Consider the following 63,991-nt stretch of genomic DNA (forward strand, 5'->3'; position numbering starts at 1 on the left):
CACGCTCACACTAGGCACAGAAAAGCGGAAAGGAGGGAGACAAAACATTCACCAGATATCAAATTTGCATGAAAATAAGCCACACTGTTCAGCCGGCAAAAAGTGGATTGAAATGAGGACTTGCCAAGAGCGTGGTGGTATAATTAGCATTTGACCAAACAAACGAGCTTCAACAGAGCTATAATTAAGCAGCCCTGTAATTAAGTGTATGCCCTTTATCATAATGATCGTGGTTAAAATGGTGTGATGGCTGCCAGTTGATTATTAATGGTGTAACCCAGTCCTGCATGCATCCTGCACTGGAATCAAGGTGTCACGACTGTCAGGCTAGAGAGCAGCCCTTTGTTTATAAAATACATTAGGGCCCAAATTAACACAGGGTGACAAGAGACACAAAGCCTTTCGTTTCCAGACTGAAGGGAAAACTGCAGCTGCTCGGCTTCATTATAAAACTACCAAATCTGGAGGCACAAAACTTGCTGCAGTTGGCTTCAACGGGGGCCCCCAAATATCATGAGGCCAAGCTTCCAACTGGTGTTCTTTTACCCACAGTCCATCAGGCCGCTGGCACAGGAAAAGGAACTCGTAAATGTAAGCCGAAGCTGTTCATGAGTCATCGTTTGGGAGCGGACACTCCTTTTGGCCTTTCCTGTTCACAGCAATATTTAAAAGTATGAAATTCTTAAATATCCCTCACTTTGACACTTCTGCGGCTTGCTTTCTTTCCTCGGTTATTACACAGATCCATGGCTTGGCACTTTCCACTCAAGTGTAGTACAATGTGATCTTTGTAATAAAAGCATGACCCTCACCCCGTTGTGACCACAGGAAGGCTTATTTAGTTTTTTTCAATTCCAGTCATCTCCTACGGTTAGACTCTAAAGCCAGGCTAGCTGCTTTCTAAGGCAGCACTTAGACACAGCGGAGATTTGAGCTAATTGTTAATGTCAGCATGTACTGTATACATGCTCATAATTACAACGATAACAGGTTGATGTCAAGCAGGTTAAATATTTACAACGTTCACGGAGTTAGTTAGCATTTGCTAATAAGCTCCTGCAAAAAATACAAATGGGCCTATATACAAGGAATCCGCCAAATTATCTTTTTAAGGACAGCGAAGAGTGACAGGAAACTGGTGGAAAGAGGAAGAGAATGTCATGCTGCACATGATGTGCAAGGCAACGAATCGAACCAGGAGCAAACTGTATGCGCCCATATGGTTAGCGCCATGACCAGACAGATATTGGGTTGCACAGCAAATCATAAATTTGAACTGATGATGGTACTAGGTGAAAAAATGAAAGCATTACCAGGTGTATTACATTTCATCACATGTATTATGGTACCTGTACCAAATTGTGTGGAAATACGTCCCATAGTTTTGGAGATATTTCACTAAATGCCACAAATGTCAATCTCATGACGGTGGTGCTTGAGGAGACGTTGGTTTCATAAAAGTCATAGGGATTCATCAACTGGCTTCATATTCAATGGCTGTTGAGATCTGGTTCAGAGTGGTGCACTGACCAACCAACAAGCACTGAATGCACATGAGCCCTGTCACAAGCATGGCTAAAAACAGCAAGGAGTGAGAGGCTAGGCTTAGCTTCTTTCCAGCTTCTGTGGCTACTTGAAGCAGCGAGGAAGAGAAGGCTTGTTTAAGCTCATAACTACAAGTGAATAAACATGCACTACTGTGTCGCTTGGAGCACCAACACCAGGCAGTGGTAGGCAGGGAGAATACATTTGAATCAATAGCCGGCAATGGGAAGCAGAGATTGTGGCCGCTGATGGATCTGCGTGGCACGGGCAGATGAATGCACAGAGCTGAAGGCCAGAGAGTTTCTTTATTGCTCAGGGATTACATTTAAAACCAGATCTCACTTTGTATTCCTCCACCATCTATACTAGAGAGGCTATCTTACATCTAGACAAATGGAGAGGCGCAGAAGATGACTTGGTGGTAGGGGATGAATGCTGTACTCTGGATAAACCTGAAGGTGCAAAGGGCCAAAATAATGTAAATCCAATCTTCTGACCAGGGATCTCCGCATGAAACATGTTCTAGCCCCTCAAATGGCCAGGCTACAGTCCATTAACTCGTGAGTGTATTGCAGTGTGGGGGAATTGAGTTGGGGGAATTATTTGGCATTTGGAGTATGTGAGTGCACCCAATGTGAAAACATCTGGAAGGAATTTTGGTACAGTGACTATGATGATGATGATGGCGATGATGATGACGGCGGTGAGCACAGAGGTGGTGTTAAGTAAGGAGGACCCTGTGGCTTGAATGATTGTAGTGTAAAGAACGAAGTCAGCACAGGCCCCGTGTGGATCATTGCCTTATTAATGGCTCCGTCAGGTGCGATGAGCAATGGCTGCATTGTCATCTCCAGCCCCTGGGCACAGATGAATGGCTGTTTCAGGGCGGGAAGGGCTCCCTCGTACGCTGGGCTGAGCACTAATCCCTCACTCTTCCATTGTTGGATGCACTGTCACCCAGGACTCCAGCAGCCCCATACATTGCATTTCCAGGGTTTCGAACAGACATGGTCACGCACAACACAGGCGCCGGCACGCACACGCGCAAACACATAAACCACACCGGGTTGAGCTCCGACACTGACTGATGGGAAAATATGCGTGGGTGATCGAGCATACCCCATATTACCTGAACCACAACTCAAGAGTAGCACTTCAGGAATGTTGATGAACTTTTATTTTACACTTCACTAATTCAGCAGAATTGCATTGATCTCTGTCTAGTGTGATTACTTGGGTGAATCTGTCTCGCACCTGAATTAAGCGAGAAAGTCACAGTCGGAGCAATAAAGTACAAATGAGCATCTATTAGAACTTCTTGGTCGGGACTGAGTTTATAGCTCCTGCTTTCTACTATAAAATAATCCAAAAATAATGAGTAAAAGAGCTCAAAAATAGTTTAAAGCTTTATCTGGAACCTGCTGCATTTCATATCCCAACAATTGGATGCTGGCTCTTGGCTGTGTGTAGCCAGGCTAGACATCGCAATGCCTTCCCTGTCGATGTGACTCTCAATTTGAGCCGGATTCTTTATGCAGACCATGGAAATGCTATTCTAGTTGCAGACCCAGCTCTCTGTCACCTCTGCAGATAATGGTGAGTAGATGAACAGAGAGCTGGAGGAGGACCCCCTTTGCCCACTCACAGCCCTTAGCCCCACTCTGACATGAGAAATAGTGCCCAGGCCTGACAGCATCTCGGAGACATATTGTAGTTTATTTTGTCGCCCGGGCATGCCATCTGTGCCATTCCAATAGAGGGTGTGTGTTCAGGCTGCTGCAAGAGAGAGGGCGCGAGGCTCTGGGTCCCTCAGTAGCTCTGCAGCCGCGGCAGGTCATTAGTCAAATTGCCTAATGAGAGAGAATACAAATGGCCCCCTACCCTGACAGGAGGAATTTTGGAGGTGTCAGAGCTCCTGACCCGTGCTATGAGAACAGATGATAGCGAGTTGCTATTTTCAGATTCTTTTAATGACTATGGCTCTATGAAAGCCATTCTTTTTCTTTTATCTTTTCCCTGCTTTTTCAAACCCTCTAGACAGACGAGTGGAAAAAAAAAAACTTTCCAATATATTTAAAATCTTACTTGCAAAAGTGGAAGTGTAACTTTTAAATTATTTAACTGTTTACTGGGAAGTCAATTAACATTCTAAAAAGCGTAAAACATTGATACTAAAATAGATCACGCGCCGAAAAGATGTTGACGGTTTCTGATAATCTATTTTTATTTGTTTCTGCCGGCTGCGTGCAGCTCGTTTCCCCAGTCTGACTGTAGTGTGCGCAAGATTCTGCAGCAATTCTCCTGACAGCAAATCAGTTTGTTTATACTAAAATATTAATTTCATTTCCTCCAAATGTTCAGAAATGTAAACAAGATTAAAAAGGTCTCAAAATGCTAAAAGTACTATGCAGAGATCCAGGGGATGACTATGTATATTAGTGACATACTACAGGCTGGGTCTACTAAACATTTTTTTATTTGTGGAGACGAACTGTGCAAGAGAAAGAAGCTGAATCATTTTACACAAGCTTTGTCCATATTTTCGTGTGTAAAGAATATTTGTTAATTATCACTGATGAGCTACCAAAGCATTTTACTCTATTAACATACATCGATCAGCCACAACATTAAAACCCAGTGAAGTAAATAACACTGATCATCTTGTTATAATGCAATATTCTTCTGGTAAACTTTATGCAGATGTTACTTAGACACGTACCTCCAACCTAAACGTTGTTGCTGACTAGGCACCCCCACCCCAGAGTGATGACATTCCCTAACAGCAACAGCCATCCCTTGCAGACAATTCAGCCTGCCACGCCACAAAAAAACTGCTAAGTAACCGCTCAAAAACACATTAAAAAAATAGCCCAAGGTGTTGGCCTGGCCTCCAAACTCCCCAAATCCCAAACGGATCGAGTGTCTATTGGACGCACTGGAGCAACCCTAATCCACAGAGGCCCCTCCCCTCAATCCATAGGACCAAAAGCGCCAACTACCAACTTCCTGGTGCCCAGACACCACAGGACAACCTCAGAAGTCCAGTGTCCATTCCCAGATGAGCTGCAACTGTTTTGGAGTCACAAGGGAGACCTACACAATATTAGGAAGGCGGTTTTAATGTTATGGCTGTTTGGTGTATCGTTAAATGTAACAAATATATGAGTTTAACTTTACAGTCAAGTTTTTTGTTAGAAATGCCAAAATGGAACAAGAACGCGTAGTCAAAACAAGCATCACACTTTAATGCTTAATTATTTATAAACTCACCAATGTTAACATTTTTTTTTGGTTACCAGAGGGATGCAAAATGGCAAGCTTATGTAGAATGACCCACTTACTTTTCCATCTGTGACAAGCAGTCCTTGAAATCTGGTTGTGGGTAAGGAGCCAGCAGACAGTCCCAGTCGGGCGCTGGTCCATCAGTCTTCCAGAAAGTGGGCAGAGCCAGCAACACTTACGTTGAGTTGGCCACAAACACTGCTGCATAATACAGGATGCTGACGGGGTGGGTTAATATGTGAGAAAAACCCTACATTTAAATTAGACTCAGCCTATATATAGAATGGGCTATTTAATGTGAGATGCCAAAGTCTTTACGTTATTTGCTATGAGTACAAAACCTGTTCTAGTTATTTAGTGCGCAAGAAATATTGGGAGAAGCCTTTTTCCGTTCACTGGCTATTGAGAGCTCCCAAGAAATTAAATGGACAATCAGACTTTAATCAGCAGCACAGTGTCTTTTAAGACACTGCCGTGGCACTGGCATTGATCCCCAGCTGTGGCCGCTGGTAAATGTGCAGCAGAATGTGTGTATAAATGGGGTACGCCTCTCTGGACAAGTGTAAAAGCTGGCAGAGGGCTGACATTAAATTGCATGTGCCGGATGGGACACAGCAGAAGGCACAATTACACAAATCCCCTCTTAATTAGCGGTTCTGTGGGCAAACTAACCCGTAATGATGCGAGGGATGTGGCGAGCCCCAGAAATCCTAACAAGAAACACTCACCAGCACTGGAGACTGGGTCATATGGCCCCAGTTCCCCCGAAGTAGTGAGTGACGAGTGATCTGTTTTGATCAGTGCAGCAGCAGGGGATGATTCCCATGTAGCCTTGCTCCCTTCAAACCTTAGCCCTTGCTGAGCTACTTGCCCTCTGGACTGTGGGTAAAGCAGCAGGCCCTGTGTGGTTGTGGGTGGCATTATTAAGTTCTCCATGCTCACAGTACCAGGCAATGTAAAGTGGCATCTCACACGGTGAGTAATGAACTGTGCCAGAGCGGAAGCAGGAGGGATGACAGCCAAAGAGGCCTCCTTGGCAGCCACTAACCTGGGCATCCACCAATTTATCATCCCCTAGAACCAATTCACCAATGCTGCACTGCCATTTGTCATTAATTATGCTAATAAGGACACCATTACTCTCCTGATGAAAAAGGAGACTGTTATTAGTGTAGTGCATTTACAGTTTTATACATATGCATTTGGACTTTAAAAAAAAAAGGTATTTTCCATTAGTAAAAAAAAAAACAGTTATAATGTGCACTTAAAATGCTACAGATGACTTTTCCGTATACACTAATGAACTGTTATGAAATGACAAAGTAACGGTTTCATAATCATGCACTATTCCCTGCAACCCAACATAAAAATGTCCTCATTTGTGTAAAGACACTGATGTGTTTGAACTTTTTTACAGCAGACTTCATGGTTCTAAGCAAACCAGTCTGAGCAGAACTATTTAATATAGCTTCTGGGAGCCCCAGATGCCCTTTTTCCAAAACGACTTCATTCCCAGAATCTCATTGTGCTTTCTAAATCACACCACAGTATGTATTAGAAGATCATTAATTACAAACTTAACAAGTCAGCAGAGCCATTAAAAGATCTTTAAGGCATATTTGACCATAAATCTCCTTAAACTATATTTAATGACTGGATTTTTGTGAAATATTTTTTATCAAGTTCTAATTAGATGTGTGATAACAAACCCTGCTGTACATGGGGCAAATGAGGGAGCCGTGACAGGCCCATCCATTGAGGCTGTCCACGTCTGGACACTGAAACTAATGGAGCACTGCTTCTATCTCAGGGATGGATAGAACGCAATGAGGGATGAGACTCCAGAGTCCAGTCTGGCCTGCAAATGCAGAGCCATTTACAGTCCCTTATTTGACTGTAATAAAAGGTCCAAAAAATGCCCAAGGGCCTCAACGCTTCAGTCAAAAATTCCATTAGGATTTCTGCGGGATTGATCCTCAAATATTTAATGGAAGCAGCCCACTGGGATCGATCATGTTTCGCTATCAAACGTGCATATTTGGACAAACATGGATTTTGACATTTGACATCAACTGAATAAAAGTCAATAGGATGAAAAGTGTCACGCTTTTTGATGTGCAAAATATAAGCCTGTATTACAATGCAGTTTTCACTTTGAACTTGGGTCACACATTGATGGATTTTTATTCTGTGTGTGTGTGTGTGTGTGTGTAATATATAAATAATAATTTCCAGAATCATAAAAGCTGTAGGAATGTTATTCCATAATATCTACATAACAAACTGTCCAAACTATATTTTATACTTTTCAAAACTCCCTCGTCATGCTCACTTTGGTTGTTTTTCCACAGTTGTGTTAGAGCATATCATTTTGTTCATAGTGTTTTATTTCAGTGCAACTAAATCTTGTAACTATGCTGTTTTGTGATCATGGAAAATGCATTAAGAGCTGAAAAATAAACACAGAATTAAAGCCATTTTAAACACCAAGTAGTTTATACACTATAGATTTATTATTAAAGAATTCAGCACTCCTCTATATCATTAGTTGCTGGGGTGGTTTCAGAATATGTGTGTGTGTGTGTGTGTTGTGTGTGTACATGCATTAGGTGTAAATACTATTCTCCTTCTGGACCTCACTCCCTCTCTCTCCCTCTCTCTCTTTCTTTCTGCTTAGCCTTTTGCTGACCAGGGGAATTAAGAAGCAAAACGTGGGTTTTAAGAGCATTCCTTTCATGTCTTGATGTAAGCTTTGGCATTACTTCAGACATCAAGATCGGTTTCATAGAAATCCCATTCCATCTAAAGCAAAAGCGCGGCAGTAAATCTGCCCATACCTCCCCCATAACACTTCCATAAATGATTCATTCAGCTCAGTTTAGCTGATGCAAAACAGAATGTTAGTGAGTTGTGGATGGAGCCGGAGCTGCAAGTGGAGGACAAACCCTGCTGCTTAGTAATTTCATCAATCTCTGAGAGAGAAAGAGGGGAGAAAGGAGAAAGAGGAGAATGGCATACACTAATAATAACTTTTGTGTCACTATCCAGAGGTCGTGTTTTTTAATCCCTCAGCCTAAAGAATTGTGTTATTCTAAAATATAACCCCAGCGGTGCAGAAGCAGTTGAGATCCATCACGGTTTGAGATAAGAGCCGGCTGATCTCCTCCCTCTGCACAGCCTTGCCCAGAACTACACAGGGAGATAAGATGGAACTTTTGTTTGAAACCTGATGAGAACCCTCTTAATGAAAGTGCTGCGCCAAAAATAATCTTTTTTCTCCATGTTAGTCAATCAAGAAATGGTGTAGTTGGGGGGAAAAAAAGAGGAGAAAGAAAGTAATTTTGCATAATCAGTGAGCACCATCTGGAACAATTAACCAAATTCCACAGAACTCAGAGGATCAGTCATATTGGCTTATTAAAGATCCAGAATTATACAAGTAATAAATCCTTGGAAAAACGAAGCGTACCCCTGCCTGTCACGACTATTTTAACTTCAAATACAGTGGAATACTTGATAAGGCTGAAAAGAGGAGATTAATATATGCAAATTATGTCGAGCATTTAAAAGCCCCCCAACAACTGTCTCGTTTTTTTTTTTTTTTTTTTTTTTCCTGTCTCTTATTACAGGGCTTTATGTTTTATTCATACACCAACTCACCTGTCATTTCATAAGCTATAATATTATGAGGGTATTATTAAACAGCATAAAGTGGAGCTTTAATTGGAAAGCTCCATTGCATTTTCCAATTATTTGCAGCAAATTAAAAGCAGATGCACATAGTTTAATAAGAATTCTAATATTGTTTCCTGAAAATCAAAAATCACTGTCATCCTGCCAAGATATTTTGCAAACCCAAGTTAATTTTGAGCCTCCTATTTTTTCCTCCTCCTCCTCTGAAGGATGAACTGTCTCGCGTCTGTTAATTGAAGTTCCTCTAATGGATAGGGAAATAATTGCTCTCCATATTACGTTAGATCAGGGCCAATGTCAGGATTTATTTTTGATTAATGCTATAGATATGTAAATGTATTACCTTTTATTACATTTACCTTTTTATCAGGTGGATGTCTGCTGAATACTATCTGTTGTTCTGGAGGTAATAAGGTGAGACAGTCACGCTACAGACGTCACATAGTTTTATTTTAGAGTTTCAGACTTTTTTTCCCCCCACGTGTTTGCATTTATTTGTCATCAAACATATGCTTTTTAGACAGATTTCTTGAATAATTACCTTTAAAATATCCAGATATTCTGTCAGTGTATGAATAATAGACCTAATTGGCAAAGGGACTTGGCATGGATCAAAGCAGTGCCGGTGAAGAAAAGCAAAAGGTTGGAGCTGCTACGAAAACTTGATAACTTTTCAAATGAGCCTGAACTGTCAAGTGAAAGAGGGCTGCAAAATAAACGTGAATTAGTTTTTAATATTCTGGTAATAAATGTCAAAGCTTCTGCACATCACATCTGTACACGATGTGACTGCTGATGACAGATTTCCCAGACATGTTACCTCTCCTCCCCTCAACTCGCTTTTTTTTTTTTTTGTGTTGGGGTTTTTGTTTTGTTGGGAAGTGACGGAGGGTTTAATCAAGAAAGCAGGCAATTCATCAATCCTAAAGAAGGCGCCTGTACAACCCTGACAGAGCGCACATGGTTTTAGACCAACTCGAACCTGGCCAGCTGTCAGCCCACACACACCCGTGCACGCGCAAGCACCCATGCACCAACACACACACACACACACGCCGAAGCTATCACCATGCTAACAATTAACACAAATAGGCTGTCGGCTACGACCTCACACTTGGTCTGCAGGCTATCACATTGTTAATGAAGGGAAGTTGCGTTCTCCCAGATTCACAGTGTGCTGCTGTAAGGCTGACAAGTACACAGTCTCAAGTAATAAAGCAAGAGCCATCTCAGCCCGACTCCATTATGCTGTTTTCTTTAAAATCTCACCGGCTCATGAGGAGGGAAAAAGAGAGCGTGTGTGTGCACCTGCAAAGAACAGTTTTCGGGAGATAAATGATAACTGCTGGCAGCGCACTGTACAGTATGTGCATGTGCTTCACTGTCACTCAAACCCCGTCCCAGTGGAGGAATCCCACACCAAATGCCACAAACCGTTCAGCTGTGTGCTAATGTCTGCTTCTACAGGGCTTTACTTGTCCCGACTAACATAAAAAATGAATGTCATACCAACAAAACCATGTATTAATCTGTTTGTAATTTTTTCATTCATACACCGTTGGCTCTGTTTAGCTGTTTTTTTTTTAACAGCAAACATATATTAAGAGACTATAAATATCAACTAAACATATTTATTCAAATAAGTGGAATATAATGATTATATAAGGAATTGTTTGATATAAGATAAGAGATATAAGATGTATTAAATAGGCTACATGGCCATAGCATGGGTGTGCCTCTACATGAGCAGCAGGAGGGATCCTCACCACATGGTGTCTCTCTCCAGCTGGATAAAAACCTGCCTGCCTCATTCACCTCGTGTGGCTCACACCCTGTATAAGGCTAGAGCGTCTCCGCCGGCTCTGACTCAGAGGCGCTGAGGCTGTCATAGCTCAGCTCAGCTTTCTAACGAATTAGCCATATATATATATTTTTTAAAATTTTACTTTTTAGTCACGGGCCATTGTACCGTTGTTGAATTTCTCCTTGACAAAGAGAAAGGAATTCGTCCAGTGCATGCAAGGTACATACGTGAGTATGGCATGTGGTGGGTCATCTTTGACAGCTGTTAAACGTTCTCTTGAGTGTAATGCCGAGCTCCTCTGGGAAGTCGCGTTCACCGAGATAAGAAAAGCTCTGCACAGTATCCACGAGTGAGAACTTCTAGCGATGGGGCATTGGTAGCTCAAGTACCAGAGGAGCCCCCTTTAATTATACTGTATGTGCATATGAAGATGTAACCGTTTGTAAAGAAGATAAACTTCTCTTGAATCGCTGCTTCTTCTTCTTTTTCTTTTCTTTTCTTTTTTTAAGTGCACTGCATTTTAAAACTTAATGCATTCGGGTTAATATATAGACTATTAAATTCATTTCATTTTCTAAAACGACATAAACACTATCATAAATTGTAGCATAAACTGTAGACTTTGTACCTGTCGTGGTGTAGATTCCACTGCTCTGGTACACAGAGTGCGGCCTGGTCATGGTCTTCCTGCTGGTAGAAAAGAAGCAACAACGTTCAGTCAGTAGAACAATAGTTCTAAATGGACCACCATGGTAAAAATACACAAAATGCATGTAAACTTTTAGAATACCACTTATGCCCCAAGAGCATCTTTCTTTATTGTTCATTTTTCCAGACTTATGTGTGTGTTTATTGTACTAACCACCACAACACATTCCTCATACGCGCAAGCATAGGTGGCAATAAAGAGAATTCGGATTCAGATGCTGAGAACATAAAAATAAAATGCAAATGAGAATTTATTTAAGAATTATACGCATAAAATCTCGCCCCTAACACAAAGGCTGTCTGAGAGCAAAACAGAGGACTGAAAAAAAAAAAAAAAAAAAAAGGCAGAATGTGAACAGGAGAAATATGGTATAAGTTAAACTGTGCTTCAGCTGCTGCCCGGGGGCTCGAACAGACCTTTAACAGGGGGTTTGGAGCAGGATCTTGTTAATTCTGGAGGAACTGAGAGATTCCATTATTCAAGGGAAGTCTGTTTTTTTTTTTTTTACTGTTTCATGGCCTTGTATTACAGAAAACAGCACAGAATGCACTTTGTGGGCAGTTGAAGTTAACAAACCATATAAGATTGAAATCCTCATCAATCAAGCTATCATGAATTACACCCTGTGACTCACCCCTGCGGATCGATAAATCCACAGCAAGCGGAGAAAAAAAAAAATTCACAGCTTCAAGAGAGCCGCATAACATGACATGCTCTGAAGGTGCAATGAGCTCCACGACGGCATTACAAAACAAATGATCTTATAATGATAATGCAAAGCAGCTGGCAATATCATTAAAAAAAGTTGCTTTGATTATCAGACAAACTGGCGTAAGAGTTGGTTGTTAAAGACCTAGAACAAGACAAGCAAGCTATTGAGGAATTATAAGAAAGACAGATTTTGGGAGTGAACAGGTATAATGAAGTGTGTATCATGATCTGTATTTGGTCTGTTAATGGATAAACATAATCCCTGCATGCAGGAGGTGTAAATACCCAAAAGGAAATTTAAGACTAAAGGCAGATCTGCATATTCTGAAGGTGTGAGTTGTGACTTTCAAAGCCTTATCTCTTCGGATGAGATAAATAAATGCAATAATTTCCATCAAGAGCAATAAAACAAGACTTGTGACAGGCTGTGGTATTTATGAGCTGAAGCCTGCAACTCAGATTTATTTGCAATGAAAGGGTCGACTTTTCTCCTCCTCATTTACATCAGCATTTGGCCATGTTAAATCCAGGCCAATGGTGAATTTTTAAAAGGTTGGCATCAATCTTGCGGGAACGATTGCCATATTCAGCGCGGGCTTCTTTTACCTTGCAAAGGTTGATTCCACTGCCGAGGAAGAAAGGTACACATCTTTCAAAGCACAGAGACATCCCACGGACTGATAAAGTGGAGGCAAATGGTCCGACTGTCTTTTAAGGCTTCTGTGTTGTCTTATTAGTGTTCGGCGGAAACAAAGAGAGCACGAGAAAACAACATTGAATCTGTGTGAGAAAAAGTGCTACTTGAAATCCCTAAAACTCGGCACGAAACCAGGAAAATGTGCTCATGAAATGCTTTTCTACAGGCGACCTCCAGGGTTGCTTTTCCCATCTGTTTGAAAAACGCAAAACTGTCTCAGTCCAAATTGGTGATTTCTAAATACAATTTTAGGTGCATTGGAGAGGGTAACATATGGCAAATCAATTAGACAACCAATTCTTAAAACAAAAACATGGCAAGTGCATTTGCTAATCAACTGCAGTGTTGGGGCTCATATTATGTCGGCCACTAGAGTTTTGACAACAATTAATCCTCATTTCAGGCAAGGAGAGCCATATTGACACATATTCCTAATTTGAATATTTAATTATAGTGTAGTTCCTCATCAAATTATAGTAAAACTGGGAACGTGGCCTGAAAGATTTACGCAATTACAGTGTGGATCAGGAGTATTATGTTCCCATGGAATCTGCTGAGTTGAAATCACATTAGTGTAGTAAAGCAAACCACAACATTAAAGACTCCTTGACAACATGAATTACAATTCAGCGGATTTTTTTATTTTTTTTGTATGGAGTACTCTTTGTTGTTTCACACAGAATAAGGAAAAGAGTTGTCTACTTAAAAAAAAAGGAAAGAAAGGAGAAGAGAAAGTGGGAGAGACAGTGGGGACAGACAAGCGGTAGTCAGTGGAGAGGTAAGATGAGAATGAGAGTAATATCACTGACTGAAGAGCCAGAGCTGCGATACGGAGCTGGAAGCTCTTGTTTTGACACACATCCAGGCTTTCCCGTGACAACATCTCCACACCTTCCTCTATGTGCCAACAGTGCTGCTTTGTGGGAGCTGCTTTCTCACCCATCATTATCCTCCTTTAAGCTCAGTGTCAGGTGTTGAAAAGAGGATCTCTATGAATTTGGTGGCAAATCACTGAATAGTCTTCGCCCATCAGATCTCAGCTGATCACTCGATCATTCCTGGCACCGCTCGGCTTCCCTTCGCTTGATCTCCGCTACTTTTTGCAACTTTCCCCGAGCATAAAGTAATGAGTGAGATTGAGCTGGGAAGGATTCTTCTCCAACACTTCAGACAAGAGATCTGTCATGCGACACACTGACAGTCACGGTGTCTCTTTCTCTCAAGAGTCGTGTGCAGTGGGAAGTCTTGGTTAACCAGCGTGCAATGAAAGCTGATACAATACTCCTGCAGAGCTGCAGCAATGTGGAGTGTCACAGGTAGAAGACTGCAATCCGAAACGTATTGATATGCATGCCAATTCTGACACTGATGACTCTCTAGGCTTCATGTGTTAAAGAAAAAGCCAGCTATGGAAAGAGAAAAAAAAAGACACCTGGCCCTGACATTTTTATCACTGTACAGTTTGATTTAAAAAGTGTCTGTGTGTACAGCCTATTATTCTAAGAGAAATGTCAAAAACCTTGATTCTGAGTGAGGCGAAAGAAATTGCAATATTAGGACAAGGCTAATTTATGCTAGCAGTCACTGTAGAGGTCAGATATCAGCCTCAGCAATGACAGTTTTATCAGGAGAACAAATGGCAGCGTTGGTCAGGAGAAGGAAGGGGGGGAGATATTTTACTGGACACATTAAAAGGCTCGCCGGATGGTGCAGGTTTCTTACATTATGAAGTAAGGGAGAGGCTGATACGGTCTGTCTTGACAGAGAACAAGCCAAAGTGGTTGACATCAAGCTGCAGCCATGAATCAAAAGAGAACACTGTCGCTGGTTGAAATGCCTTAGACAAACTTGATAAAGAGACACTAAACACACAAGGTTTAAATGCCTTTGCACAGCAGACGGCTCAACAGGCCCCTGCCCGCAGAGTTTTAGTGCCTCAATATGGCGAAGCAGCCTGAGACAGTAAGAAATAACTATTCCAGTTTTAGTCTTATCTAGCGAGATCCGAGATCTTACTTGAACAGATAAACTTACTGTAGCTGCACAGGGGAAATAATTAATCCATTACTACTATCTGACATTGCTTTTTACAGGGTTTCCGCAGGGGTTCACCAAGTTAAATGTAAAACATTTTAAGACTTCCTGTGATTTTTAACACCACACACAAAGCTATTCGGTGTCTGGTTCAAGATTGTAAAACCTGATAGAGGAATTAACCAGTTACAAATTATAGTTTGCTTTAAGAGCTGCTAACCAATTAGCCAAATGAGAGAGTAAGTAATCAACAGTTAATAGCCAATTCATCCTTTCAGGTGCTTTCACGTGCTTCTGAAAGGTGAGGATTTGCTGCTTGCTTTGATTAGCAGACAAACATTTTCGTACTGACGGAAGCCAAAACCAACCAAGACATTTGAAGAACTGGTCATGGGTTGCGGGCAGCTTTCATTGCCACTCATTCTATATGCCTTTTTAACACTTCATAAATTCAAAAATAGATGAATAAAGAAATTCAGCAATCCAACAAGGAAAATAACCAAGAGTTGCAGCCATAATAATAACAATAATCTCACATTAAGTTTATACTCTGAGTGTGTAGTGTCTCCTGTGAAGCCATAACCATATAGAGACATAACTAGCGCACTAGAGCAAAAAAGAAAAAGTATTTAAGCCCTTCACAAATTAAATCCGTAGATATGACAGCAGATACGCTGTTGTTAGCAGAAGAAACACCTTGGCCTTGATGCAATAACTGTGTGCATCCCATAATGATGCAACACACTGCAGTTACTGTGTACTGCAGCACTGTGCTGCTGCTAAAAAAAAAAAAATGATGTGCGGTTTGCGTTTGTACACAACTCTAACAAGCTCTCCCTGCCTGAGGCAACTTAACATTTGAGAGGGATCACTGCAGCTTTCAAAATTATAAGGGTCATTAAAAATTTACACATTATTGACTGTATTTAAAACATCTTTTCCACTGACTGTAAAGAGCACTTAAATTTAAGAGGTGCTATTCTCCAAAGGCCATAAAGTTGTTATAGATAGCCTGAAGGAGGCATGGAGGAGAGGATTTTCTCTTGCTGAATATGAATAAAGTATAGTGGAGTGATACTACGCAGACAGTTACATGGTGGTGCTGTACTTAGTTAAGGAATCCGTGAGGGTTGAGGAGCTGTTTATAAATCAGTGTGTCAAAGCATCTAATCTGTGACTTTAAAGAAATTACAGGACTATTTATGGCTATATGTATGGCTGTCTGAAGTGCATGTAACTACACAGGAATAAACAGTCAAAGAACTGCCACTGTTTAAATTGCCCACAGTTCCGTCCTTACGTGTCAGTGCATTACGAATGGAAATACTCTCAAAAGAAGACTCTGACTGTGGAATGAATTTTAATGTTAATACAAAAACAGCAGCCTGTGATCTCAGCAGGCATCAGGAGGGGGGTGTGAGTCGCTTCGAGGTGCAATTTATTCCAACCTCTGAGCCTCACCAACTTGAAAGAGGGCTTCAAAAGAACTGAGGATTACCGGCAAGAGTTGTGAAGGCGCACATGGGCCTGAGCTCTCGCCATAACTCCAACACATCAAAGATTATTGACCATCGACTTCCAAAATGTGGACGATTCACAAAATTCCTCGCAGTTTGAACTTGGGTTTTGAGTCCACAGCTGTCCGATTTATTGTTCTTGTCCCACTGTGTGGCCATGTGAACAGAAGCTCTGTTTTGAATACGCCTGCTGGCATCCACCACTTTGGCCTGTTGTGGCTTTTAAGTGGCTTTTACTCAGCTCAGCACAGGATGGCAGAACATAGCACTTCAAGCTGGCAAAGACATCAGAGCCCTGTGCCAAGCCTCCCTCTCCACAGCACCACCACACCGAAGGAGTCTCGATTGTTTATTTACAATTTGCTGTGGAAATCCCCAGCTCTTCATTGTGATAAATAATTGAGCTGTTTGATCTGGACACAGTACAAAGGTTTGCTCCATTCACTCTTCGGCCCGAGGCGGAGGAAGCCGGAGCAGCATGAGCAGAGGAGGGAACACACACATTCCAGCATGGCGGAGATCTTGGAGCTCTCCTCCCTTCCTCTGCAGCTGTCGCTCCCTCTCCGGGCTACATCTCCACCTCTTTGTCTACACAGAACAACACTCCTGTCACCCCAGTCAGAGGAGCGACCTGCCTCTGCCTCCTGGGACATACCACAAATAGCAGGAGTTTAGCCCTCATTGAACTCATGTTCCTGTTCAGGGTATCCTGTCTAGTTAGCCTGTCTTTCCAGTTCACCCTCGCTACCTCATTGTCCAGCCACAACCTTTACGGCAGATTGCACGGGAGTGATCAATTGCTTGTGTCTTCATTGGCGTAACTACGGTACAGAAGAGTGAAATAAAACGAAGAGCAAGGAAGAAGGTTTAACTTTAGGCTGCACTGCTAAATATTGTGGCAAGTTGTTACCTTGCTGGCTTGGATAGGGAGTCACTTTGAGTTGTGCTTGATGTTTTCTGGGAAGACTGAAGCTGCGGAAGATCTCTCATCCGGTACCATAGTCCCATATTGTTTATCTCACTGTTCAAAGATAGAAAAGAGACAAAGTTTTATATAGCTAGGCTAGTAATCACAAAACTCCAATGGTTCCATGCATTTCCAGTGTCAAACCACTCACCCTATACAGGTGTAGTTAACAAGATGGTACTTGGACTTTGCAACGATCTGGATGTCACATACAGCCGTCTTGGCAGCCTCACGAGGGCTCATTTTCACACAGATCCTCCTCTTCCTCGTGGCAGCTTCCTCTGATGAGTCAAGTACATATGAGCGTGTCAGAAAGGAATCGGTGGTTGTATATTCAGTTCTGTCTCCTCTGAGTTTCACGCTTAAAAAAAAGAATCTTCAACCTCTAGAAGGAATATATATTCACAAATAACACTTATACGTTGCTACTTAGTCATTACGGTCCTCGGAATAAGAGATGAGCTAATATCTGGGGGACTTGCTGTGCTCAAAGGGAAATGACTGGACACTGGAAAGCCACAAAATTCACATGCGTTATTATCATTTTTATCATTTTAGTAGGTAAAATGACAGAAGCAAGTGAATCCTCCATCAGGTTTAGTGCACAACAGGGATTTAAACTCGATATTCTAGATAGAAACTCGTACATAATGTCACATGTATACATTAAACATGGATTCACATAAAGTCATAAAACATTAAATTACAACACAGCCAAACAAAACATAATCTCTTTTCTTCATTCTGGCAAAAAAAAAAAAAAAAAAAAAAAATATTGCCATGCTTCCCTATATTGCATCTGTGCCCTGCTCATTTATTTCCCCAGCAACAGTAGAAAGTGCAGAGTAAATGCAATGATAATAAAAATAATAAACAAGCTGTCCTCACACCCCACACCAAAATATTATTACATTTCCACGGCAAGGATGGGGAGGGGGGAATATGTAGCACTCAAAAAGCACTAAAGCATTGGGGAATGCATTTCATTAATATTAGATAACCCCCATCCGCTCGTCCTCTCCCCAAATAAATACATAAATAAATAAGCCCCTCATAAAGAAAAGCACAGCTCCAGCTGAGATAAACAATGACTCATGATTCTCTTCTCTTGTACCTCCAGGGCAAAATGTTTATTTTATTCCCACAGTCTGCCATAAATTAAGCTAACCTGCACCCATAAAACATTCACTATCTCAAGCAAAGCTGCCCCTGAGGACCTCCACATAAGCTGGTCGGAGAGAGAAAGCACGAAAAGAGGCGGAGAGCGAGCTTGTGTTCGGTATTGACTGTTTACTTACTTGTGTCCATTGTTTCTTGCACAGATGTGAAGGACTCTGGCAAAGTGTCCTTAATGTCAGTCAGCTTCACGTCCACGACGACGTCGGGCCCCTCAAAGACAGAGCAAAGGCAGGAAATTTAATGCAAATTCAACTTTTAAAAGGACAGAGAGCAAGAATAAGAAAAGGTTAGTCATTTTGGGAGGGCTCAGGAAAGAAAACGAGGGGATAATGGAGACAATGATTTACTAAAAGCTGAGGAAGACTCTAAAGAGAATGGTTGACAAGATAGCTGAAGTAATTACGCTCTAATAGCTTTTTTTTTGGAGTGAGAGAATGCATCTGTGAACTTGTAATCATTCTCAACCTTTTGGCGAGAAGCAGCGGGATGATGGGAGACAGAGCAGGCAGTCTGATCAACAGAATGGGACTAGTTAAAAATAATCAGGGACTGTGTAGTTGACATTTTCAAGCATGACTCTTCCCTGCCTCCCATTACATTTTCATTTTTTGCCATAATAAATTGCAATAATACACAGCGGCACTAGAGAGTGGGGCGAGCCAGGCGTGACTTGATGCGTCCGAAAAGCCTGGATTCCACTGCTACTGTTGCCCGACAGTCATTACCATTAGAGACATTTTTTATTCATAGTTTTTACACTGACGTAAGGAGGAATATGGATGAATGTTATTACTATGCATGAAACCTTTTTTTAGTGTTTTCCCCTTTTTCTGGAGAGATTTTTTCCATCAGGACCTGACAAAAGGGGCTATCTACCTCCAGCCTAGAGTATGATAAATCGCAAACTATTTACTCCCCCCCTCATATAATTCAAGGGCTAATTTTACAGAATCTGTTTTTGTCATAGACAATTACAGTGGGAGCTCCATTGACTGGCAGACAAAATAGCCTTTGTTGATGGCTCTGTCATGTTTTATTTGTGTCAAAGTCTTTAAAACAATGTGGACACACATTTTAAGATAATATACAGGAACTAGGGAAAGGCTATTTGTGTGCTATATACTAAAGTGTGGGCCAGATTGAGCTTAGGCACGAGGCAGCCGCTGCCAAGCTGCATGGCTTTTAGAGACACGGCAGAAAAAAAAATATGACTTGATTAAATCCTAAATTGAGCTGATGCAAAGTAATAACAAAAATGCAGGTATTGTTTACAATACTGTCTGCATTATCCACCTGCGACCGGGAGGGAACTTCATTAATAGACAGCCAATAGTAAGCTGTGTCAGCTGGGGTTGGACAGGTTGATAATCCTGGCAATGCAAGCAGGTGTATTTATGGCCACAGAGAAGCTGACAGCCAAGCAGAACGACATCAGCTGTAGGCTGCAGGCAGTAGGAGAGTCCAAAAATGACCCAACAGCATTATGGGGGATATAATACAAAGATCATTTCAGCCACAGAGAAGACACGGCTGCTCAAATTGGGAGTTCTATATATAACCTTTCTATACAGTCCTACTGTATGGACAACCATACTGAAAGTGTGGTGCGATTTCTTAAATAAAAAAAAAAGTATTTTCATATTCAGAAGTTATATTGTGGATCAGCTTTCAAGAATCACTGGTTGGTAACCATTTTCTCTACAGGGACGCTGTTGATTGAATAAATTGGAATAGTTAAAATACAGCTCATTGTTATTTCATGAATAAACATAAATAATATCATCAGGAGGGCCTTCTACATGAAAAATATCTCTGAGGTATTATTCATTGGGAATATGCATGCAAATCCATTATATGTAAAACATCAAAACTGCGCTGCCAATGCCGCCCTTTTTAAGGGAGACTTCCACTGATCAAAGTGCAGAGTGCATTAAGATATTCTGCCGGCAGAAAAGTGAGCTAATAACCGCTAGCGAAGAAAATAGGTGCTCCAGTGGAGCTGTTGGGGTGGAACTCAAAGGAAAGGGAGAAGTTTATGTTCACGCTTACAGTTTTCCTGGAGAAACACAGGTAGCGGGTGACCTTGGATTTGAATAAGCCGTCCTTCCACAGGTCGGCGTCAAAGCCATCTGTTGTTTGTGCAACCTATGTGGAAAAAAAAGGAGAGAAAAAAACAAGGAGAGAAAAAAAACATGCAGGAGGTGGGATAAAGTTAATGTATGTATGCCATGAGCATGCTGCTTTTGCCTCTTCCTTTGCATACTAGCCTTAATTAGCGCTTGCCTACACTAGTGCTCCATCTCATTAGTGCCTCTGCGTGGGTAAAGGAGTCTTAGCCTCCAAAAAGGTGGCTAAAAATATCATCCCTTGGGACCGGGCTGATTAAAGATGCCCTGACAAGGATCTGCTCTAATAAGGAAACCAAACTTCAATGTGGGAAAGCAGGGATTATATTTAGGGTAAATGTGGAATGAATTTTCTTTTCTAAGCCAACCGTAATATTTCTTGACAGGTAAACAGAGGAGACTGCTCACACCACCACGAGTAGTTTTACGTCTAATATTTAAGGAATAAATTATAGAAAATTTCAGGCAATTTTACAAGTCTAAATCCAAAGAGCTATGCAGCATGTCCTTGTACAACAGGCTCATTCATGTTTGTAAATGAGCGCTAGAGTGAGTAAAAAATAGATTGCATCATATTGACAGCATGTGGGCATCACAAGTCAAGCTCAAGGTCCTACACTACATTGATATGTAAATGTAGGTACGCAGGGCAGAATGATAAAGCAAAATATAACCTGCAGACTGCATCACAGATACTCTGCCATCGTTCGAGCAAATATGCTTGGCTGAGACGTCATGTTCCATTGGCTATCGTGTGAGAATCACCTAAATAACTGCCAGACTTATTTTCTAAAGGGATCCTTTACAAAGAAGAGTCAATCTAATGAGGTTCATTCAAATGAAGAAGTCATAGATCTCTGCACCCACCCACACACATTACCCCCCTTGACAATAATGATGAATGACCCCGGTGACTGGGTGGGGGAAACATGGCATGGGGAGATTCATGCAAAACCACCACTGACTAGATGGGATGAGAGCGGAGAATAGAGTGGGGAACAGAGACAGATAGTAGGATGAGAGAGAGAGGGAGAGAGGGAGAGAGACAGAGCAGAAGATGAGCAAAGAGAGAGGGATTGCGGGGCGTCTCCAACAGCAGTTCCATGAAAGGTCCCAGAAGGAGCCAATACATCACCAGCCTCCCTCTTCCTTACAAGACAACCCGTCTTGGCCACTTTTTCCAGGTCAGTAGCCAGCGCATCCTGTCAGCGTAAACAAAGGGCTCGCTTTGTGAAACCCAAAGTCAAGTTGAGGAGTAACGAGGGCACTGTCCTCCGAGGAGGCACCTCAGGCATCATCCTGCCACAGCCGCCGGCAGCAAGGATGCAACGCAGCTTGAATGCGAAACGCCATCCGCTGAGCCACGGCGGAAAAAAAAACACGTGTAAAGATGCAGCGGCTCTTCTCTAGTACTTTCAAGTGTGCCACGGTGTGGCTCCATCTTAACACTGACTTCAATAAGGAGAATGTCACATGTCTGATAAGAAATATCATCGCTCTGATATTGAAATGGGGTTGTATCATTTGATTTAAAACGCAATGACAGATTCAACTGCCACTTCCTAAAATCGTAGACTCGCAGTGATCTAAAAGCCCACCTATGAAACGTGTCTTTAGGGGGTGCTGAATATTCCTATGAAGCATCTCTGGAGACAGACACCACCAGCAAGTCGCTATGAAGCGCTGAGAGGCACAGCTGTGAATACAAAGATATAAAGGCATACAATCAAAAATCTCTGGAGAGTGAAACCAGGTGTGGAAGAAATACGGGAGGCACGGGGTAACAAACGGTCCTTTCAAAGATGAACAGAAAAGCTGAAAAGACAAATGCTCAGATCTTATCTTTCAACTGAAAACAGAAAAACAGTTCTGACTAAATATTACAAAACAAAAGACGCCGTATACAGAACTCAAAACAATTGTTTAAAATTTAGGAAATATATTTTTTTGTTAAGATTCAGCTGAGGATATCAGTAAGTGTCGCAGGGCGGGTGCCAGGACGAGAAGAGGGGGCAATTAGTTTATCTGAACGCAGAGGGGGGAAAAAGCTAGCTGGCATTTTATCCTCTTTGCAATCCTTGCTCAGAGCATGAGTCTGCGAGAGACTACTTGTGGTGTTTGATGTTGGGTGGCTGCTGGTGCTCCGGCAAAGCTCCTGATCCCAGTGGAGCAGTGTTTGATCTGGGCCTGTGCTCTCTTGTGTTGGAACAACCTGCTCAAGTTCAGAGATGTGAGCGCATCGTATCGGAGAGCAAAAGAGTTAATCAGGCCTTTGATCTGCAGTAGAAAATGTATGGTAAGTATTTTGAGCAGTCAGCATTAAGGAGGAATTTGAAAAGATTTCTGGTATGAAAGGGGGAAAAAAATCAATACAGCTTAATATCCTGAGACTTTCCCTTCCTCCGTAGTGCATTAGTACACTGATACTGAATGTTGATGTTTTTGTTTGCATTGCAAGTCGGCGGATGAAAGACCACATAGTGGTGTACTGAAGATGTTCGCGGAGATGGGACAAATGCATTTGAAACAGAGCTTCAGAGTCTGAAAGGTTTTATTTTCGAGTCTGGCATGTACTTGAATTTTTCTTTTTGATATTAACTTTTTTTTATTTTACTTTATAAAGAAAAAACTAATACAGACTGGATTGTATCGCACAAAAAATACAACGTTCCGCCTGCGTGGGAAAGGCAATGGCAACAGCAGATTTCAGAGAAGAGAAGAATAAAAAAAAGAATCTCCACTACAAAGGATTTCTTTGTCCAGTCTTTTCTGCACCATGGAGTAAAGCTAAAGGACCATGGACAGCACAACAAAACAGAATCTGAACATCTGCAAATCTCTGCGAAGTAGCAATAAAGTAATCTTAAGCATCTACAGGCATACTATCTCAGGACGTTCAGCATGCTAGGATGCTCTGAATGACAGTGTTAAGTTGATGATATTTAGCGGATATAATGTTGACCATGCTCGCTGTATTAGTTCAGTGTGTTAGCAGGCTGACATTTGCCACTCTGAACTAATGCAAAGCACAGCTGAGAATAACCGGAACAGTATTTGCGGGTAGGATGCATTATGTAAACAACAGACAGGTGTACTAAATTTAAAGCTGAAGCATCTTGAGACATGAGGTTTCATTTCTTGCATTCAATTACAGTAATAGCTTTGACTTTCTCCTTCATTCATATGTGTACACTTTGATTATGTTTCTCTAAACTAAGCAGTAAGTCCAAACCATATCCAAATTTAAAACTGCTGGTGTACAGCTCTCCACAACATACACAGTATTTGCACATCAACTAAAAATGTACTGCCGCACCAGAGCAGCAGAGGAGGAAGTCTAATGGGGTCTCTCTGTGTTTGTCACTACTGTGTGGTGTGTATGCAGTTTCCCTGCCAGTGGCTCCATTCTGATGCCAACCCACCATCATCTGCCAGAGATTAGAACAAGCTGGGTGTGTAGGGTGGAGCAGGAAGAGATAAAAATTGGGGGAGAGGGAGGGAGGGTTTGGGGGAGTCAGGAGAAAAACAAAAGATGTCTGAATAGGAAGGGAGAGACAAGGGAAGCGAGATCTGCCCTTGAGCTTGCTTTGTGCTTTGTTCAACTTATTCACTCAGTTCTCTTTTCTACCGTCTCCAACTTATTTACAACCCCAAAAAAAAAAAAAAAATTCTCATTAAGCAGCCCAGCACCTGACACATTCCTGTTAATGAGGAAGTTGTTGTGAGACATTTATATAAAGAAAACATGGGGACAAACCGAAATGATATGGCTATCGGCCAAGCATCATTAAAGCCTCGCCTCTGGTGGGTCTACAATTCTGGTGGGCAACCAGTAAAGGGAATCCTCCTAATCATCAAAGTAAACTTTATGAATAAGTCATCTAACAGTTCTAACCAAAAACACTTTGGAGGTCTGCCAACATCCTGCCTTTGCATTATTCTACACAAGCAGTTGCAGCAGTCACATGTACAACTGAGAGCAGAGCGTGAAAAGAAAACCATTTATTAGATCTTGGATTAGACTTTCCATCAGTGATTGATTAAATTGGATTTTGGCATAATCCTGGCAAAAATATTTATCTTAAATGTGACAGAAAAGTCTGTTTTTCTTTTTTAAAGGAGATAAATGTACAATAGATCACTTGACGTGTTTAAAGACAGATTACCGACACCTGCAGTTCAAAACTAATATGAAGAAGGGATGTACTGATGAAGCTTTATTGGTCCTGAGAAACAAATAACAGACTTGAAAAGCGAAGAGCTTTTGCACGTTTTTACAACTTGGGTGCCAGAAAAGAGTCAGTTACCTGCATGACTGCATATTTTTCAGATTTACACTCTTTAATTTTCATTCTAATATGCACTGCTTAAATGCTTGTAATATTGAGCCAGGCTGCCATTGAGAAGCACATCAACACCGAGGTGTGCAACACACAACAGATTACGGCAGACAAATTACTGGATTTTAACTGGTTTTGCGTTAGCCAATACTGATCCATTAAAATATGCTTGGATCAGCCCTGACACCAACTCTCAGGATCGGCTCATGACATCTCTACTCACAACAGTGTAGCCATCTGGGACCTTGCTGAGCGAAGTGACTACTCCAACTGCAGAGATGGGGTCTGCGGGCAGCTGGTCGTTCACTTCAGACATGCCAGAGATCTGTTGGAAAGGCAGAAGATCCTCATCAGACTTTTGGCATTTCACTAGAGAAAACTTATCACATTGATCAGGCTTTTTTTCCCCCTTGGTGACAGTCAATTCGAGATTCATTCACAGATTTAGTGCACATTTTGGTTACACATGTTGAAAGAATAGCTTTGGAACATAAGGTTCAACGAGAAAATCGATTATTTTAAATCTTAAAATGGTAAAAAAAAATACACAAAATGTAAATGAGCGTTGCACCCTTCACAGTCATTACATAGAGACAGCAGACAGGTTTTTGTTTTCTTGGCTAAAATGGCCACAATATTGACTTCTTGATGAGGCTTATTAGGATCTAGAAGAAAAATTGGCTGCCTAATCCAGGATCAAATGACAAGTGAGACCAGTGACAAAACAGCATTTGGAGACCACCCAATGACTTCACCAAATCACAAATTAGGAGGAGCGATCACATATTTTCAAGGAAGTCCTAATCAATTGCTATCTATTCCTGTCTAAGGGAATTTTTGCCTAATGGGTATGCAAGCTTTTTACAGGGTAAGTGGCTTTGCAAAGGTTCCCTTACGCAACTTTATTAGATTAGGTTTAAAGCTTTCTTGTACTAACTGACAAAGTTGCTGCGTTCAATCTTGATATTTACAAAATCTATTGCAATTAAGCTGATCAAATTAAGGGATTTACTCCTGAAACAGCTGTCTCTTTAACAAATGCTGGATAGCTGTACTTATTCAAATGAAACAGGATAGCAAATTAGCTAATAGAATGAGGGATCTCTTTGTAGCATTAATTTGTTCAAAATGAGCTTCGTTTTCCAGCACAACATCAAGGCTAAGAGGCTCATCCAAGCAGACCAAAGGAAAACGCCCTGCTATCGCCCAAGGAAAACATCCACATGTAGGCCTATTCCTTCATGGCATACGAGTTTGAACACCATGTATGCAATGCTGAAAACAGCCATATACGCCCTACATTTATTGTAGCAGGCAATTACTTACTTCTAGAGCAGAAGCCATCAGCTCAGTTTTGAAAATCTGAAATAATGCTCAACGCAGGATGAAGTTATACAATTCAAGGATATTATTTAAAAGTTAAATGGTAAATACTCTAGTCAGAAAATAGACAAATACCAAGGCTAATCTGGTACTAAAGTGTAGCTAACACTGCTTAAATTAATATTTACTTATTAAAATACACTTCCCAGTTTCTTTACTTTCTGGACGAAAAGATTTATTTTAGCATGTATTTAATTTACTAGAGTCAAATAATGACGGAAGAAACATGGTAGCTAACCTACAACGAGCATTTTGTTAACTGAATGTTTACTGTAATTGGCATTCTTACCAACAGTGACTGGAGTTCCCACCAGAAACTCTCTCAGACACACAGAAGAGGCTTAAAACCAAGAGTCCTTTATATATTGTTGGTTTTTACCTGCTTAAACGTCTCGTCCAGCAGAGTATTTTCACCTTTCAACTTCGGACTTCTCACCCTCTAACCCCTCTAATCTGCGTGAGGTAAACATTTCCGGGTGTGTCACTGGTAAATTATTAACTAAATCCGACGGGCTACCGGCGTCATTCTTATCCCTGCAAATTGTCTTCCAGGTATGAAGCCTGACTCCACAGTCAGTTGTTGTAACACGATAATCAGTGAAATACGCTTTCATGTTTAATTTTAACCATCATAGTCTCTGTAGTGATTTCTCTATTAATGGCCAAGTCTACAGATGGTTAAAAACGCACAATTTGAGTTTAGAGATTACTATATGAGTCTCGATTGTAGACATTTAACACAACAGATGAGAAATATGTTACAAAGCAAATCATCATCAAATCTGCTTCTGTAGAGCTCCGGTAGCTGACGTCACCCTGCACCGGAAATGACAACACCGCCATATTGGCAGGAACAAGCGCTTTTTGAATTCGGTTGACAACTGCGAGAAAAGGAGTTGCATCCAAAAATGGTCGACAGCTGTTGTGCCCCAGGATGTCAGATTAGTCGGGGACAAGCAAAGGGGGAATCGTTTTAAAGGATTCCCAAAGATCCTGCAGGATGGCCGATGTGGATTACTAGAAGCAGGCACGAGAAAACGGAGCGGTGGGATCCCTCAAGAAACGGATTTCGCTTGTGTAGCGATCACTTTATATCAGGTACAGAATCCAGCTAATTAGGAGTTATTCTAATGTTTATAACGTGGATTACAAAGGGGTGTTACTCATTCAAAACTAAAACTACTCACAATGAGAAAGATATTCGGGATTAAACAGTTACTTGTTATTGTATACTTACTGTCATGAACCTCCTCAGGATACTATGGAAGTTTTAGGACATGGATAATGATACTGATATGGATAATCCAGATACTACAGGTCAGGAACATTGTCCACGCTGGCTGTTTCAGTGCTCGAAAAAAAGCACATATTTTGGCATGATAAGGGTCCGTGATATATAATCTGTCAAGTTTTGCCGTGTACTGGTCAATTTATATCTGTTTAAAGTGCGCATGGCCTGAAACCAACACTGGCGCCATTCATTTTCCTCCGAGTTTTCCTGCCAATATGGCGGTATCAACAAAAAAAAAAAAAAAAGTCACGTGACGCCCGGAGCTCTATTGGCCGTCACGATAAGACCCTTTTACGTCACGACAACGTCACAGCGGTTAGAACTGGAGGCAAATACGAAATGAATCGTCACAGACCAGTTCACTACAGTTCTGTTCAACATTGTCAGAATGTCACCTTGCTGTATTGTAGGGTACCTGAATCGGAGGAGTATGGTTGATTAAGTGCGATAAGATCAGGACAAGGATTGGACCAAGGCCACCATCAAAAATGCTAGTGTGTGCAGCACGCATTTTATCAGGTAAGTAATAAAGTGTTCTCCTTTGTAAGTATAAAATACTGTCCTTTGTAAGTTTGGTTAGCTATTGGCATATTCATTAGTCTATATAACAACCACGTGTATAACACGTATAGTTAACTTTATGGTTGACAAATGGTAGGTTACACGGCCATGCCATCTGGTCCCACTGATTAATGTAAGTAACACTTGCTGTCCTGAAGAGTGAGTGACCATTGTCAAGAACATGCCTACACAAACTGATAGTTAGCAGTTAGCTAGTTTTGCCTCCAGTTAAGCCCTGCCCACAAAACGTCACCATGTTTACTAACAGAAAAGGGGTCTTTGTTATCTGTGTTTAACTAATCCAGTTGTACACACATGGAGCACTAGACAGCCATTTAGGGGCCTGAGGAGCAGTTTGGGCGGTTTTGGGTACATGCTGAAGGCACCTATATGCCATGGACCTAGAAGGGATTTAAAGCAGTGACCTTATCTTCTCAACTGTGTGTCTCTAACCGCAGTGCATGCATAGAAAATAAGGGCCTAAGCCTGAGCATTGCCACACTGACTCTTGAGTGTATTTCTTTGCAATAACTTCCAAGATCCAATTTGACCATTGTAACTGAATTAAGGTTGTGCTTCACTAAACGACTATCATTACATGGCTATATCTACGGGTCACGGCTCCCGACAGTTGGTTGTCTCTCTAATCATCACATGTCATTACTGTAATCGGATAAAAGTAAAACAAAGAGCAATGTATTAGCTTAACCGTAACATTAGGATGTACATCTCCCTGCGTATAAAACCCGAAAGCCTCTTTGTAGACTGTCCAAAACACCAGCAGGCGACAGATGCTTCCCCATCATCAGGTTTATTATTTCTACCCCCACCACAGCAATCAAATAAATTATTTCATTGTGGTACTATTATCCTAATTTATTCAAATCAGAGACTTGTTGCTCCGTCCTGTGACATGGTGCCATATGCTGGTAGGGAGTCTTCACAGGGGCCGCACACAGTGAGATGCATTTATTGGCTTACACGGCTGAACATGATATGACCAGTTTTCCCTTTTAAAAATTTATAACGCGTCTGTAATTAGAGGGGAGACGTTCGGGGGATGATGTGCCACCTTGTATGACCACAAACTTCCACCACCTCCATTCTTTCTGTTGATGTTAACTAAAAAGGCAAAATCTTACCTGTGTTTAAATGTTCAGTTTAGTTTCTGATTCTAATGCTGGAAAATCTCAGCAGGCTTGCATGACCCTGTGTGCCTGTGTAATCCATGTATGCATTCTGATTGAGATGTCTGCAGAGATCTACTGTATATAATAGCATGAAACAAGGTGTATTCAACACATTGTTTTTTTTATGATTTCCCTGTTTTTAGATAGAGGATTGTGACTATAATAACCTTTTGCAAAATCATCTGTGAATCTCATGAGGTAGAGTTACCAAACTAGAGCTCAGAGTTGTCCTATTGAATTAACTGTAATTTAAAAATCATGCATTTGAACCTGCAACCATCTTCATCTTCTTCAGCATGTTTTTGTAAACTGAACATAACAATATCTGGTTCTCCAGTATAAAAACATGTGTCTTCTACCTTTTAATTTTGCAAAAATAACCGCATAATCAAACTGTCTGAGCCGCCTACAGTCCTTTTGCATATCTGTCAGAATTGTTTCCATCCAGTATTAAAACAGCTGGGTGACACTAACAGAAATGTCATATTTCCATCACTATTTCCACAGTTTTAGGTTTTATTCGCACGCTTTTGCTTTAATGGCCCCTGAGGGTGCAGTTGTTGTCACCAACTGTTTATCTCAACTTCTTATATGGTGACAATTTATAACCAAAGAGAGGCAGCTGTTCTGTATTGTGAAAATGCGTCAAAAGTTTGATGAAGACAGTTACATCGTTAATTGCAATTATTTGTATGAAAACAAACCCTCGCCTTAAATTTCTTGATTTCTTGACAACTCTACTTAGAGGAGGATAGATTATGGATAATCATTGATGAAAACAGCTGTGTATATAAACTACATTCTTCGGATCACGTTGCAGGATGTCTGTGTGTCAAGATCAGCGACATGTAATTGCGGCGGAGAAATTTACATGCTGGAAGAAGATTTCCTTTCGCAATAATCTTACCTCGTCAGATACTGTAACACCCCACATCATCACACCACCCACCTCACACGCACATAATCCCACCAACACATGCTACCACATCAAGGTGTTGACGACCCACTGAAGCAGGCATGCTAATTTTATGTAGAATTTGTGTCAGCGGCGAAGTTGATGAAAAAATCTCAGGTGTGAGTGGCAAAAAAAAAAAAGAAGGAGAAGAAAAAAAAACAAAAAAAAACAACACATGGTCCGGCTGAGAAGAGGTGCACCTGCTAAAGTAATGGTCTAATTATGGAATAGGTGATGAAACACTCGTCGAGAGTCTGGAGATATCAGCAACACATGCTAACTGTGAAAACCATCAGCTTTTACAGTGTTTTAATGTGCGGCACATCGCATGCTGAGGATTGTGGGGTAAGATGAATGATGGCCGTGGCAGATTTCTGCGGGGGAGCAGCCAGTGTAGGATGCATAGAATTACAGCTGGCATTTTGAAAAGGTTCATTAAAACTGTGATTCCTTTGTTCACGCTTTGTTACATGAACACTTTATGACACGTCTCAGTAAAAGTCCACCCCATAAATACTGGATCGTCTTATCATGTACAAAATATCATACTCACGTTCTAGCGAGCCATAACAGTTCGGTGAGTGGTAATCAGCGGATGACAGAGGAGCCCCTGGACCAAAATTATACCTTTTGTGAATGACTCTACACCTAAATGATAAAAAAAAAAAAACACAAAAGGTTTTCTTTTCATGTATAAGGTCATTCACTGTGTTTCGTAATTTGCTGACACTAGTCTGGGGACTGAAGATGGAGATTTCTGTGTTGCCACCCCGAGAGTAATAATATCCCTATCTCAACTTGGGAAATCTACTGCGCCCCAATGTCCCCGTCACCCGCATGAACCCATTATGTGCTGTGTAGAAATCTGCAGGTCTCATTTCATATATAACCCTCAACCCCCTCCTCCTCTCTTTTCTGTCTACACATAAAAAAAAAAGTCCCTGTGTCTCCTGAATAGCTTATAATAACAAGCTTTAAGAAGCCTACCCTTAGTGCCCCCATAGGATACAGCCTTGCAAGGCTCTATAATATCATGCTTTTTTCTAATTAAAGGTCAGTTTGGTCGAGTCTCACTGTTGCCGTGGCTGGAAAAAATCTCCTGAAACATGATGGCTTTTCCAAATGTGATTTAATTTTCCATTTATGCCATCTGTTTTCTTGGCTAAACCACTGAATTGCACAAGTTAAAAATGTATGAACTGTCAGATTCGTTCACTAATTCCTAACATTTGTAGTTTAAATGAAATCACATCAAAAAAAAAGGAGGATTTCTTAAAATGCCTATACATAATATACAGTGTTTCAAGTTCAGCGACTATTTTTTATTATTTTTGGTGTTTTCTTTTTTTTAAAACTGGTGGATGTACCTCATGCAGCCCTACTGGAACTCACTTCTTTGGTTGTATTTTACGTTTTGCTCATCTCTATCAGCTTATACTTTATCGCTCAACTTATCATCAGATATACACCCATACACATTCATCCGTGCGTGCAACCCATACACACACACACTCACTCGCGTGCACCCGCACCCTCACATGCACACACGCATATACTTTCCTCCGTCTGGTGGGGAGTCTGGACTGCTCCGACTGACTGCGCCTCACTGCCCTTGTGCAGTGGTGTGCCAGTTGTGCCTTCCCCCATCGCTGTGAATGCCACCATCTGGTGTGCCACGTGGACATCATAATCTCCCCTTAATTACATTAGCAGTGCAATCAGTTACTGCATTACAAGGCCGGGCGAAGAGCTTTTAAATCTTGGAGGAAATCATAAATAATTGCACTAAGTACCCAGCGCCAGATGTGCGTGCCAACTTGGCTGGCATGAGATAAATAGTAACCTCAACAACGGTGTTCAGCATCCAGTCTGCAAACATTTTTCGGGCAATATGATCCCCTTGTCCTTTGCTCTCATCCCTGTCCTCGTCCTTTCCCTTTGGATTCTCTCACTTTGCGTGTTAAAGCACACAGAGAGGTTGGGCTCATTTTGACTGCGCACGCTCGGCTACCTGTTGCTGTAGTATTTCCCTTCTGCAGAGTGACTGATGGCATTCAGGAAACAGTTTGTAACAAGGTGATTCACCGTGTCGCCATTTGTTTCATTACTACATCCTTCAGTCATATTTCAGCCATGTGATCTTCCTCAGGTATCTTTTGGATTCTGAATAGTTTGGTGTGTGTATGAGTTTGCAGCTTAATGTGCCACCATCACGCCTTTCTCCTCAGAGGGGATGTCGCGTTGTGTTGCGTTTTTTTCTTTCACTCATCTTGCTGAGTGAACTAGAGTTCCTGGTTCTGCTCACACTGACGCACATCTCAGTTTATTGCCAGCTCATAATATGTCCTCTTACAGGCTAGATGGGACCAGTGGTCACTAATGTTTTATACATAAACGCTTATAAAATTACAGGCAGACGTTTCACCACAGACGTAGAGACACTACAGCTTGAAGCACAGGCGCTATCAATATCATTAATGATAAAAGCGCATGCACAATGCAAAGCAATCATTACTGTTGATATTTACACCTGTTCCAGTTTCTGCTGTGAATACATACATTGTAGATGTGCAGAATCTAATAAAACACTTTAAAGTGCGCTTCGGCGTCATTAAAAATGATAATAGCTAAAGTGCTAATTCGACTATTGCTTTTTAGAGAAAGTGGGCCAGAAAAGGCAAGGTTGTGTTCCCTGGGATATTTATGGCGCACATAAAAATGCAATTTAAGAATAAAATAAAGCTTTAAGTTCTTTGTAAAATGAATGGACATGGCTTTATTGCTGCTATGCTCTTGTTTTTGGGACCCCTGCCAGGAGTCCAGAAACTCCTGAATACACAGAACAGTGCTGCTATTATCCTAATGACAGTGTGAACCCGTCACCATATCACCCCCCCTCTTTTATCCTCCATGAGAGAGTTTCAAATTCTTCTCCTGACTTGTCAATAAATCCATGGTGACGGCGAGACAGGGCTTTGCCACACAGTTTATTTTTGTTTAAAATTTAATAAATTTGTGAAACCTCTTGAAACTTGGTAGATTGCTGTTATGAAGCTCTACAGTAGGAAAATGACAGGTATAAATAATATGGTCCTCACTGTAACACTGTTTTATACTAATCAGCGTAACATTATGACCAACTTCCTAATATTGTGTAGGTCTCTCTCTGGCCTCCAAAACAGTTCTGACTCATCATAAAATGGACATGGGCCTTCTGAGGGTGTCCTGTTGTGTCTGGGGGCCTGATGGGAGGGGCCTTTGTGGATCAGGCTTGTTCCAGTGCATCCCACAGATACTTGATCAGTTTAGGATCTAGTGAATTTGGAGGCCAGGTCAACACCTTGTGCTGTTCTTCATATTTTTTTAGTTGTTCCTAAACTGTTTTTGTGTGTGTGTCTGTGTCAAGCTGCATCCTGCTGGGGATGGCTGCTGCCATCAAGAAGTGTCATTGCTATGGGGTGGGGGTGTCTGGTCTGGTCTAGGTGGGTGGTACATGTCTACGTAACATCCACACAAATGCCAGGTCCAAAAGTTTCCCAGCAGAACATTGAATTGTCCACAAGATGGTCAGTGTTAATTACTTCTCCTGTCAGTGAGAATGGAAAATTGTTATACTATACTATTTTATTAATATTATATAACAATGACACACCTGAGAACTACTCAGAATTTCTTTTTATTTACACCTGTTTTTTGTCATAATTTGTATTTATGACCAAGCCTACATGTTTTATGCTCCTACTTGAGTTTAGTAAATACCAGAAATGACCTCCTGTAATGCTATCCTTTGCTGAAAATCTCAAGCTTCATATGCGACCAATAGTTTTGCCAACCGACAACCGTTTAGGTCACGTGTCCTCAGGGCTGTACTGGTGGCAGCAGAGATAATTGTCAGAAATAGTTGCTGAAAAGTAAATATATATAGTCTTTATGTTGAAACAAGCTGCTAAGGTTAAAAGCTCTACACCGTCATGCCTACAAAAATAAGCGAGATTGAGGTTAAGGAAAGGTCACGGTTAAAAGAAACACTGTCACAGTTTGAAACAGGAAATGAACCTCCTCCTTAAATTATCTTAGGGCCTCTGTAACAACATCACCTGAGTATTTCTTTTGCTCCTGTCATATTTACTAAGGCATAACAAAGAACAGTAGGGGCCTAATAAGCCTCTTACGATGACCTGTGGGGTCATCTTTCATGGGAGGTCGGTCTCATGTGACAAATGGAAAATATTCACACTTGGAATCTGATACTTAACCTCTCCTCTCAATGAGGAATGAATTGGATTAGTGGTAATAAACCAAAGTTAGTCCTGAAAGTTGTCACTATGGACTTAAATGGAAGAGCTGTGCTACCCAAACTATATAAGGTTTACTGAATGGGTACTACATAATACCTACATATTCTTTTTTATCTTTTTTCTACATAGCCCATAATGGGTTTCTTTACTCCCTTTGTTAATCTGTGTTAAAGTGGTTAATGGATGTGTAGTATCGTTTTCCCTTCAGCGAACAAGTGAACGGACAGAATTTGCTGTGCTCGTGAGAAGAAACACCTACAGCACAGTTTCTGGCTTCCCGATACGCCGCCTCCCTCACAGTGTAAATAAGACATAAATTCCCCAAAAGGCCCCTTGACAATCCATCTCCTCGATGGCGATATTGATATTAACATGTACAATGTCCATTTCAATTTGATCACAATCTGGCCTTCAAAGAGCAATTTAAATGAATGGGTGTCTTTTAAACTAAGCAATCTGGGGATAAAAACACAGCAGAGTGAAGAAAGAGAATTACAGATATTGACTAAATACGTCTTATCATTTATCATAATTTCTCCATCCACTTTGTCACGGCTTCAGCATTTAAGGAAGATAGATGATACAAGATGTTGTCCTCTCTTTCATAGTTTCCGTGCTCTGGGAAGTGTGTCCAATATGGACTTATTTTACCTTTTTGCAATTCATTTGGCACACGTTTGTCACCGCTGAGCCTATTGTGTATTTCCTGCATGTTTGTTACATGCTGTGCTGCGGGACATCTGGAATTTGGACCTTTGACCTGTATGATAAAGGATGCATTTCACGAGCAGCAATATATCTTACTAATAACAAATATTTAGAGGGCATGGTGTCAAATTACTACATGGGTGTTTTAGTTGACTAAGCAGTTGATATATGTTATTCAGGGTTGTTTTTTTTTTTGTTTTTTTTTCTTTGAAGGCGCCACAATGTCAGAGCGGTGTCATTAAGGAGCAAGGCTTTCAAAGGTGTGGCATTTGCTATGCGGCATCCCAGTGGGCTTTGTGCTGAGGTGGCCGCCTCAGCAAGGGCGACCATTAATATCTGAGAGGGAATATTCCCATGGTGAGGTGACTGGATGAAGAAGGTCCCGCTCCATGCAGACACCTAGAACATGAAAGTTCAAAAAACTGCTGACTTCCTCGTGAGCTCAGCTAGTAGCAGCCATCTGCTCCCCCGCTAACTAATGCAAAACGCCCAGTGTGAACAAACCTCCAGGAAGGGTGGGATCTACTGTCCAATTTTTCTCGCAAGATGGAGATTACGCCGTCTGTAGTGAATCACATCACACATATCTTAACAGATACAAACACAAAGAGTTATTCGTTTAATAAGACAAAGTGATGGGCGTCAGCGATCACGACGGTTCCTTTTTATTTCTTGTTCTTCGTGCAGCGATCTCCGCATCTATTACACACGCAGGACTTTGTCACTCGACTCTCTTATGTATTTGAATGTGCGGTTTGCCCTGGTGTGGTGATTTAGAGGGAACATTTTATCAGAGCTAGCCAAGCAAGCCTGGTCCACCGGGGAGCCAGGCATTTTATAAGGGTATAAATAATCAATGACACTGCATCTGTAATGGCCTGTAATGCAGTTTGTTAACTCTCCCACTCAACCCCTCCCCCACGCAGAATGGTGCGTTTGTTGCTCAAACAATAGAAAGGGATTGCCATGGCTAATTGACAAGGCAGGGGAATCTCTGTCGCTGCCTCAGTTTATTCCTGTGTTTCTTTTATTGGCCATGATCCCTCTTACATCATTCAGTGGGGTACTTTTTTTGTTCTCTATCTATAATATAAAGCTTTGAATCAACGCTTATTGTATGCTCCGTAAAACATGTTTCTCAGTAGGTGTACACATGACAAAAATGTATCATCGTATTACAGCAGGTTGTATCAGTGAAAGAATGAGATTTTCCTTGAATCCTTTCAGCTGATTTCTTTCCGAGCACCAATCGCAAATTAACTTCTAATGATCAATTATATGCCATACCTGCAAGGGCCTCAAACCTTTGCCAAAGTGTTCACTCGTGTAAAACACCATAAACCTACCCCACATGTGGATTAGAGGCTTAAAATATCTGTGGTCAGTGAAATGTGATTCTAAAAGGAGCATTAACATTACACATGACAGCGGCACCGTCCATGCAAAATGATTTTCGAACGTGTACAGCACACACCGTGTCACCGCGGCTGCATCCCGCCTCATATTTCACAGATTTCCACAGAAGAAACAAAAACACCACGCCCCACCCCCACGGCGCCCTGCGTGCGCGTACGCGTACACCCACACCCGAACATGATACATATTTTGAGTTTCACCCCTCCCCCCTCTCCCCGATCTCACCCATGAGTCTCTGATTTCCATTATTATTAATATCTGCCTGTTTAATTTTCAGCTCTGTCATAATGTGTCGGCCTAAACTACAAGAGACAATCCCTTATTGATTACTTTCCCAGCAGCCCCGGCGCATGCCCCAGCTGATCACGCCTCTCATGCACAGACATCTCATGCATTTCAGATAATAAGCTGCTGCTCTGGAGTTGAAACAAATTGGATGTGCAGTCAGTCACTGTCCAAGTGAATCATGTTGCAGTCTGTCAGTGGACTAGGCTTGGATTATCATCTTACCCAAGCGAGGCAAAAAAAGGTAGAAATAAAAAATGCCATGAGCACCTGCTATGATGGCATGGCGGTGTATGCGAGTATGACTCTCACAGTGTTGCATATTTGACCTATTGATCACCACATATGATTGAAGAACTTACAATAAAGTCAGATATGAGAGAATCTTGTAGAAAATAGAATTATGAGTGATCAAAATATAATGGAATTATTCTTTTTATGTATTTTGACAAAGCTCCAAGCTTCGAACAGATGCGATTTCCTTCAACCTTTCATGACAGACGTTTACTTGAGGGTATTGCAGAAGCCAAACCCTTGCATTAATGGGAAGTATAGGACTTTTAGGAAGCAAACTTTTGTTTACGTTACAGTTTCATACAGTGCTAGAAGATCCCATAGGATCAGCTGTGAAATATCTTGTTTATGCAGAACATCTTCTATCCCGTCAACAGACGTCTCCTTTGCATGACAACAGTAGTGAACTTTCAGTAGTAGATGCTCGACACGTCATGCTCCGCGCACATGTTCCGCTGTACATGGACAAGGCATATCATGCCGAAAACTATTTCCCAGACAGCGCTGCCATTGTATTTACTTGCTTTAAATTCTGTAACAGGAAAATAAAATAAAGCATCCTGTCACCCTGGACCTGGCTCCGTTTCAAAGTCAGTGCACTTTCATGTAAAAAAAAAAAATCAAAAAGGGAAGTTTTTGGAGTTGCACGGGAAGACATGATTAATAATACATCAGGATTATAGAGCACAGACTGTGCTGCACTGACTTTAATAAGTCCATGGAGGGAAAACAAACCCAGACGATGAAAACAACCCCACTCGCTGCCTGAAAAACATCTGCATTTAAACTCCAATAAATCTGCATTCTCCTCTCAGTGTTAAGTGTTCGGGTGGCGCATTATAATTAAAAATACAGTCAAATGCAAATGACAGCGCTGACATTGCACCGCCAATGTTTCAAAAACAATGCGAAATAATGGTTTTACTTGGGAAGTACACCTGAGCTGCTGTGGTTTGCTGCAGAACCCTGAGAAGTAGAATAATTGGCACCCTAGTGTAAGACTCCCTCTGTTTGGTGCCAGCTGTTTAAAATATGGATGATATTGTTTTCATTGCTGGGCTTTTATTGAGTTCTGCTTGGGCCATGCAGTATAATCCTCTGACTCTGACCTTTTCTGGCATGTGGAAATAGTAAATAAACAAGGCACTGATGTATTCCCTCCGTTACCAGAGGAGCTGAGCAGCAGATTTCCCGTTGATCATGCTCAGGTGTCTGGATTCAGAAGGTTGTCTGCAGCTGCCGAGAGTGGCGAGATGCCTCTTTTTTTTCTTCTGTAGAACAGGCAGAGAGTATTGGATGATGGGGAAGAAGAGAACATTTATCGACAACTGTGATCGGTGTATAGCATCTTCTCTCTATTGGCAGATTTCCCCTGCTAGCAAAACTAAAAGGCTGTTGACCATGAGATGTTTTACTCTGCACGTTGTTTTCTAAGATAGAGGCAGCTCCTAGTGGAAGTGAAAATAAAATGCAAAGCATGACGTAACAAGTGGCGAACCCGCGTATGACGCACTAAATTCTCTTCCAATTTCAATTAGGTCATGTCCTGCACAGTTGCTCTACTGTACGTGGTTGTCACACTAATCGGAGTCTCATTGCATTATCCCTCTCACGGTCATCCGTTGTTAACTTTTGCATAAATGCATAGATAAGGAAATTATTAAATTTAAGTCAAGTCTTCCTTGTTATACACTGTCGCCTTAAATCATGCATAAATGTGATAATTACCCACACTAGGCCAAAAGGGCTTATCACTGCCACTTTAAATCCAATAAACGCCATGACCTGATCACTATAATTGACCATCTATCAGGGTCATTGAGGAGTCCAATGTTGTTAACTGCCGCTTATAATTCCTCTTGATCATTGCTAATTACAGAAAGTGGGAGAAACCAATATTCCGGTTAGCCAGAGAGCAGCTGCCAACCATTTCAAACAAGGTAGGATTGAATGTATTAATATCAGTTAGTTTCGGATATTGTCAGTTGATTGACACATCTCGTACTTAAAATGAAAAACCAAATCTGATCAAGAAGAAATACAATTTTAATAATTTCAAACAGTTCAACTTTTTTTTTTTGTTGCTTCTGTAGTTAGAGTCATGCAGTGTTACAGATATGGATATGGAATTTTTCAGGGAAGTATTATATTGTCAGAGCTCAGCCGTGTTAGCCCAAGTCTGCTCGAAACACGTTTGATTGACTTTGGCTTAGTTCTCTGCTGTAAATGAGCAAATTTAAGCTAAACGTATTATATTCTAACACAGTTAACTCGGTGTTACACTTTACGGCATATTAAATAAGAAAAGATTTTGATTTACTCAGGGGAGAATGGCTGTGTGGTCATGAATTTCATTTAGCCCTGCAATATTCTCGGGAGTATTAGGTGCACTTAGCAGTCAATTTTACGCGCAGATTTCACGCACGTAGATGACCTCCAATGACATTTTAAATAAACCTAAATATGCAGATACTATAAAAGCATATTGCTACCTTTTTAACAGCTCACATTTTAAAATTGCAACGGCCCTGCCAGCATTCACACCCCATTTCTCCCAGTCGAGTGTTCTTACGGCACTGTTCACTGGGGCAACAAGTCATTGAGAAAATGCACAATTTATTGAAATTTTATGGAAAGACCCTTACCCCCTTTCACCACAGCACAATTACGTAAAAGCCATCTAGCCCTTGAGTAACCCTTTTTATAGTAATTCATTTATGACTCTGGTCACAGAGGGGATGCCTCTCATGCCACAAACACCCTAAAACATGTGTGGATGGAATGAAGATGAAATCCACAACTCTCTGAAGGGCACAGCTTTCACCAAGACATTCTCTTTTTCTTCATAAGCACGTCGTAAAATATTTTATTTCGCTCTTATAATTGACTTGTTTCATTACAAAGTTGTACATTTTGTTGCCATGAATCGCAATGACATAACCTAAGCTCATTTGGGTATTTCAAAACGAGCCTCCTCGATGGAAAACATGCGGCTCGGGACGGATCGCTTCGGTGAGGGAGAGCATTAAGAGATGGACACGCTAAAAAACAAGCCACAAAATGATGGCACAGACGTAGAAATAAAAGGAAAATGAGACAAAGAGACAGGGTGAGTGGTTGAGAGCCTGCTATAGTCTCTCTTGAGATGAGTATGATGATTGCACCCACATTCCACTGCAGAGCTAAAACCCTTGGAGGCTTTTGGAATGTGAAAACCTACTTTTTCTCTCTTTATAGTACAACACTTAGGCAGCGTACCACTTTTTTTTTTTTTTTCCCCACCCTGAACATTGCTCACATCGCTGTTCCCTGAAGCTTGAAAGCACAACATTTCTCAGCCAGCAACTCCCACTGGGACTAAAGCCCAGAGATGGAAATGCAAAGGATATGTTTTATTGGACAGTTGCAGACAAATAAATCTAAATATGTATTTTGGTCATGTTTGTGTGCAGACTGCATCCGGAGGGAGTTGAAATGATTATATGACATAAATAACAACGCCGTAGCATGATATTAGGTCACATGTTTACATACAAGGACCTAAGGTCAGGGAATAAAACAATTCAAACACTATTCCTCTTCTTTGGATGTGAACATTGTTTGGGAGCGCGCATACGTGGCACTGCCAGCCACGCTCTCCGGTGTGGACGGACTGTTAATGAGAGATGGAACCATATAGTGAGGTAAAATATACATACTTAAGTGGATAAAAGTCATAGCTCTGTTCAGTCCTGTCAGCGAGTCACAAATCAACCTGTCCAGCGTGGGGAGGGGGGTGGCGGTGGGTCACCCTGAATGAAATGGTTTAGGCTCACTGATCTGCGTGAAGGAAAGTCGATGGGAGGTGTCAATGAGAGAGCAGGCGGGGACTCCTGCAATCACATGTCCTGTGATTGACACGGCCGAACCTCCGGGGTTGTATGAGATGTCAACACAGTGCAGCCCCCTAATATGGCCCCTGCCGACATGGCTGAATTATGAACGGAGACTGCAGGTTACGTGAACCACCGCGCATCTCTTTTACTTACAGGGCGATTATAGATTTCTATTAGGGTTTCCATTAGGAAAAAGTTTGAAAATGCTTTAATTGACAGTGTTAGAATATATTTGGTGCCAGTTTTCCTGCCCCACTTTTATATAACTAATCTCTCAGCAGGCTAGCATCAGTGCTTATTACTATTGGCATATCTGATTGATGATCTGCTTCTGATGACAGCTGATTCGAGTTCTTAAAAAATGCTCAAGATATGCTTCCTTTGTCATTTAAAATTGCCATACTCGTGGTTAGCATAATAATTATAGTTTTAAAGCACACTACTGTGTTATTGTTTAATCATTTTCAACCTCATTCCACATTCCTCATATAGTTAGGCTGTTATTCTGCTGGATATACTATATGTTTTAATTAAACTTCAGTTTGTAATGCATCTAATTTTCTAAAAAAAAAAAATGTTTTATATTTACTAAAATAATTCCTATTTACTGCATCTCAAGACTCTACAATAATAACAAAGAAGAAGAACCCTGGCGCTCTAACTTCCCAATCCCAGACAGGGTCTTTGAAGGTAGAGCAAACTTGGGAAATAAAAGTGGCGGCCTATGGCAAACTGCACTTCAGAGAATTGAGCCCCTTTTTCTTTCTGCCTCATGTGACAAGTGAGCCATCCAGCTTTGGAGAATTATATATCTGTGTGTCTAATTATTTCTTTTCAAGTCCATACAATAAAAGACTGCATGCTTCTCTCGTGCCGGGGCTGGGACAGCAGCAGGAGTGCCCTCCAAAATATTCCCTCTCATGCCTCTGACATGCACATCTGTCTACACGTCAGCGTAACAACTTTCTAGACGTCTTTGGTTTTAATGAAAGGGATGCGGGAGCTACAAATGCAGTAGGTGCTGTGATGACACATTTCAGTTCCTATTGTTAAAATAGAATCTCTCAGATTTTCTTTTAGTCTTTATTATTCATAGTTCAAACTACAATGAACACTTCAGACAATTGCCCCTTCAAAACAAGGTGTACACACACACACAGTAATAAAGGTGCGTCTGATTGTGCCGGCTTGTGACAAATAATGGCGGAATCGCAGCGGTAGGAATGTTGAAACAGTTTTCATTAAATTAGATCTTTTTTTTATAAGTTAAAGTGTTGTGCAGAGATTGTTTTTTACATTATTGAAGTGGACCTTTTGTCTCGCAGTGAAAGACGGCTGCAAAGAAAAGCTTCTGCTGCAGTGCGGTCACAAGGGGGTAGCATTGACACAGTTGTTTCAGCCCTTTAGCAGACAGCCCAGCAGCAGGACAAACTGCCTTTGATGTAATTGAGGTCTTAGACCTCTTAGAAAAGCATATATTGGTTTGTATGTGGAAATGTTCAAGGAACAATGGATTTCCATAAGTGGATGTAAAATCGTATTTGGAGCATCCCTGGCATGCTAACCGTTCTCTAAACAATAACAAAAAGGACTCCTTCAGGATGGGACGGGTAATTCCAAGGCACTTACAGCCTGGAAATGTAATGGAATGCAGCATTAGGATTAAATGTGTGACTAAAAGATACAGACTTGACTAGTTTTAGGCACTTTCCCGGGCGATTTATTGAAATAAATTTGCAGATATTCTCAGCTCTCCGCCGCACTACTGTGCATCCTAATAGAAGTCAGCAAGCAGCATGAAAGCACATTCCTTTTGTCCCTCTTTCAAAGCAATGATTAAAAGTTCATGTTTTTTTGTCAGTGTTTAGAATCACAAATACAATCATTCAATTTTCCTGCCTCGGATAAAAAAAAACAAAAAAACTGTTACCCGAACGGAGGTGAATTATGACCCGTGTAGATTAACCTGTTAATTATCAATCATTCCATACCCACACAAGTTTTCCCCTAACTAACGTTTCTGTCGATCCATCTTATCATCCGAAGTAATACTTAGGAGTACAACTCTGGCAGGGCCTCATAAATAAAGGTTACCTATTTACATATTCAGTTTATCTTGGATATTGCGTACTCTGTACATAAAAATTCAAATGCAGGGTGTTTATGAAATATGATCATGCAGCAAATGTGAGAAGACACAGAGCACAGCCCATTCATACACAGGGGGGATTTAGTGCAAGTGATTAATAAGGAGCGGAACAGACGTTATACCTGCAGAAATTAAAAACATTTTCTTTTTATTTCAGCTTATTTACAAAATTATTTTTGCCAGAAGCTTCCTTATAATCAAATATATATATAGTTTAAAATTCCTAAATATGTGATTTGACAGGGGTTACAGATTGATTTATGTCCAATTATCTCAGAGACATATTTAAACTTGAACCTGTTTGTAGTACAGTACAATGTAATGACACTTGTAAACAACTATGCTTTACTGGTTTGTCCATCAGTGGTCAGCCTCTCTACTGTTGTGCAAATAATAGAAAAAAAAGATGTCAAATGTCTCAAAAGTCAAGGTTTTTGTCTTCAAGCTAACATATTAAAAGTGTTTTCACATGAAAATGTTGCTTTGCATTCTAGATGTGTTTGGCTATGTTCATTGACACATCCCAGTACAGCATGCATGTATGCAAAATACAAATATGTGCTTAAGGACTGTGTATTTGGTACTTTGGGGGAAAAAAAAGAAGAAGACAAAGCTGTTTGGCCCGTACTTAAAACGGCCGAGAGGAATAATGGCATAAAGAAGCAAAAACTGTGCAGCAAGTGTCTCATCTCTTCTCATGAACTAGTTAACCTGAAAGAATACGATCTACAAATGTGTTTCAGCAAAAGCAAATTACCTGGGTTTTGTGGAGGGGAACTAATCTCTCCAAGCATGACACTGGACAGGAAAGGCCTCTTACTGTTATTATGATGTGTCGGCTTGTGTTAGATGGAGGGCCTTGATGGCCGCATCAGGAAGGAGCATCGAAGCCCCTCTACCATGACAGCACTCTGATGGATGTACGGGTGGTGGAGGGGCAGGGAAGATGGAGGTTAGAAGGCTGAAGATGAGGAGAAGAAGGAAGGTGATATAAGGCGCGGTGGGGGTTATATACAATAGTAAATACCTACACATGCAGCACATTAGCAGTAGGTGCAGAACCCGAGATAACATTAGCATGCATGATAAGGCTTTCGGTTGGACAGGCCATCTCCAGACAAAATAAAGGTCCTGTGTGGTGAATTTCCAAAGCGTATTTCTTGTGACCTGTAATGATTTGTTCCCTATATGAAACAGACTATAAGAGCCCATATAAAAGTAATCTAGGAATTCTGAATATGCTCATGTATGACAGATCATTCAATACCGTATACTGTATTTGCTTTCAGACACAACTGGATGCAAAACAAATGGAAAAATATAAAATAAAATTTTCAGAAGGAAGTGCTTTTACACCAGTGACACAATATTTCTTTTTCTGTGAAAGTAAAGTAACAGAATAACAGATTTTTTTGGCCGATTTAGCTTCAGAGGTAACAATTTCCCCACCCAAGAAAGGAAAATCTGATCTTTCCGTTTTACAATATTCATGGTATTCCGTCCTAAAGCAACTCTACAACATGCAACCTGCACCGACTACAAGTATACACCATTAGTGGAGGTTATTCTGTGCCACCACATTCAGTTTTAGCCCTGTTAGAATATGCCGGTGTGGTAGAAGCACTCTAGCACTTGTTGGTGCACGACGATGTTTTTTACCCTTCATCTGAGAATACTCACAGCTGGGACCGTCTTGCACATAGTATCCGCGCTAAAATATTAATAGCTAGTTTCCCTCTATGTCAGCAGCTTGTAATTTGATTTGAGAATCACAGTTTTGGGTGGCAGATCCCCCAGTAAACACCACTCCCTAAGTTCCTCCTCATCTTGCTCCTTTGGGATCCCATGAGACAGTGGTTTGGGGAAGGTGTTACAGAGGGATGGTGCTCCTCCTTGGCCTGGTAAAGATTGGGGGTGCCAACGCACAGCGGGACAGGTGTTCCGAGCTGCACACAGGGGAGTCTCACCAGGCTGCAGTGCCTGGCCAACATCCATCTCTGTACCTGGGGAGATAAATGGAAAAATGTGACCCAAACAGTCCAACATCACAGCCATGGCAGGAGCGTGTTCTAACAATGGGGAGTGGGGAGGGTTCCCCATATCATTACTAAAAATGAGGCAGACTGCAATTAATTCCAGGCCTAAATGAATGTCTGCCGCTCGCAGCATACCTCTCCGTGGCAACAGAATAGATTAATAGTCCAGAATATGAAGAATAATTTTATTCGGTACCATGGTGCACTGATATAAAATGGGCTTCAATGCTTGGCTCATTTCTTGATCAACATTTTTTGTCATCTTGCAAACCCTACTTTTTCCAGCCTTTATTGTATAAAATGGTGTGATCTTTCGACTGCCCTTTGTCTTGGAAGAAAAATTAATTCTCATTTGCATTACCACGTCTAAATGTCAGCCACCGATATTTTGTTAGACATTAGTAAAGCTGGCAGCGAGAGGCGCTGGATAATTGCACTCAGCCTAGCAGAGGGATTTACATAATTTCAGATAGCAATTAAAGAATCCTTGGGAATTTTCTTCCTGGCCTCTCTCTCCAGCTCACTTCTACAAGAGTACAAAAGAAGCATTCGTTTACATTAAGCGCCATGCTCCTTGCTGTTCATTTGCATGAAATTAAAGGTTTTCATGATCTTGAACAGCGGGGTAACATTTAAAATGCTGTTTTAAAGCCTTCACCTTGGAATAATGAAATGGTTCTATTTTTTTTTTTTTAGAAGGCAGTGGGAGTTCATTGACTGCCTGTCCACAGCAAAACTTTCTCATTTTCAGTTCACTCATACAATATACAGAAGCTCAATAATGCTTTCAGTTAATTAAATATGTAACTTTTTTTCCCCCCTATTCTTTTCAAGGTCCCCTTTCACTTTAATCTGACCATCAACCCACCTCCCCTCTCAGCCAGCCCTTTTAAATATGACATGATCATTGCTTTAAAGGAATACAAATGCATCAGTCAAAATTTGCAAATAAACATGGACTAAAACGCCGCCTCGTGACTTTTTTTTCCAGGCTGAAACGACGTGCGGACTTTTGCTGCGGAGATAAACGTCTCATGTACAGTATCTTTAATTAGGTCCCTGTGGGTCCCTGTGTTATCTGCCATGCTGATTAGAATGAACATTAACTTGCTGTAGCCCTGTGTCTGATAATATGCATCGGTGTGCGAGGGACTGAGAAATCTGACCAGACGTCTTTCTGCGAACAACATACTCCAACGTTCTTGAGCATTTGAGCTTTTACTATATTACTTTCATGGCGCTAGAAGGCAGCGACCAACCCCCCCTCCGCTTTAAATCCTTCATGCCTTATTGGTGTAGCTGGGATGACACATTTGATACGGGAATGGATCATCAGGATTAGTTAAACCCAACTCTTCTCTTGGGAGGTCTGTGGCTCAGCAGTCCAATGCACATAATAGTACTGTACTTAACAACATTGTGAGTTTGCCTGCTCTCACTTTTGTGTTTAATCAGAATACTATGTCCAATAAAAACAGAAATGCTGTCATGATAAACTTAAAAAAAAAAAAATCCTGACGAATAGTAGAGCTTTGTTAAGACAATAAAGGTTTGTCACAGAGCGCAGAAATAAATACAAAGCCTCATCAGAACAATACCCTTCACACTTCTTCCTTGATTCCCCCTCCGTCCTTAAAGGCATCACAGAACATTTTCACACTAGTCGTCTCACCGCTGTGAAATAAATTGTGACAGTAACTCAATATGAAGTGAAATAGCTGAGAAAGCCTTGAGTTCACTTGCGCTGACAGTGCTGTTTAATTCCATCTTGTGCCAGCCTGACATTTCTGCTGCCACTAAATATTAAACATGTGTACCCGTTTCATTTGCATCTGGTAATGAGGTGGGAGACAGCGCCCAACTGGTCAAGCCTCTCTCTCGCGGTAGTGCTACCTCCAACACAGTCGCGTCGACAAGGGTAAACCAACAGAAATATTTAGCGAAGAAGGGGGCAGAGACGGAATGGAATAGGAAAAAAAGGGTGGGTGGGTACGGGGGGTGGGGGGTAGTGAAGGATAGAGCACCCTTGTGTGTGTGTGTGTGTGTGTGTGTGTGTGTGTGTGTGTGTGTGTGTGTGTGTGTGTGTGTGTGTGCCTGCTCTCTAGAATTCAGAAAGCAGTTTGAAATGACCCCGGCTCTCGAGCAGTGTCTGCTTTGGCTGACATTTCTCCCTGAATCTTTTAAGATGCATTCCTTGCTGCAAAATGCATTAGCAGACAGAGGAGAAACAGAGGCACAAGAGGAGAGGGTTAAATGTGATTGCTCTAAATGTCATCACATCTTCATAATGCAATATATATTCATGATCTGGCAGTCCAGGAGGGCAGACATCACAGTTGTGCTCTGTAATTCAAATGTTTTACCCCAATTTTGATTCGCCGTACAATCCCGGGCAGACATTTCAAACAAGGATGCGCATCCGTTTTTTGGGGGCTTTATACATTTGGATAGACTGGTGGCATCTGAGGTGGATGCTGTGTGATGTGGGTGTCATTGAAAAGGCATTGGGATGCTCACGGAATAAGCGAGTTAGGTCTACCATTAGCCATATGGCTTCTGCTTCATCTCAGAAACTAGGAGTGCGGTTGAATTGAAAGTCATTATAATCCCAATTCTTACTCGAATAAGTGTTCTTATTACCAGGCTCACTTCCCCCCCTAGCTAAATGTAGGATTTTAGCGGGTTTCCGCTAAGTGTTCTGGCTTACAACTCAACCGTATGGGTTCACAAGGTAGTAAAACCAATTAAACATTAAACGGCATGTAGCAAATAGCTGACAGATACAGCTCGCAAAATGTTAACCATATCTGAGCATTTAGCACGACTATTGGACTAGTTATCCATTTGCACTTTAATTTAAATACTTTTATTGTAAGCTCATTTCCTGATATGCCCATGGTAGCATTCAGTTCAGAGTTGGTAGATTTTTGTTGCACAGTTGCACATGTGAGTTATCTACCTCATGTAGCCAACAGCTTGATAACGTCATACTTGCATGATATGTTAGTTTGTCCTGTACTATTATGGTCTTAAACACTCATCAGGCTCTGGCAGGTGGCAAGTTAAGGGGTTGTTAAGTGTGTTTAATCTGAAGTTCAGTCTGTCTACAGATGTGTCTGAAATTAAAGCAATCGCAGTAATTGGTATTTGAGGTGTGACTGTAGATTTGTTGTGTCTTGTTTCATGTTACATTACTGTTAAACCTTCCAATACTGTGATTAATGCCAGTGGTGGGCCTTATAAGGCTGTCAGTTTCCATCCAGGACTACATGTGGCACAATATTGAACCATGTCTATAGCCTGGTGTACTCATTGGTGAAATACACAGATGCTCAGCCAGCACCTCACCTCTGACTCAAACCACCTGCATTGATAATTCAGCTGAATTTTAGTCTTAATAACTCCACGGGGAATTTAGTTTTTATCTTTCAGGAGCTTCAGTTTATTGTTTATATGCCCGACCTTGCAAAAGTCACTACACACCACCAGCTAGCTCATGAAATTGGCAACATTAGCAATAGGTGTAGGTGGAATATATAACTTTTACACACATATTTATCTCGGGAATTCGTTGAGACCAGAAATGGAGCTAAGTCAAAGTGAAAATTACAGACTTACATTGGTCAAGTGGCTGTAACTATTCGATATATGTAAGTGCACTGTATTTATAAGTCAGTTTTGTAGCCAGTAAAATAACATAATAGTACTTTCAAGTCTTGCCAAAGTACAGTATAAATATACTTGGTTTCCAATCTCTACAAATATAGTATATTAAATATACACTGATCAGCCACAACATTAAAAGCACTGACAGGAGAAGTAAATGACATTGACCATCTTGTGACAATGCAGTGTTCTGCTGGGAAACTTTTGGACCTGGCATTCGTGTGGATGTTACTTAGACCTGTACCACCCACCTAGACCAGTCCAGGTAACCCCCACCCCATAGCAATGACACTCCTTGATGGCAGCAGCCATCCCCAGCAGGATGCAGCCTGACACAAAAATGAAGGAAACATGACAAAACAGCACAAGGTGTTGACCTGGCCTCCGAATTCCCTAGATCCCAAACTGATCAAGTATCTGTGGGATGCACTGGAACAAGCCTGATCCACAGAGGCCCCTCCCCTCAACCCATAGGACCCAAAGGCCCCCACTAACAACATTCTGTCACCAGACACCACAGGACACCCTCAGAAGGCCCATGTCCATTCTCTGATGAGTCTCAACTCTTTTGAGGCACAAGGGAGACCTACACAATATTAGGTCATAATGTTATGTCCTCAAAATATGATCTTATTTCATAGCTTGTATGCAGTACTGATCTGATTCTGCATTGTGCTCAGTGTTAAGGATAGAAAAAACAAGTTTTTCTGAAGTTGTTGAAATGAAAGCACAGTATTCCCTTTCCTCTGTCAGACTCTCACGACAGCGTACAGCCATAACCACTTTGAAAAGAAATCAACAGCACTGTGAGGAAACTTTATACATACATATCACTTGTATGGCTTCTTTGGGATGAATTTACCTTTTTCGCAGCAAGCGGATGTATTCCTGTCACTGTCCTGATCAGCACACTGCTCTGCAACAGTTAAAGTTCAGAAATGCCATGCCTCTCTATGAGGGTTTGTATTGCTTTCATAATATGTATCAGAAATGTCACAAGAAATCAAACCTTGATCAAAACCAAAGCTGACTGTCAGGAGAAACAGGGAAACATCAAAGAGCTTACAGTAGAAAGGCAGAGGTGGTTGAAGTTGGATGTGTGTGTTTGTGTGTGTGCGGTGGGGAAAGGTGGGGGGAAGGGGTGGCTTCCCACTTCTTGTTAATTCTCTTCATAAGAGCTGTTAAGCACATTCAGCAGTCATAGAGAATCGTGTCCACTCCCAGGCCTCCGGTGGGACTGCGTGTCCTGAGGTTTACTGTTGCTAGCTTGTCATGTCCACGTCAACAGCACTTATCGCCTTCTGTCTGAGCGCTGAGACATTTCCCAGGCATTTAGCTGCCTGTTTGTCTTCTCTTGATTTCCCCTCCAAATCTGTCACATGTAGTCTTCACCTGACACCTCACAGAGTGTTCTTCTCTCAAACACTGTCAAAACAGGGAGATCCAACAGGAAGAGATAGCAGCAGGGAACCACAGATTGCCAAATGTTACACACTGATCAGGAACCGCAAATAATGACCTGTGTAGGCAAAGCGGTCTGGGATCGTTTACTTCATCAACACGCTGACTGCTGGCCAAAAGGAGGAAAAGAAGAAGAACAGTTTGTGTTCACGCCTTCGGTCTTTGCACTACTATCGGACCAAGTGTGGCTTTATGCTGCTCTCACATTGTCCTCTACATCGATAACACCAGAGTCCAGAGTTTTCACATCACCAAGGCTTTCTCTGTCCTTTTCTTTCTTGGAGTAAAATCACTGGCATGAAAACAATGCGCTTCACAATGAAGGCCTGGCAGAGAATCAAACACTTTGCTTTGGTGCATTTTTCTTTCCTTGCCTTTCTTCCCTGGCGAAAACCCCTCTATTATTTCAATAAGCTCTTGGTTTTAATACATTATTGATCTTAAGGTTGAACTACGGTCCACTGCATTACCAGGATTCTAAAGCCCATCATGGCATGACACTCATGTACTTGTGAAGAATTATACCAATTATGAAATCAACCAACAACTACCTCAAAAAGCAATCAATTGTCACACTGGAAAGCATTTTGTCCCACAATACTATTGGCTTTGTGGTTACACAGAAGGAGTGGGCGTTGGATGTTTAATGACTTCCAAATACTGATTTCTCTCTTTTTTTTTCTCTCCAAACACTTATTACTACTCACTCTGAGAGGGTTTTGCTCCAAAGCAAGGCTTCGATTATGTTTGATGCTCTACGCTGAGTAACCGTGTGCCGATAAAACAATAGCATTTGCCATTGATTAGCCTTTATGAGCACTGAAGGCTCAACACCACCATGTGCACTTAAAAGCCCACATTAAGGCTATGAATTATGATGAGTATACTACGTAGCAGTGCATTAGGAAGGGATATATTCATTTTAATTCTGCAAATGCCACAAAGCTATAGCTGAGAGGAGAAAGCCATTCCTAGTAGCTCTAAAGCGGCGGGGGCCGGGCACAGAGAGCTGGCGGGGTCAAGTGCAAGCCGTGTCTTTGACAGTGGCTGCCTGCCTGTGTTTCCATATCACAACATTCAATCATGCAGTGCCCTCATGCAGAAACCTTTAACTCAATGCTCATAAATGCAAGGAAGCAAAGCTTACTGTCTCCTACAGCACCACCGGCAACCTCTTCGCTTGTATTTGCTTTTGTCAGTGGGTGTAGTTTTTTATTGTTTTGTTTTTGTGCTTAATGCAGCCAGATAGTGTTTTCTATCTGCAGATAAAAGCTGCACGTTAAGAAGGATCATCCAACTGCTGTGACTTACTGAGGACTAAATGAGGGTATGAAAAACTACAATTAAAGTCACCTTTATTGTTTCCAATCTAAATCATTGGAGTGACAAATAAATGACATTTTAATGAAAATTCTAGACAGGTTATTTTGAATAGTTTCCTAAAAGATGCAGAAGGTTGAGCAGTGGTGAATTGCAAGTGTCTTTGAGGTGGGTGCAGGGGGACTTGACGGGTGTACAAAATCTGAGCCAAATAAATGAAGTGGAGATGGTAATACAGTGTGTTATAGCGGAGAGTGACAAGCCCGTTCCTCCCATGAAGCAGCTGAGCTGGCATTAAACAGACAAGACATCCCGTTCAGTCAGTTATCAGCCCAGGAATAATGAAGGAACAGGCCGGCAGACCAGGACGAGTCACCCTAGTCAGCCAAGTGGAGAATTTAATTTCGTGCAGGTTTCTCTGCAGCCAAGCATTTCCCCATTGGAGGTCCGCTGGTGCTTGGGTGAGCATGGACAACTCAGTGCACCCGACTCCCAGTCTCTGCGGCACTGACAGAGATGTGTGGTGATGGATTTTAGAGTGGCTGGGGGAAGAGGGTGGACTTAAGTTTGGGTAAGGCTGTTAAGGAGGAGAGAGAGCGATGACAAGCTAACTTCAGACAAAAGTAAGAAAGCGATCACTCGTGTTCCTCATTTTCCAGAGTATGGGTGCATTATTAAATCAAAGACAGTGAAATGAGAAATGGGTCCTGTCTGACCCAAAGATATGTAGAAAGGAAATGATATTGGCTGTGCTTATTGTTACCTCTGCTTCAACCACTCCACCTAACATGGCCACTTGACCCCAAGATTAAAATATTTGGACTCATTTCCCTTTCCTACTTATGTACTTAAAAAAACATCCAAACATGCTAACATTTTATGATTTCTTTTATGTGTGTTTAAAGTTCCCATGGAATAAAATATTTAAGTTGGTACATCAAAGGGATTGCATGTTAACATTGTTTCCTTTTCTCACTCAAGACCATAACTGGTAGACCATAATTCCTCCCAAGGCTTTAGTCATGCCTTGGCTTTCATGGTCACACATGTAGCTTCCAGAACATATCAGCTGACAAATGATGCCCTGATACTGTGTCCACCACATTCAGATTTCCATGCCCTGCAGCAACAGCATCCTGAGTCCCAACCACGTGTACTCTTGTAGACGCGTGAGGTCTACATACATCACAATGGCCTTGCAGCCATGTTGTGCGCAGGTGATCTTCCAGCACAGATGGGGAATTTACTTGCCCGGGCTGTGAAAATCAGAATATACGTTAACGGTAGATTTGTTTTCAACACTATACTCATGTTTTATCTGCAAGTAGCAAAAAACACAGTGCGTTTTCATATTTAGCAAACGTGGTCAGCTATGAAGGCACTAGTGTTGCCGCATTACTCTAGGTATAGCATGTTGCGTTTTGCTCTGCAAATCTCTGCAGTGCAAAGCCCATTTATTCCCATTATACTGCATTCTGCTGCACCTAAGCAATGTTTGTTTGAGAATTGGCAAACAAGGTGTTTTGCTTTTTGTGTGTGTGACCACAATGTAATGGTGTAAAGAAATATATATATGTATACGTATATTAATTTGGCTGTTCAAAAAACATTTTGCCAACATAGATTGTGCAAGCTGTCTCCTGGATATAAGTACACTGAATGTGAGGTATCCATTATGTGAATAATACAAATAATAATAATACAATTTTTAACAAACAGAGATGTGGGCTAAATAAACAGCCAAGCTGTTGCTCACATAGGGTGACTGATAGCCCGAGTCTGTATAAGTCAAGCAAACAAAAAGCAATTGAAAGGCAAGTTTTCTGGAAGCAGTACAAAATGTTTTTATGGCTCTTATGTTGCCACAGACCACAGAGCAGTGAACGAAACTACAAAAGACCTCACTTGCTTTAGAGGAATCATTTTTTGAAATCATATTTATTAGCTCTCTTGCTTAAAGTCTGCTCAATATGAGGCTAAAGCCAGGAGACTGAAAGCGTAGCTTAACTTAGCTCAGCATAAAGACTGTCAAAAGCTAGCGGCTCTCTCTAAAGGTAACAAGAGCCATCTAAAAGCTCACTCATTTACACTTCAAATCTCATTCATTTGATCTGTTATTACAGCTTTACAGTGCGCCAGACCACAGACTTTATACTTTTCACATGTGTGAATATAAACCTGCTGTAGATGTTGCAATATTTTATCAGAACTTTGGAAATAATGCACTTTTAATAAAAGTTGTGTTATGTACCGTGAAATAAAAAAAATTAAAAAATAAATGGAAATACCCTACAGTAATTGGCTTTAACTGCCAAAAATACAGAATAATGTCCAACTATTCATGAGATTGGTACGTGTTAAAGGGTTCTTTTGATTCTTGTTATTCCTCCACAATGTATTTTCATGTGTTGGACATGTCTTAGGTACGGAGCTCTACGTTTCCCCCATACATGATCTGGTAACTTTATGTTCCCAAGAACCAGCGTTAGCTCACCCTTTTGTTAAGGCATTCTATCCCACAAAACATGACACCATATACAAATGAATGACTTTTACATATCACATACAGTACATGTGCCTTGTCATTCATTTTGTTTACAAGCTTAATATACACAATATGTGAAGGAGTTGGAAAACCTGTTTGGTGATACTGGTGGCCCAGATATGTTAAACCCTGCAGTAATGCCAGCTGTGCTAGATGTCTATATACATATATATATATATAAAGTTCAGCTAAGGTTAGAATTATCTCATTATCTTCATCTTCATTGATATCCTTCCCTTCACATGCTGAAGTGTCCTTGGGCAAGGCACTGAACCACAAGTTACTTCAAAACATTAAAAGGTGCTACATAACTGCAGAATCACAAATATCCGGATATAAAATACAGTTTTAACTAGTTTTAATTAAAAACCAAAAACTATCTAGAACATAAACAGAGAGCGTTTGTCATATGTGTTCCTTAGAAATGTCACACATAATGAGATTCATACTTAATTTTTATGATTACCTATGTTAGATGAGTATTATGTGAAACTTTCATGACTAAATCAAAGTATGAGACATATAACTCTTGAACATGCACACATATAAAACATTTGCTACTGAAGGCAGTAGTAACATTTTGAGAATGTTGTGGAATTGTTTAGTCTTTTTTCATATTGCAGGACTGAAATATTTCCTCTGGATGTGATGTACAGCAAGTCCTGATTGTTTAGATGATAAATGTCAAATTGGAAATAAATTCCACATTGAATCTTTCTTTACTGCATTTGCAGTAGCGTAAGAGGCTTTATTCCATATGTTTGATCATGTGGGTTTTCCATCTCTCTGATGTCGGGGAAAATATCCTCTCAGACAACAGCAGAATCTTTCATAAATGATCCCATAATCTGGGATCGTGCTTGGCTTTGGGAAAAGACTAGGACTAACATTATCACCTCTTTCAAACATTCAATATTTCATCACACCGTGTGGGTAAGGGAACTGTTCTGGCAAATATTGATCCTATCAGAGAAAAATATCACAGGATTAAGATAGCTACTCGGATTTGTTCTATTAGTAGTTATTAGACTTCTTTTTTTATACTTCTAGCAAAGTCCTAATGCTTGAAAAGGCCGTCTGTGCTGTGAATCTGTCGCTGCCAGGCTCGAGTCACGACCAAGAATTTGTAGGCAAAATGTGTTTCTGAATTCTTGCGAACGATGTATTTATAAATCTGGAACTGAAACGTGTTTGCTTATTAGTCGGGTCTTAACTGTATGTTTGTGTTGCAGGTGAAAGGCTGAATTCGCACCAACAGTGTGCACTCATTTGGAAGCGAACCAAGCGCCTGTGGCTGTAAAGACCTGCCCAGGGTTCAGTTCTTAAAGCGGAAATAATTGCAGAGGTGCACGCTCCATTAAAAGCAACTATTTAATACAATAATCATTCAATTAAAAATCCCTTGTAGCAGCTGCCATAGTCGATTTGGATCAAAGGAACATGTTATTTGTGGTATGAGGCAAACTGTTAGACCAAGGGCCACAAAACAGTCTTTCTCCAGATAGATTTATAAATGCACCTGCACACCACATTATTGAAAATATGCTCATTACGGTTCTCTGCTTTAATTCTCAGATCAAATAAAAAAACACAGAACACAAATCATGTGACTTGTGGACTTTTAGTGTCGCTGCAGACTGATGCTAGTAGACTGCCCAAAAGAGAATCAGATTTAAAACATCTTGGAAACAGCACAAGTCTATATGTATTAGATTTGTGACTTAAGTTGTTGCTGAACACCATGTTTTGAGTTTGACAACTATCAGAATTGGTTGCCTGCTAGAATGTGTAAAAAAAAATTAAAATGCTTTGTAAAAGCTATGCCATATGCCATAACTGTACTGTAAGTGCTAAATACACTACATTATTTGTCCTTATTTTTCTGTTTGATTCATGCTCCACTGTTATCTACACACAACGCAGTACTTCACTCAGACTTACAGTGTAAATTGTGACTTGAATATGAATTATTTTGAACTGGGAGATAAATACTGAGAAAAAAAAAAAGTTATTGGAACAAAAGGACCCGTTTTATACTTACTAACCGAATGGCCTTTCAAATTGGAAATATCAGACATTATCCTGCTGGTTTTGCATGCAAGCCCATTCTTCATTATGGAGAGATGGCTTTGTGTTTTTATCTTGTTGGGTGCCTTTTGAGCAAAGGAGCACATTACGTTGAGTCTTTGTTTTATTGTGTTCAGCAAATTAATAAATGGGAAGCACAGTGGGAAAAATAGATATGAAAATGTGTACTTTGCATTATTGAAAAGCCCATCCACTAAAGGTTACCAGCAGCTATTGTAGTACAATCTGTGAAATGTAATTAGAGTGTGTGTGAGAGAGCAGCACAGATAAAGCTGCCGCTGCCATTATGGACTCCCTCATAACATTTTGCTTCCCTCTGAAACTTATTCTCTCTGAACTAATTTTGCATGACATATTGCATTTCTGCTTCAGCTATCATGAGGCTACCTGTGAATTAAAGTGGGTTTGCAATACAGCAAATTTCTAGATTACATTTCGGACATGCAGATATCTCATATTTGCTGTGATTTATTAATTCAAACCAGACAAAACTCACAGCATTACTTGCAGTTGCTGTTGCTGGCGCCTTGTGCATGCTGTGTGTAAGATATGAGATGGATAGGGAAGTGGAAGAGTGTTAGAATGATGGGTATGTGGACTGCTTTACATCGGGGCATTGGGAAACAATGGAAAAATATGAATTTCTCAAATACAGGGTACATTTTTACCTAATTAGCTGTAATATAAATGTAAATTGTAGACTTTCGCTGGCATTTCTTGGGGTTTCAGTTGATCGGGTACACATTCAGGCAATGGCAAATATATAGCATCTCTTGCAAAGCTAACCTTTTGATTAAAGCTTCAGTTTGTGTTGGAATGGCAGGTCTCTAGTAATAGTCGTGTTGGTATTAAAGCAGGAGGACATCTTGAAGTGGAAAACTATTAGCTGGCGGATTTCATTTATTATAAAATCTGTGTATTAACCACATTTCCTCTATCTACAGCAGGGGTGTCAAACATAAGGCCCGCGGGCCAAACCGTCCCACCAGAAGGTCCAATCTGGCCCATGGGATGAATTTGCAAAGTGCGAAAATTACGTATGAGACCCTAACTGCAAATTTTCAAATAAATTGGCACCTATTCCCCATTTGTCGACCAAGGGGTAAGAGTTGCGGACATAACACAACACTGAGACCCAGAGCTAAACAGCAAATGGCAACAATGCTCTGAAACTGCACTTATTTTGCTAAAGAAATTTGATACAGGGGATACAGGAGTCATTTGAGGTTTGTTCATTAAATGTAAACATTCCTAATGTACTTGTACTTCTTTGCATTAAAACAAAGGGAATATTATTAGTTGTTTTATAGGTTATTTATAGGTCATTATGCTATTATGTTACTGGTCCAGCCCGCTTGAGAAGAAGTTGGGCTGTATGTGGCCACTGAACTACAATGAGTTTAACAACCCCGATCTACAGTGCGTATTCAATATCTAGACAACTGCAGTATACTGTTAGCCTGGTGTAGCCAGTAACAGTAGATTTCTTTATGGAGTGTCTTTCGACACAAAGAAAAAACAAACCTTTGCACGTAAATGGATAGTCCTACGACCAATCAGAGCAACACATTATGCGACATATGCTAATTCCTTACGTGCTGCAAACTGTTCGTATATTTTCACCGCCAATATCTTGTACAACAGATGCAAAAAGAAAATTTAAACTACTCACTTTTCAGATGGAGGCCATTTTTTTGGAACCACGATCAACTCAATGGCACTCAAATGAGTTGTGCACCTACATCGCTGTTAATCTTCTGTCCGCACAAAGCCCGTCCAAATGATTTAACCGGGCCAGTAGATCCGTGGAATGGGATAGAGTGATTCCAAACCGAAATTCCCCCCACTAAAATTTTTGGCTGGTATACTGTAGGTAAGAATAAACACTGGGTTACACTGGGTTCTGTCAGGTTCTGTTCTGTTCTATCCCATCATGGGTTCTCTGTATGGTTCGCAGTGTTGCCAGATACAGCTGATGGTTTCCAGCCCAAACCGCTCAAAATATTAGACTGCTAATTTGTTTATTACTAAAACCACGCAGATTGCTTACATTAGTGTAGCCTAGCATTAAAAGCCAGGTCGAAGCATAGACATCAAGCAACAAACGGCAGCAACCAACCACCAGAACTACTCACATCCAACTACTACAAAGCTATTTGATGACATGTAACCCACTGATGGAGTCCTTTTATGCTCTTTAGAAAGAGGCACAAGCAGCACAGCATTCACACACGTATGTGACCAATCAGGTAATACTAATGCTAAGGTTTAGCCAACTACAGCTCAGTCTAGGAAAGGCTTTCGATTTAAGGTAAATGTTAATAAAGAAAACATTTCCTGTATTTGGCCCTTTACAGATCTTTACGGTTGATAACAAAGTAAGCAATTCCACTTTAGCCTCGACCACGAATGCAGCTAAAGATACGACGGTTAGGATTTGGGACTCGAAAGTAACTAAAAATTGTGCAACAATTCAAAACTGTTAAAGTGTAAAAGTAAAAGCTTTCAATGGACACAACCAGTGTTCTGTTTTACATGTTATACTACTGGATTGTTATTACTGATGTATTTAAATGTAAGAGGCAATTGTACTTATTTTAAATACTGCCTGCTGGCTTCATTTATTTTATAACAATTCACTGTACTCCATCCATGATAGGGTTTTATATCTAATCTGCTGTAAATATAGCCGTCAGCTGAACGTGGTCACTTTCCTTCGGAAATACAATGGAGTCCAAAATTAAAATACTTAAGTACATATAATTTAGAATTTAAGTACACTCATTGAGTACATTTACTACTTTATATCACTGGTATTCACTGCCTTAAGTCATCATGTTGGAGTTGCTTTTTGTATCAAATGAAGGAAATCAGCTGTCAGCAAATGTTTAGCAAATATATTCAGTATGTTGCTTCTTTGCTTAATTTGCATTAATTAATCATACATGTGTTATATTATTAATAATATAATAATGTATAATATGCCATGGCATATGGTTTACAGTTATCTGTGTTTTAACTGTAATGAAATTAGGTTTCTTTTCTGTTTGATGTAGGGTTTTATTGCTGTTGGGGCCATATTTGTGGACATAAACATGGTGTTTGGTCGCTCATTTTTAAGTAAAATCCAAACTAGAGCTATATGATTCAAATTAATCCATGTATTCCAGTTGAGGATTTAGATTAGCTTTTCTAGTTTTTTATTTTTGTACGAGTCCTTACAGTGCTTATAATAAACACTATGTGGTCACGTTTGCTCTTAGGGTATAGAAGGTCATGTGAAATTTCTATCACATAATGCCCCCCCCACACCCCCCGCGTCCTGTTCTTAGATAAGCCAGCTCTTCTTTTAATAGTTCCTCTCCATGAAAAGAGTGATAATAGAAGCCAACCAGGCCAAAAGTTGAGCAAGAAAAGGAGAAATGATTAAGGAACCTTATTAAAAGCAACCTTGTAGATTCAGACGCGTGATGGAGAGCACATTATGAGGCCTGATCCTTTTCAAATGACACCACGGTTTCCCGAACACGCCGAAAAACCTGATTAGGGTGACAAGCACTGAGTGATACTGCAAACCTGTTAATAACATGAAAATTAGAAGGGGCTCATGCAAAGAAAGGAGATTAATTTAGCTGGAGTCCATCTTGTGCAAATTGCGAAGTTGTGAATATGTTTTCAGATAATGAGCCTTCCTACTTGTCAGCTCACTTGTCATTTTCTGTAATTAATGTTAAGGAAGACTCCTTCCTGATGGTTCATATTACTCATGTACCAGGAAAATTTCTCCCCAGAAATAATTTACATTTATTATCATCAGTCTGTTTGTGTGGTTTATTTCACAGTGGAGTAATTTATTGCAGCAGCATTTCGCTTGCCTTGATTAGTCACTCGTCAGACTGAGATGTAATTTTTTTTCTTCATATGTCTGGTCCGTGGAAATTGAAAGTGTTTTCGGCTCAGCGTGGTTCCTTTGCAGCTCTACCTTTTTTCTTTTATTTTGTCTGTGTTTACTTTTCTAATCCTAAAAAAAAATAAAATAAAAAATATGCTCTTGCTTTTACCAAATGGTGGATTTTCAACTCTATTAAATCACAAATATACTAGGGACAAACAAGCCACATGTAAAAATTTACAAACACTTACTATTACTATTGGAAATCATTCATTTAAGAAAATACTAGATATAAGAGCGGATTCCTCAACAGAACTGAGTCAAGTGAATTCCTACAGAATGACAGGGGTTATATTTGCAAATGATATTTTAATTTATAATACAGCACCTATATACAGTGTCCGGGGATAATGAAATTACACATTTGATTTCTTTACCCAGTGAAGTTTTTTTTCCCCCTGAGTCTGCACAGACACCGACTGAACAGATCTACCCCTCTGTGGTGTGACCATAACTCAAAGAAATATTCATTTAGGACAGATATTTAAATCAGCCTTCCTTAGCTACTAAGCTTTTCTTTTCTTTGTGCCACTAAATTTACAAGCCCACTTCTTAAATGTATTATTCATCCAAGCATGTAAATAATGCATGCCTGCTTCCACAGTAAATTAACCCTTTACCTTACCGGGGATACAGGAGTCATTGTTTTGAAAGGCAATTATGTCATTTAATTAATGTTGTAATTAATACCGTAATTAGCTTAAACACCCTGCAACCGGGTGCCACTACTAAGCTGTCTTAATTAAATAGATTGAACGCTTTCATATCTTTTTGCACTGTCACGTTGCAGGGCGCGGGGAATTACGCTTTTTTTATTTGCACGTTTCAAGACAAACAAGGTGAGAGAGCTCGTAATGTGTGCACTAAAAGGGCAGGTTACAAGCTCTCAGAGAAAATCCCCACGTTTGGGCAGTCGTTTTTTTTAAACTACCACCGCTCTTTGAGTCTTGTGTATACCCGCTTGGTCACATTTTGATATTCTATCACAGTGGGAGTCATTGTCTGCTACAATTATGAAACAAAATAAATCCGATTCCCAATTCGGCTTTCAGAGTAAAGGTAAGGGAGCTGTGCGAGCCTGTGTTTTATTGCTGCAGTACAGCGGCGAGAGCAGGCAGACAGCTAATCCGCTAGTAGAGAGTTTTTATCCTTGCCCAACCTGACAGTGATAGAAAGTGTTTTCCCCAAACTAGAAAAATAGTTGAGAGAGGATGAAATAGCAAAGAGGTCAGTGAATACTGAAGTATTTCCAGTCTACTCGACTCCACCGGCTGCAGGTCCGGCTTTGTATTCATGGGCTGCGAGCATCCGTACAGCTCATCTATTGTGCATGTGTATGTCAGGATCATTTTTGAAGCCAGACGCCTCAGCTCTAGCAGGAAGCAATAAGGAGGAACTCCCTGCTTGTAAAATTAATTCCCCTTAGTGTGTCAGAGTGTGGCTGAAGACCCAGGGAGTTAGTGAGGAGATATAAGCTGCTTTAAGGCACGGGATTTCTTTTTCCTGTGGGGGTTGTTCACAATATATTCTCTCTCCATGTAAATACTGCATACAATTTTGAAAAGCATGAATAACTGCAGACATTTTAAGTGAATTTGTCCTCTGTTTCATATGTGCAGAAGGGGAACACACTGGCTTTGTATTTTGGTTGCAAGTGATTTTATCAATGTCATTAGACCATTCATTGAACTAAGTGAGGAATCCATCAAAAGCTGACAGGAAGCCGTAGACTAATGGCTGTTAGGCTGTAATATTCTTTAATATGATTTTTATTTGCCTTAATTTCATCTTCTTTTGCACAGGTCCCAAATTGTTAGAGAGCTGCTGAACACCTGAGCACCGACGCTTTTCCCCTCCGTTTGCATTTATTCCGGCACAAAATCCACAGCTCCTGGTAAACCGGAGTGAGAATTACATTGTGTGACAATCGCAGGGACACGTGGAGCAAATTAGGGCGATTATATATTGCGTCCATAGCGGGAAGCGGGACGGCAATTTGCGCCCGTGCCTCTGCACCCTGTTTTTATCTGTTCATACTCCCCTGCATGTGTGACCACCTTCATCATACACTCCAACACTCTAAATTAAAAATAGCTCAGCGGGTTTCAATTTTGTGCTGACACAAACCTAATTTTACACCTCCTTTCAGTAGTTTCCCCTGTTCTTACACTTCATATCCTCCGAAACAATCAACCGCGGCCCTGAAATTGCCTGAAACATAACAAAACAAATGAAATGGAAATTAATTTTTTGCAACAGGATTATCTACCCGTGTGACTATTATCTTTCCCTGCTGTTTATCTGGAGCAAAAGGAGGAGATAATTTTACAATTAATGGCAGAGGATTCAGAACCCTACTGTAATCATTAGATGACACATCTTGAAGAAATAGCCCTTCATATTGCCTTACCCTGGGCTTCAATAATCTTGACCCTGGGTATTAATGGATGAGTTAATGGCCTGCAGAAATCCTTTAATTTATGCCAGGGTGAATTAAGAATAAGTAATGGATTCTGCTTTTCAAAATGTCCAGACAAGGCATTTCCGTTCAGCCTATCTGAGAAATCAAATTATCATATTATCTCTTTGAATGGCTCTTCTGAACCCATATTTCACAATATCTGATGGAAATAGTTTTGACATTCATTACATGACTCGTGCTTTATTGTGGCTTGCTAGTACATGCTATGACAAAAAAGGATAATGATTTTCCAGTTGGCAGCGAAGAGAATGGACAGAGGTGGGGGTGGGGGGGGGACCGGATCAGAAATGACAAATCAAACTTTCAGTGTCCTAATGTAAATACAAATGTAATTATGGAAGTGTAAATTGCTTTGACTCTCCAGAGAGAGGCCACTACCCTTTTACCCCCTTCGTCACAATAAATTCACAGAGCATGCTACACCTCTTAGTGATAATAGTTTAATGACAGATTTCTTTAAACATTTTCATCAGGTTTGGTACCTCATGTTTGCATTTTAAGATAAGGTAAGATAATCCCTTAAGATAAGATAATTCTTTAAGATAGGATAATCCTTTAAGATAAGATTTAACCCAAAGTTAGTTAAATGTACACCGTGATCTTTTAACTGTAAGTTCATGATTACATGTTTTATGTTTTAATGAGTACAAATGCACTTGCTAATTTTACAGTGATTTGTATCAGGGGGTTTTTTTTGTGTGTAAAGTAGTTTAAAAAGTGTAATAAGCGTCATCTTAATCGGAATTCTGAAATATTTTAATTCAAACCAGTGCAGTCATCGTTGTTGTTTCTTCATCTTGCATGTGTGCCCGTGCATGCACCTGAGGTACAGTTCAACACTTACATACTGACTTATATGCATCACAAAATGCAAACGCAGTGTGCATGTAATTAAATAAACGAGGCATTGCCTTCACAAACTTCTCATTAACATGTAAGCCACGCCAGAAAAGTCTGCAGCAGTATTCAACACCACAGCCTCAGTCATTTTAGATAAACAGACTAAAAAGACAAAGTCCATCATGTTTATGGACATATAAAATGCTTTCTTTACAAATTGCACGTTAAATAAAAAAAAAAAGATATGCGTTTTGGTTTTGAATGCCATCATTATCATGCATTTCATTCATTTGAACAGTGTTTATGGCACTGTATGCGCACGCTCATGTGCTCTGTTGAAACACTTCCTTTGTTATTGTCAGTGTTCCTAGTCGTTTCATACAAAATACATGCAGCGTTTTTAATAAAGCTCTAAAAGTTTTCAATTTAAACATCCTTAAAACAATAAGTGTGATATAAACAGTTTATCAGGTAATCCTATAAAGTATGTGTTTCTATTATTCTTTCCCGTTTTTTTATTTTGTACGTGGACAGAAAATAGGATGTTTCAGCGTTGCGCAGCCTAAAATCAGGAAAACAACAATCACAGCGT

At 40.7% G+C, this 63,991-nt stretch overlaps 1 protein-coding gene across 2 annotated transcripts; it reads right to left on the bottom strand.

Moving 5' to 3' along the window:
* Positions 1 to 10,213: 10,213 nt before the first annotated feature.
* On the bottom strand, positions 10,214 to 26,418 carry LOC311493493 (multivesicular body subunit 12B-like). 2 transcript variants are annotated; one of them, XM_084552184.1, is made up of 8 exons: positions 26,367 to 26,418; positions 24,828 to 24,929; positions 20,188 to 20,283; positions 18,258 to 18,348; positions 17,111 to 17,240; positions 16,903 to 17,013; positions 10,953 to 11,011; positions 10,214 to 10,714 (listed from the first exon to the last, which is right to left on the bottom strand). In XM_084552184.1, the coding sequence occupies exons 2-8, from the start codon at positions 24,918 to 24,920 to the stop codon at positions 10,470 to 10,472; spliced, it is 825 nt and encodes a 274-aa protein (XP_084408310.1). In that variant the 5' UTR covers positions 24,921 to 24,929; positions 26,367 to 26,418; the 3' UTR covers positions 10,214 to 10,469. The 2 variants fall into 2 exon arrangements, with proteins under 2 accessions (XP_084408310.1, XP_084408309.1); XM_084552183.1 differs by lacking the exons at positions 10,214 to 10,714; positions 26,367 to 26,418 and having other exon boundaries at positions 10,733 to 11,014; positions 24,828 to 26,100.
* Positions 26,419 to 63,991: the final 37,573 nt, after the last annotated feature.

This window comes from Chelon labrosus (assembly GCF_963514085.1).
Source record: "Chelon labrosus genome assembly, chromosome: 9".
Taxonomy (NCBI): Eukaryota; Metazoa; Chordata; class Actinopteri; order Mugiliformes; family Mugilidae; genus Chelon; species Chelon labrosus.

Bases quoted from the DNA above. Each gene is read 5' to 3' on its own strand.
- LOC311493493 (XM_084552184.1), bottom strand. From the start codon at position 24,920: ATGTCTGAAGTGAACGACCAGCTGCCCGCAGACCCCATCTCTGCAGTT. The intron at 17,241-18,257 runs GTAAGTAAACAG...TTGACTCATCAG, and splicing joins GCAAGAAACAATGGACACAA to AGGAAGCTGCCACGAGGAAG. The intron at 17,014-17,110 runs GTGAGTGGTTTG...ATCTTTGAACAG, and splicing joins GTTAACTACACCTGTATAGG to TGAGATAAACAATATGGGAC.